A 72089-nucleotide genomic window follows, 5' to 3' on the forward strand; every position below is an offset into this window, starting at 1 on the left:
CCACCCCTGGGTTTCCATGTAAACGGTTCTCTGGGTCGAAACTGGTTGACAACAAAGACCTGTTAACTGTTCTTTAAGTTTCATCCGGCCTTATACTGGGTCTGCCGGAAAAGGCTTGTTGACTCATTTTTTTCAAACAAAGCCTAAAACACCTAAAATTAACAATTAAATAAAGATACAATCAAAACTAAATCAAACCAACCAAAAGTTGTGACACGAATAAACCCTAAATATTTGTTGTATGATCTGTTTTGTTAAAAGTTGAACTCGTTTATAAGTACTGACACGAATAAACCCTAAATATTTGAATTCTATACACGAATAATAACACATGCACCAATAACAATACATATGCGAATTTGGTATCGCAAAATTACATGTTATGATAAAAAGTATAACAATACAAATGCGAATATGGTTTCGTCATTCATGAAGTCGGAAAGTCTGTGAAATAAATAGGGTTTTATAAATTTAAACATTAATCCCAACCCGGTTTCAGCAGTTCATTTACTGACCTATCGATTTTAATCATAACAAAACTGGGAGCTGTTTTTGCCAATATATGGGAACCGAAAAGCCGGCCTTAAATCACTAATCCAGGTCGGATCCAGTGGTTCAGTTTTGGTTCCTCGATTCTAGCGGTTCGGACCCATGAATTGCACAGCCTTAGATACAAGAATATAATCTATATCGGAATGGTATGGGGTCGAAATGGGGATCGGAATGGCTGAGCTAGCGTCGGGGCGGAAGGGGACAACCCACCCCCGCCCTGGATCCCCTTCTGGTGCATTCGATGATTTCTCAGTGTCTCCCCCAATACCATTCTAGTCGTTGAATTGGTTAAAAAATATGGAGGGGAAGAGAATCATATCCCTAGACAAAGATGTAGGGGTAAGGTGGAAGGGGATGGTGATGTGGTACTGACGTGGCGGATGAGGATGGAAAGAGATGTAAGGACCAAACCAATTGGCCTAACCAGAAGAGTAAATTACTTGGATGCTCCCTAGGGTTTTTCTAATTTAAAATTTTGTCCAAATTTTTCTAAAATTATATGTTTGTTCCCTGGGCTTTACAAACGAGATTTATGAGATGTGGGTTGAAAAGATTTATAAGATGGTTTCTTGGTAGTGTGGATTGAATTGTTTCGGTTTTAGAGTAGTCGAAGTCGTCGTCTCCTTACAAGAACAAAGGTGGAGGAGATCTTGTCGTCCTTGCCTAAGAATGAAATGGATTAGGCAGAGAAGATCGGGCCACTTACAATTGTTGTGTCGTTCTTGAAACTGTTTGTGTGTGCTCATAGGGTTGATTGGGTACTTATGGTGGAGACTAATAATGGCGACGGTGGTGGGGTAAGGAAGAAGATGATGATGAAGTGGGTATTTCAAGTGGACCCGTCATATTAAAATATTGTTTAGTTACCAATGGTATTTTGGTCATTTGGAAAGAACCAACAAAACAAATTTAATGGAGTTATTGAATTGGATCAAAAGTGTTAAGACTTGAAACGTCAGGGGCGCATAGTATTAAAGGTGGACAAAACCTATAGTTTGGAGCAAACTTCATAAACTTCATGAACGAAATCTACAATTTTCTCTTTTTAAATTTCTTTGATCTTTGGGTGGCGTTGTTAACAAAACAGGCTAGTCATTTCTATTAAATGCAAACCATTTAGACACTAAGGGCTGTTTGTTTAGCTCTTAATGGGGCTCTTAACGATTCAGACCTCTTACTGGTTCAACAATTAATAGTTCAGGTTGTTTTTTTCGCGAGCAGGTGTCTAAATGGTTAAACATTATACGAAGTCTGGATGGTTAAGACCTCTAATCTGAATTGGTCACACATTTGCCTCGGAACGATTAAGTATTATACTGGCTCTTAATGGTTCAGACCTCTTACTCTCTTACTGGTTCAGCACTTAACTATTCAGAAGTTATCAAACAACCCCTAAGACTTGTTGGACAATATGGAAGGCAGAGAATACTCGAACTTGGCTAAAAACATATTTTTTGAAATATTTTGGGCAAGTATTTATGTATGGAACCGTTCGATCTAAAGTCTTGATTGGCTTTAGAATTTATCATACTTAGGGGAGTGAGGGTGGTCACTAGTGATAGAATTCCATCACTCACAAGGACCCAATCAAGTTCCGCATGTCATCAACCATTTTTCCATCACTCACAACCATTTTTGGTTGCAATGGTCATCACTCACAACACCCAACAATAAACCCCCACACCCTCTCACATCCATTTATCACTCACACCCCATAACGCGTTGAAATTATCACGGAAATGGTTCTATCACGCATTGAACTTGTATGTGGCGGTGGGAGTTTGTTGAATTCCACGCGTTATACCATCACTATCACGGAGAACTGGGCACCGCCCCCAATCCCCTTATTTAGATCCTTTTTATATAAATTTAAAAATTCCGTACAAATTTTACATCTTCTTTAGTTCTTACCGAGTCTCCATATTTTCTTGTACAACATGTTTTTTTTCTTTTTGGGCTTGTTGCTTTTAATTCTTACCAAGCCTTTCTTGATGTTGTTGATACATACAACCATGTTTGGACGGAATTCAAATTTAGCCAATTCGTTCTCATTTGTTCTCTAAACGATTTTGAATTTTACAAACGTAGAGTGTCGAGTTCAACACCCCAGGCACCCAATCGTCCGGTACCAATACTTAATCTCCATCTTATAGCCAAAGAAACAAAGGCAAAAATGTTGCCAGTTCGAAGACGAGAGTTGTAATATAGTTGGTAGAAGAAGAATAAACTCTTACATGAGCTTACCTTCATGTGTCAACTTGTGCAGTAGTTGGAAAAAAACCAAAAGAGTACAAACTACTGGATGCGTATCCACAACTATTTTTGTGAAGAAATCAATAATACATAAAATCAAATCATAGTGAAACGATGAATTGATGTGTTTAAGCCTCTGTGTGTGTTATATCTTTTAACTGATTACAGCGATCGGTTGTGGAACTTCAGTTACTTTAGGTTTAGTAAAGAAATATTTGGGGACTAAGTATGTTGTTCATCATAATAGTCCTTGATGAAATGTAAAACGATAAAAACTTTGAATCACACACACGTATTGTAATGTGTGTCACAAATTTAGACTAAAACGTAAAACGATAAATTTGTGAATGATAAAAAGTACATGAGACCAAAGTTTAAAGTGAAAGTATTGAGGTAACCATAAAAAAATGTTTTATGACAAAGTTGTAAAGGACAAAAACCATTGGGATGAAAAATATGAAAAAAAATAAATTGCAACTCTTACAAACCAAAATTAGTAAATATATATAGTAAAATCAGAATATATGAACCAATGATTCTATTCTATTCTGTTCTATTCTATTCTATTCTATTGAATAGTAGAATAAATCAAAAGGAAATTGAATAGTAGAACTAACTCATAAAACATTAAAACTTTTCTGTGAATTAATAGAGGGCAAATTATGAAATATATAATTCAATATACTTTTAAGGGCATTATCGTCATTCACAGTGAGGATACACCAGATTTGCACATGGAGGTTTGAGGTGTGGGAAAAGAAACCTCCAACAAGGTTTGCACAGTCAGGGCAAAATAGTAATTTCCTATCTGACTCACCATCACAATCAAAGTTAAAACCAAACACCAACGAACCTCAAGCCTAAAAACAAGCTACCCCACCACACCCAACACATACACATTCATATCATCCTGATCCTCCCTCCCTCCCTCATTCTCTGAAATTTCTATTTCTTTATTCACACCCCATAACAAAAGTCCATAATCAATGGCCCAACTGACCCTTAAACATTTATCAAAAAACAAAATCTTGGAAACAAATCAATCAATTCAAGACCAACATCTTCACATTCCAACCACTTTATTCACAGTTTTGCCCCTCTGCAACCCCCTAAAATATGGTCTTTTTTGGGGGCTTTCTGTTGGCTCACAATTTCAACTTTTCACCACAAACAACACAAGAAAAAAAAAACAGGAACCTTCTTCTTATCACCACCACCGGTTCATCTTTCTTCATTTAAAGTCTTTGATACCCACAACCTCTCATCTTTCTTATTACTATTATTATTATTATTATTATTATTTTTCTTGCAACCCCTTTTGGGAAATTGAGATCTGATGATGAGTAAAAAGATGAAATTGGGTTATGAGGATGCTAGGGCAAGATTTAAGCACCAAACCCTTTTTCAGGATTACATGGAGTTGCAACAGGTGATGTAATATTTTCTTGTTTTTGAGGGTCTTAGGGTTCTTGTTCTTTTGATCTAAAGGTTTGATCTTTATGCTTTTTTTTGGTTTTTGTTGATCTGTTGTGTTGTGTTGTGTTGTGGGTAGGTTTTGTTTAATGATATTAGTTAGGGTTCTTTGATACCTTTACATCTTTAGGCTGATGATGAACATATGATGCATAGATCTTTAGTATTTTCTAGTTTTTTTTTTTTTTTTTTTTTTTTTTTTATCAATTAGTTATTGCATATGATCTTTAGTCTTTGTGATCTATGTGTATTAGTTGTTTTTTTGATAATTTTCTTGCTCAAAATTGACAATAATTATGCCTTTAACAATTGAGTGATTAACCATGTTTCATGAATGAAAAAAAAAAAAAATAAAAAAATAAAAAGTTAGTTTTAAGTTTATTTTTCTTGTAGTAATTTGTCCAAAATCTTTCATAAGTACCACATATATGTTATTTTTCAACCAGAACAGTTTGGATTTTGGATATATAAACCGAAATATGGATTTTGAGTTATTTCTTGAAGGGATTTGAAGATTATTTAACATAATTTATATTTGCATGCTATTTAACAGGAAACAGAGGCTGCAAGAAACAATTTGATGGTCTTAAAGCAGAAGAAACTAACCTTACAAGCTGAAGTTAGGTATGATATGAATTAAAGTTAATTATAAGCTAGTTCTAATCGAGTTTTTTTCTAGTTAAACGCTATATATTTGTTATTAAAACGCACGTTCGTTCTGCTAGTTAATGGTATTTAAATACCAAGCAATTTATTCTTTGCATCAGTCCATTGGTGCTATCAAAATCTAACCCGTTTTAGGTAACTGGTTCAATATTTTTTCTCTAAATTTGTTTTCTTGTGTTTCGTTGTCTGCATTCACAGGTTCTTGAGGCGAAGACGCAAATTTCTATTAAAAAACAAGTCGTCGACCCTACAAGAACAAGCTTTTATGAACCCACAGCCGACCCAGATCAGAAAAAGTAATAAAGAAAAGGTTCATACGGAAAAGCAGAAAACTTTACTTAAGTTACCACCTTCAGGGATGAAAAAAGCTCCTCGAAGCATACCGTCACCTGAATTTTACTCGACTCTTGAAGATTCTTTTTATGGTGTAAAACAGCAATCGGTTCAAAGAGTGATTGCGAACCAAAGGGTCAGGATCAATGGACCAAAGGCATCCACGTTTCTTGATTTGAGTCAGAAAGACGCCGCTTTTGGAAGTCAAGAACCTTCAGGTCAAACACGAAAGCCTGAAATTGACCTGAACCAGATATTTGTAAGTTATCTAGACTTTTTTGAACTGTACGATTTTTTTTGGTGGCAATATTTTCTTTTTGTTTACTTGTGAATGGGTCAAACGTATCAAAGGGGTAAAAAGAATTTAAGGCTAAGAGATAATGGGTCAAACGGGCCAAAAGTTGCTTTGAATTAAAACTCTAATGCATACAGCCTTCTAAATTGCTTTTATAAAAGAAAATATAGATTGCTATTGTAAATTATGTAGTTTTTCCAACCATATGTAACAAAATAAATAATTAAAGAACAACCGGACAAAAAGTGCTTGCGGGTCAACTTGACCCAACCCATCTGATTTAGTTCATTCTAACTATGTGTCTTGGCTCCAGAGAGAAGAAGAGGAAGTACAAGAGCAATGTGAGGCGTTTGATCCTGTAATGCATGGTTTGATCAGAAATGGCGTTGACGAGCAGCCCACAGATGTGCGGTTATCCATCTTTAGGAATGTTGGGAAGAGGAAGGTCTCCTGGCAAGATCCTGTGGCTGTAAGAGTATGAAGTTCATTATGGTGGTTTTAACTTCTTTTTTTTTTTTTTTTTTTTTTTTTTTTTTTTTTTTTGTAAAAAGGGTTTTTTACTTGATAGATTTGTGGGTCTCAAAATGGAAGATAAAGATCTACTTTGTGATATTGATTTTGAGTGGCAGTATGGTTAGTTGGTGGACGTTTGTGGCAGATTTTATATATTCTTGTTATTGGGGTTGTGAATGGAAATTCTGAATCATTAAGAGCCAGTATAATACTTAACTGTTTAGAGGCAAATGTCTGCCAAATTCAGATTATAGGTCTTAACTATTCAGACCTAGTATAATGCTTAACCAGTAAGAAACTCTTCAGTTTTCCTGTTTAAAAAGGTTTTAGGTTGGCCCAGTTCGTTTTCAACCAAGCACTCCCCTAGCAACCAACTGTAGAAAAAAAAAAAAAAAAAAAAAAAAACCGAATGACCTACATGGCTCAAAAAACGGACATCCCCCGATGTATTCACGTTTGCTTGCATAACATATGAAACATTGGGCCTCTCTCTCATACTCACATATATACATACACACTATTATTTTATGGTTGTTTGAAAAATGATGTGGCGTTGGAGGAGAAATTAGTTTGTGACGGTGTTTAGAATTAATATGATGTGACAGCTAAGGTGACGCGTTTGTAATGTTTAGGGTTGAGAAGATTTTCTAAAAAGATAGGTATCATGCTCTAACACCATGTCTTATGGTTCACTGGCATGTCAAAAAGATTGTCACGTTTCTGTTATATAAACATGAGCTTTCACTTATTTACTTTCACATGAGCTCTGACTTATTTACTTTTACTTTTGTGTGTAATGATTTCAATAATCATTAGCCATTAAAATAATATTCAAATTAAAGAAAAAAGAAGGTAAATTGTTCGTTAGTGATTAGTTGAAACTTGAAAGCATGAGCTCTGCATCTCACAGCCATGATGGAAGTCACGTCACCACTAATTAACGCCCATCACACCGGGGTTGAGGTGGTGTTTAATGCTGGCTTACCCCAGAATCCTAGTTATTCACGTAGGTGAAGCGTGAGATGCTAACAACGGTCTAAGGGTGGAAGGGGCACCTAAGGGTATTACCATAGCCTCGTCCAATCCTGCACTGCCCCGTTCAAGGATATTACCACTAAAACGTGACAGCGCCTACCCACAAGTACCCTAAAACCATAGACCTCACTCTTTTACTCCACTCATCAATCACATACACCTTAGAACCATAGACCTCACCTCCTCACTCACACCTTAAACGACAACTACCCTTGCAAACTCTAAGGGGGTGGTGGTGGTGGTGTTTCATCACGCCCCACCCTCTAAGGAAACGAAATAATTACATTGAATTATCTAGGTTGTGTTATCAAAAAAATCAAATAAATCAGTTGGAGCATCATCTTTGCTATTAAAAAACTAATAATAACTAGAAATAATACATACATTGAAGAGGTATGGTCCCAATTCCCTGCCTACATGGCAGGGACCACACCACTTTTTGTGCACACAAGGCATCCATGTCACCAGAACCTTCTAGAAGCTTCCAGAAGACATCTAGGCGGTTCATAGCTGGCATAAAAGATGCTTTGCCCAACATAAAGGACAACACGTGTCACCATTGAGAGGAGGCCACATAGGCCTGCGACAATCCAGGGAGCAAGTCTGACGCAACCAGTACGAGGTATCCAGCGTAAGCAAATAGAAGGACGCCACGTGTACCACTACACCCTTCGCGACAGAGCAGACCAAGAGGATATTCCCCTTGGTCGGACAGCTGGTACACACCCACAGCTGGCACAGCTGCTTCCTCCTTCTTCACCATCCGGTTATAAATAGGACCCTTCATCATTCAGGTTGAGGATTCTTCTTGGCTCTCTTTACTCACTCTATACACACACTGTTTTATCCATCTCAAAGCAGTACTTATTCTCACGCCGGAGCCTGGTTAAGAGGGAAAACCCCCTTCTCCCTCTTAACGAGACTAACGGTGTTTACTGTTTTGCAGATTTCAAGCCTTTTGATACGAGCGAGAGAAGAGGTTGAACCCCCTAAGTGAAACGACCCTCTTGGTTATCCTTGTGTTAACCATTGTTTCAACATTGGCGCCATCCGCTTTTTTGCAAGACCACTCTCACCTCTTTTCCTCTTTTAGAAAACACTCGTGAAAATGGCAGACCAGAATCATTCACACCCAGCTGACGGAGAAATCTCTTCTTTTGAACTCGTTTCGGACACGGCACACGTCCAACGAGGTCAAAGGAACGAGACAATCCAAGAAAGCCAGCTGAACAATGAGTTTCCATCCATCTTTGGAAGTGCATCCAGGGCTGTTAGTCACACAACGACTGGACCCGCCTTCCAAACACCAACAAGAACCGTTACACAAAACACAAACGGAGCTGCGTTCCAAACTCCGACGGGGACCTTGCACCACGTGCCTCCCCCGATGCCAAGTTTAAGTCATGGAGCAGGCCCTTCTGCTCCATCGGAACCAACACAGCTCAATTACTCTGCACTCTTAGGGCTACCAGAAGGAAAAACTCTAGCCTCCTGGTACGCCGAACAAATGGCGTCCATAAACTTAGTTTACACGCAACTTAGCGCACAGCAAGCCCTGCTCCAAGCACAGGCCAACCAAACAACATTTGCAACTCCGCAGCCAAGGTCTCTGAGCACACACACGGCTCAGCAGACCAACGCATGGAACTTACGTCCAGAAAGAGGGCCAGTGCAGAATATAAGAAAACCCAGTGTGCAAGACACGCGCGACACTTATGCCGAAACAGAGAGTAATTTCGTGCAAAACTCCACCCTGCACCGAAAACCAATCCAGACCCGTTTGGGCGCACGTAACATGAACACGGAATGGGATGAAGATGAAGATGACCCAACATACAACGGGGAATCCACAGTATTCAGCAGGCTCCATCCGGAGCATGAAGCATACAAACCAATCAAACGTGCGGGGTATGACCCAAAGGCAGAGCATGATTACACCCTAAGCTATCGTCCTGAGGACATGGCTGAAAATTCAAAATTTATCCGAGAAATTGCATGCGCGGCCATTGATAAAACAAAGCTTCCGCACAACGTAGGTAAATACAACGGGCTGACGGACCCAGACGATCACCTCCAGGTGTTCAAAGGCGCAGGAGCAACAGGTGGTTGGAACCTACCAACATGGTGTCACTTGTTCGCTCAAACTTTCGTTGGTGCGGCACGCATCTGGTTCGACAACTTACCAGCCGGAAAAATCAAATCATGGGTCGACTTCCGAGAGAAATTCTTAGCACACTTTTCTCAACAGCGAAGACACGCCAGAGACCCAGGTGATTGTTTGAACATATACAGAAAAGACTACGAAAGCGTAGAGGATTTTATTACGAGGTACAACAAAGAATGTTTGGAAATCGGAGACATACCGGAAAAGATGATGCGTGCGCACTTCATGCGCGCGGTAAAGTGCGATGATTTAATAAAGCGAATCAAAGGACGAGACGGAGGCCCCAAAGATTGGGAAACTTTCATTGAAGCGGCCAAAACCATCGCACAAACAGACAGGCAACTGACCGGTGATGACCACCGTCAGCGTGCACACAATCACAATGACCGAAACAACAGAAGGGGCAGAAATCAACCCTGGAAGGCATCCACACACAGAGAAAGAAGCCCCCCACGGGACGACGCACGCCATACGATCAATCAAATAGCCCATCGAAAAGAGGTAAAGCGCGAAAATAGAGAAAAGCAATGGACTCCATTAACCAAAACACCTTCTGAAGTCTTAGCTACAGAGAACCATCAGTTCAAACCACCCTTGCAGATGCGCAACAAAAGGGGTCAGGACCCAAATCTCTTCTGTGAATTCCACAAAGATACGGGCCACTTGACCGATGATTGCTTTAGCTTAAAGCAAGAAATCGAAAGAGCTCTAAGAGACGGAAAGCTCGGTCACTTAGTCAAAGGAGGAAAGCGCGATTACCGCCAGATACAACGAAGAGATGAAGGCCCAGACAACAAGAAGCTCAGAAGGCTAGAAACTCATATGGTGCAAGGAGGACCACGGCGACCAAGAAAAAACTACAACAAACGCTCGCAGGATGATTCATGGCGCGAGAAGCAAGTAGTGTTCCCAGTTGTCAGGGGGGGTCCAAGAGAAAAGCGGCCAATAGTCATTCCAGGGGTGATCGGCCACTACCAAACAGATTACATCTTTATTGATCCCGGAAGCACCGCAGACATCATATATGAACAGTGCTTCAATCAATTCGACCAAGAGGATAAGGCGCGCCTAGAACCAGTTGACTACCCATTAACTGGATTCTGCAACGAGGCCGTCTTTCCCCTAGGACAAATATCTTTCCCAGTATTACTTTCTGATGGGAGAAATTCAAGAACTGAAGAAGTCACATTCATGGTTCTACCGGCACATTCAAGACATGACATCCTCTTAGGACGAGAATCCCAAGGAGATTTCAGTATGATCTGTTCCGCACCACATTCTGCCATAGGCTTTCCAACCGAAACAGGCATTGCGTTGATATACGCAAGCAAGGAAGTGCTAGCAACAGACGAAATCAGGCCGGCAAAAGCAAGCAAGCCCGCACCGCGCAGAGAGGCAGAAAAATGGGTATTGAATAGCGCATACCCAGAACAAACGGTCACTTTAGGACCCGCAATGTCTGACCTAACGCGTGCGGCGCTAAAGAAACTACTGCATGACAACATGGACGTGTTCGCCTGGACACCGGCCGATATGGTTGGTGTTCCACGGCATATAGCGGAACATCGGCTAAACGTCTCAGAGGATGCAAAGCCAGTAGTGCATGCCAAACGACATCTGGGGGACATCAAACATGATGCAATGAAAGAACAAGTGTTAGAACTACTAAACGCAGGAATCATCAGGGAAGTCCGGTACCAAACGTGGGTAGCAAGCCCAGTTATGGTAAAGAAACCGAATGGTAGTTGGAGAATGTGCGTCGACTACAAGGATCTGAACAAAGCATGTCCCCGTGACTGCTATGCGTTGCCAGACATAGACGAGAAAATAGATTCTTTGGCAACGTTTCGGTGGAAATGTTTTCTGGATTGCTACAAAGGATACCACCAGGTCCAGATGGCTGTTCAAGACGAGGATAAAACCGCATTCCGCACGCCAACGGGGCTATACTGCTACACCAAGATGCCGTTCGGCTTAAAGAATGCAGGTGCTACGTATCAACGGTTGATGAACGAAACATTTAGTGACGCCATCGGTAAATACATCGAGGTATACATGGATGATCTGGTAATCATGAGCAGGGAGGAGAGCGCGATGCTGACAAATATTCAGAAAACCTTCAACACGCTGCGCAGCGTGAGCATCAAACTGAATCCAGCAAAGTGCTCATTCGGAATGGAGGAAGGAAAGTTTCTGGGCTTCATAGTCACCAAAGACGGTTTTAAGGTGAACCCAGAAAAGGTCCAGGCCATAGAGAGGATGCCTTCACCAGCAAGCATCAAAGATATGCAAAAGCTCGCAGGACGATTGGCAGCCCTCAATCGATTCCTAGCTAACCACGCGGCAAAATCCTTCCCATTCATCAAGACCTTACGAAACTGCATGAAGAAAACCCAATTCCAATGGACTCCGGAAGCAGAAAATGCGTTCCGCGAGATGAAAGACTGTCTCATCAAGCTGCCAACTCTAACCGCACCAAACAAAGGAGAGCCTTTGGTCTTGTACCTCTCAGCTTCCGACAGGGCCGTCGGTGCCGTATTGCTGGTTGATCGACAAGGTGTCCAAACACCTGTGTATTATGTGTCCAGAACCTTAACCGACCCAGAAACAAGATACGCAATCATGGAAAAGCTTGTCCTTGCACTGATTCACGCGTCAAGAAGGCTGCGCCGATATTTCGCCAATCACGTGATCCACGTGTTAACAAATTACAATATTGGGAATATCCTAGCAAGGCCGGAAATATCAGGAAGGTTGGCCAAATGGGCGATAGAGCTAGGGGGACACAACGTAGTCTTCAGACCACGACCGTCGATAAAAGGCCAAGTTTTGGCAGACTTCATGACGGAAGTCCCGGATGACAAAGACAGAGAGTGCAAGGCGATGGAGAAAGCGGAGAAAAAACAAACCGAAGAGCCATGGCTGCTGTATACTGACGGTGCGTCCAACGAAGATGGGGCAGGCGCGGGGCTACGGCTAGTGAGCCCTGACAAACGCGAGTTCACTTACGCCATACGTCTAGACTTCAAGAGCACAAATAACGAAGCAGAGTATGAAGCCTTTCTGGCCGGCTTGCGCTTGGCAATCAAAATGGGAGTCCGACATATCGAGGCACATGTGGACTCCATGCTAGTGGCAGGCCAAATCAACGGTCAATACGAAGCCAAAGGAGACATAATGGCACTCTATCTCAACCAAGCAAAGACGTTGCTGCAAACTTTCTATTCTTACAAGGTGCACCACATAAACCGCAGTGAAAACAAGCCGGCAAACGCCTTAAGCAAGCTCGCGTCGACAAGTTTTCAGCACCTAGCCAAAGACGTACGCATAGAAGTTTTAAGCAACCCGTCTGTCCCACTCCGAGAAGTCAGCGTCATCCAAACAGGAACCACGTCCTGGATGACACCCATCATCATGTACTTACAGTCCGGGATACTTCCAGAAAATAAAGCGGAGGCGCGGAAAATCCAGTATAAATCAGAGCATTATCAAATGGCGGACGGGATATTGTACCGAAAGTCATATCTCGGCCCGCTGCTAAGATGTGTTGACGCCGACGACGCAAATTATCTGATCCGGGAAGTACATGAAGGCATTTGCGGCATCCACGCCGGGCCGCGCATGGTAGTGGCTAAAGTAATGAACGCCGGTTACTACTGGCCCGGAATGCACCTCGATGCCGTGAAGGAATTAAGAAAATGCAGCGGCTGCCAACGGCACGCACCAAAAACCATGCGTCCAAAAAACGAGTTGGTGCCAGTAACAACCGCATGGCCCTTTCAGCAATGGGGCATAGACATGGTGGGCCCTTTCCCAGAAGCTCCGGGGGCAGTCAAGTTCATCATCGTCGCGGTCGATTATTTCACCAAGTGGGTGGAAGCAAAAGCACTTGCGTCAACCACATCGGCAGTCGTTAAACGATTTATCTGGGAACAAATCATATGCCGTTTCGGCCTGCCACTCCGAATCATCACCGACAATGGTACAAATTTTGCAGCAGATGATCTCGAACGATGGTTCAAGGAACTAAACATTGAACACACCTTCTCGTCGGTCGCACATCCGCAAGGGAATGGTCAAGTTGAAGCAGTCAATAAGAGCATCGTTGATGGCATCAAAGCAAGACTCGGTGAAAAAAGACGAGGATGGGTCGACGAGCTACCAAGCATATTATGGGCCCATAGAACAATGCCCAAGACAAGCAATGGAGAAACACCGTTCAGCTTGGTCTATGGGTCCGAGGCTGTGATTCCAGCAGAAATCGGGCTTCCATCTCCGAGAATGCTCTCCATGAATCTGATCAATAACGAAGAAGAAAGGAGGATCGACCTGGACCTCCTAGAAGAACGGAGAGAGATGGCAGCAATCAACGAAGCCAAATACAAGACAAAGCTTGAAAAATATTACAACTCCCGAGTCCGGATCTGCACCTTCAACCCAGGCGATTATGTCTTAAGGGACAATGAAGCGTCCAACGCAGAAAAACCGGGAAAACTGGCTCCCAAATGGGAAGGCCCGTACATCATCGATGAGGTCCTCGGCAAGGGAGCATACAAGCTACGCACCATGAACGACAAAGAGGTTCCACGAACCTGGAATGCCCAACAGTTACGAAAATGCTACATATAAACATGTAATCGTATAGGGCGAATCGCCGACACATTTACCTAATACAAGAAGTGTTTGGCTATATTTACTTCAGGCAAATTTTTTGTCACAACTGCATTTATCACTTCGGGCGTACACGAAAACATCAATGGCTCGACCATAGGAAACGTTGTAGACCTCCAAGGCTCGTCACAGCCAAGTGCACAGCCGGGTCGAAAACACAACCAAAGCCTACAAAACGCCAAAAAACATAACTTCGTGCCCATATAAACACGAAAATATCGATAGCAAGGCAACTAAACATTGTAATGCTCCCAAGGCTGTAATCCCAGCTGAGCTCACACAACAACCTGCAACTCGATCACTTCGTATGTCACATGCAAGCGCGCATACTTAAACGACAGAATAAAAACGTTGTAGTAACACAACATCACCTGTCAGCGCCATCATTCATTCGTGACACCTAATCAAAGTAATTAAAACATGCACATATTGTGACGATACCAAAAATATCACATAACTAAGATAAAAGTAACAGTATAATTGTCAAAATACATAGCACCGCAGGTACGAAATATGAAATTGTCTTAAAACACCATTACAAGCCCATACAAGGCTATACGCGGCACACAGGCCGGAAACTTCCACTTAAGGACGGCTGGGACCAGCACTACCTGCACCACCAGCGCCGTCATCTCCCAATGCTTTCTTCAACAAAGCAACTCCATCAGCTTTGAGGGCCAATTTGCCAGCAGCCTTCACAACAGCAAAGTCAAGCATCGCAAATGCTCGACGCTTCTCAGCATACGCACCATCACAATCAGCCTTATACAACTCAAACTTGTAATCCTTATCGTTATTGGCAGCAGCTAATCTACCCTCAGCATACCCAAACTTGCGTCCGCTGTTATAACCTGCCACGCCCAACTCAAACATATAGTTGGCAAGTTCCGACGAATGTACGATACGATCAGCAAGCTACACGAAACACAGGGAGTAAATAAAATGACAAGGAAGAACATGCAAAAAACAAAAAGGAAAAACAAAAGAGAAGAAAAGTTACCAGGGGAACACCACGAGATAACAACCACCTAGTATCAGCTGCGGTTTCCTCAGCAAGGAGTTCAGAGGCACGACACTCCGCCGTCTTCTCATCAAGAAGACGCTGAGCAGTCTCACATTCAGACGCTTTTCTTGTGCAAGAAGTTCTAGCTTGTCAATCCGAGCAATATACTCTTTCTCCTTTTTCTCTGCAGCAAGCCGCACCTGATTAGCCTCATCAGCCAAGGCCGTCTTCTCACCGGATAAACGAACAATAGCATCGCGCTGAGATTGCATCTCTAAGTTCGTGCGCGCGCAGGCAGATTCCCAATCTTTTTGTTTCTGCTCACTCAACTTTTTCTGTTCTTCGAGCTTTCGCTCAGCTTCCGCAACCCTCCATTGCAGCCCTTTCTTCTCCGCGTTAAACTTTTCTCTTTCCTCAGAGAAAGCCTTCTTAGACTCTTCAAACTCAAGAATCTCTTCCCCCATAGACCGCCATTCACGAAGGATTTCTTGAGAAGTGGCAAAAAAGTTGACCCCAGCCCTAACATGATCATCCATAAGAGCAAAGCGGTTACGGGTTTTCTGAAACATCCTCTCAGCGGGCGGTAGAGACAAAGAGAAAAACTGATGACAGTTGTCCAAATCATCCATGCGAGAACCCTGCACAAGATTCCAACGGGGAGCATGAGGCATATCATCACATGCCGGGTTATCCCACGAATCCTCAGGCACACGTTCAAAGTGCGAAGATCGCACAGTGCCAGACGCGGCTCCATCACCAGGTGGACGCTTGGTATAAATGGTCTGCGGCGGAGTAGTCTCACTAGACTCCACATCCAGTTCAATTCCCTTACCCTTGTCACCCGCCGCAACATTACCCGCAGTCTCATTACCCCCAACATCACCACCACCTTCAGCACCACCTCCACCTCCAGTTTCACCACCCTCCACATTCACCTCAACATCGTCTCGTGAAGGAGTCAAACCAGCAGTCCTCGACGGAGGAGAAGTAGGTGGAGTAATTTGAGAGATATCCACTGGTCGAGGTTTCTTACCCGTTTTAAGCACTGCAACAAAGCAACAATCAACAAACGCAAAAAAAAAAAAAAAAAAGAAACAAGACAAAAATACTGTCAATAATAACTCACCAGGGCGAGGAGCAGAAGCAGCATATATCTCCTCCAACAAGTTTCCTCGACCACCACTGAATACACCCAAGTCAACCTCAGACTCTGAAGGCGCCGGAGGGGCCTCTTTCTGAAGCTTAGCCCTCTTGGCCGCGAGAAGGGCAGCAGCTTGCTCATCAAGACGACGTTTATGATCATCCAAAGATTTCTTCTTCATATGCTCGGTTAAAGTAGCCCTATCATCAGGATCAGACTCTTGACGCACCTCCCCAGGGCCTAAGCCAGACAACGTATCAGACACTACTACATAATCTAGATAAGAAAGAATGGAGGGTCGCTTACGAGAAGATCCGGCAGCTCCACCCTCAGCTCCCTCTCCTCTCCTTCCAGACCTATCAGTCCGAGCTTTCTTCCTCGTCTCCAACTGAGCAGACGGATCAATAGACGCTTCCGCATCATCATCGTCTCCAACAACCTCATGTACCGGTTCAGCATCGCCACCAGGCACGGTACCTGCACGCGCGGAACGAGACGTTAGATCTTCGCCACCCCGACCAGAACTCCCACTGGAAACAACGATGACATCCTCTTGATCAGAGTTAACAAAGTCATCCCAAACATCCTCACCAAGAACTTCAGCAGCATATCGGCTCAAACTTTGCTCGGTAGGGTGTAAGAAGCGATCTCGTATTTGATCTAGCCATGTTGGGTTACCATCAGCCTGGATGGCTTCAACCATAGCACCCGCTGCCTTGGGATCCAAAGCATTCAACAAGCTGTAACCAACTGCAGAAAGACAACAAAACTAAAGATACATGACAAGCCTAAAAGGAAATAAACAACCAACAACATAAGAAGGAATCATACATTTGCCCCGATGACTGTACACAGGCTGACCCAAAGGATGCTTAGGCACCCATAGCATGCTCATCCCAGCACCAACCAAGGCCATTTCATCCAGCTGAGAAATGGCAGTTGCCTTGGCGGTTATCCTCCCGTACCATTCTTGGGCAGCAAAATCCTCCAATGAATCCACCCTCGGGATCCCTTGAGCCACCTGCCTGTACGTCATCTCCGACGGAATCACGCCGCGACGAATGTAGAAAAACTTCTGCTTCCAGTCATGAATACCCTTTATTGGGACAGAACACACCGGGACAACCCCCGTCCTAGCTTGAAAGGAATAAAAACCACTAGAATATGTCACGCTATAAAAAGTGTTGAACATTTGAAACGTCGGTTCAACTCGATAAGACCGGCAAACAAACTCGAAGTGAGTAATCCGGGGGAGCCCAATAGCATTTATTTGAGAAATATGAAGACCATAACCTCTCAGAACGTCGGCAACAAACTTAGTAATGGGCAACCTAAAATTGCCTTCCCGGAAAAAAGCAGCGTATAAAGTGATAAAACCGGGGGGGGGGCATCCAGTGCAGTAGATCCAGACGGAGGATATCGAGCCCCCCACTCAGGTCGAAAGTTATGTCCTCTAACGAGGTTATGAAATTCTTCCTCTTTCCAACTGATGACGGCTTGATCTGGGCCAGGAGGACCCCTACTCCGTTGTTTCCTTTTCTTTTGAGTAGGATTTTTCTCCGCCATAAGAAAAATCAAGAGTAAGACACTTAGAAACCAGGAAAATATGAAGGGTAAGAAGAGCAAAAGAAGAAGAAAAGGAGAAAACCACACTTAGAAACTCGAAGATGAGGGAGAAAGGAGCAACCGTTTCCCCTATTTATACTCATCGCATTTAATGCGAGAGATAGTGGGGCGTCAGGAAGCAGGAAAAGCGCCCAATAGATGACTGACACGTCACAAGAGAGAGAAGACGTCGGCTCGTTTTTCGGGAAGCATGGGCGACAGGGTCTGCTGATGTGACAGAAAGTCACTGCAAAAGCAACTGTTCGCCTCCGAAAAGACAGGGACGTCAGACGGTCACACCAAACGCTTCCCCATAACCACCAAACTTCCAACAGAAGAAAGCACAAGAGAGCCAAAACCCATGCGGCATGCGTCCATTTGGCTCACTTTTTTCAAAGGGCCAAAAACCATGCGGCATGCGTCCATTTGGCTCACTTTTTTCAAAGGGCCAAAACCCATGCGGCATGCGTCCATTTGACTCACTTTTTCAAGAGAGTCAAAACCCATGCGGCATGCGTCCATTTGGCTCACTTTTTCAAGAGAGTCAAAACCCATGCGGCATGCGTCCATTTGGCTCACTTTTTTCAAAGGGCCAAAGCCCATGCGGCATGCGTCCATTTGGCTCACTTTTTTCAAAGGGCCAAAGCCCATGCGGCATGCGTCCATTTGGCTCACTTTTTTCAAAGGGCCAAAACCCATGCGGCATGCGTCCATTTGGCTCACTTTTTTCAAAGGGCCAAAACCCATGCGGCATGCGTCCATTTGGCTCACTTTTTTCAAAGGGCCAAAACCCATGCGGCATGCGTCCATTTGGCTCACCTTTTTCAAAGGGCCAAAACCCATGCGGCATGCGTCCATTTGGCTCACTTTTTTCAAAGGGCCAAAACCCATGCGGCATGCGTCCATTTGGCTCACCTTCTTCAAAAAGGCCAAACCCATGCGGCATGCGTCCATTTGGCTCACTTTTTCAGAGAGCCAATAACCAGACGGCACGCGCCCACTTGGCTCACCTTATATTCACCAACTTCAACGCGATGCATAGAAACCACAACTCTCATAAGTCCAGAATCCCCCCTAGACGATCAACTCAACTAGAAGGCACACTGGACTGGGGGGACTTGAAGAGGTATGGTCCCAATTCCCTGCCTACATGGCAGGGACCACACCACTTTTTGTGCACACAAGGCATCCATGTCACCAGAACCTTCTAGAAGCTTCCAGAAGACATCTAGGCGGTTCATAGCTGGCATAAAAGATGCTTTGCCCAACATAAAGGACAACACGTGTCACCATTGAGAGGAGGCCACATAGGCCTGCGACAATCCAGGGAGCAAGTCTGACGCAACCAGTACGAGGTATCCAGCGTAAGCAAATAGAAGGACGCCACGTGTACCACTACACCCTTCGCGACAGAGCAGACCAAGAGGATATTCCCCTTGGTCGGACAGCTGGTACACACCCACAGCTGGCACAGCTGCTTCCTCCTTCTTCACCATCCGGTTATAAATAGGACCCTTCATCATTCAGGTTGAGGATTCTTCTTGGCTCTCTTTACTCACTCTATACACACACTGTTTTATCCATCTCAAAGCAGTACTTATTCTCACGCCGGAGCCTGGTTAAGAGGGAAAACCCCCTTCTCCCTCTTAACGAGACTAACGGTGTTTACTGTTTTGCAGATTTCAAGCCTTTTGATACGAGCGAGAGAAGAGGTTGAACCCCCTAAGTGAAACGACTCTCTTGGTTATCCTTGTGTTAACCATTGTTTCAACATACATATTATAAAAAAGAGTTAAATGTCATTTTAATCCCTGTGGTTTGGGCCATTTTGTCAGTTTAGTCTAAAGGTTTCATTTTTAACATGTGGGTCCAAAAAGGTTTCACAGTTGCCATTTTAGTCCACTGGGTTAACTTCATCCATTTTTTCTGTTAACGAGAAGACCAATTTAGTCATTTTGTATGCTGTTAACTAAAAGGGCAATTCAGCCATAAAAAATGACCGAATTGGCCTTCTCGTTAACAGAAAAAACGGATGAAGTTAACCCAGTGGACTAAAATGGCAACTGTGAAATCTTTTTGGACCCACAGGTTAAAAATGAAACCTTTGAACTAAACTGACAAAATGGCCCAAACCACAGGGACTAGAATGACATTTAACTCTATAAAAAATCTAAAAACTATTTGTGTAAAAAATCTCAAAATCCATTTGCTTTCTCTCAGATGTCGATTTCTCCACCATTGATTGTGAGTTTCTTTATTTACTTTTTCTTTTGGTTTTAAATTTCTTAGTTCGTAACTATTTCAAATATCATAAACCCTATAATTTGTGTTTTTGTAACCCTTTAATGGAAAAAAAACAAATTCAGATCTCGATTGTTGAAGAAGATCATGTATTCCACAAACAGGGGTGTTTGGGATTCCTATTAAAAGTGACTTTTTGGAGCAAAAAGGACTTCTGAGAAGAGAAGGAACCCCAAACATCATGTGAGAAGTTCTTCTCAAGCAAAAGGAATCCCAAACATAATGAAAATAAGGACTTTCAGAGTTAATGTTGTCTTCAAAGAGGAGTTTTTGAGAAGTCTGGATTTCTTACTTCTGGATCTTGAGAAGGACTTTTGAGAAGGAGAAGTTAAAAAGAAATCACAAACACCCCCACACAACCGGGTGGACCCTTTTCCCTTATCAATAGAGTACCAACCATTGGAAGCGGAAAATCTACGATGACGGTGCAACAGTTGAAGACAACCCTAGCTCCTTCTTGTGAATTAGACTACTTTCATAACTCTCGGTCGTTGTATTAAGAAGTCGAACATTATTTAAGATGAACATTGAGGATTTGATTTTAAAGAGTTATATATAACTAATAAAATTGTGTTGATGCAGACCATATGTGGAAAGATTTTAAATCAAGTTAACTCATGCTCGTTTATTCGTTTAGTGATTTGACTTTTAAAAAGTTTGTTTGTTTCATATTTTGACTTTTCCAAAAACCCCCTTCCTAAAATCAAAGTTTCATATTTGTATTGTCATGTTTTTGCAATTTGTACCATTCACAAACACTCTCGTTGAAACCGTGAACATGGATACAAATATCTTTCCAAACGGCAAAAGATCGTTTCCGCCCAATTGCTCACATGCCATTGTTGACGCTTGTCAAAAATTACAAATCTCAACATATATATATTTTAATGACAAGCTCGTTGTCACTGCCTGTAACAATGCCTTCATAAGACTTTTCTGATTCTACCACGACTCTTCCTGTGTCGTAGCTGCTACAGGTTTTCCATCCACAAACCATCATAAACGAGTTTGCAATCGTAAACGAGAAGATTGCCCAAACTACTACAACTCCTACTTATACTTTCATTCAAGAGGAGTATAAAGGCTTTAACAACTCCTTACCTCCCAATCGACTACTCCTGATCTTCAAACCGACTCGGCACATCAACGTTTAAAATATAAAAAAGGTTTTTTTATCGCATTATTAAGTGTAACATGTTAATATAGTAATATCATTATTTTTGCAAAAGGTTGAAACATCAAATACATTAAGCCACTTTAAAAAGATAATATAAACTTCAAATAAATTTAATAAAACTCAAATACATTAAGCCACTTTAAAAAGATAATATAAACTTCAAATAAATTTAATAAAACAAATTGGAAGCTTAGGTGTTGTTTGTTTTTTTCTAAAAAGCTTTGCGCAGGCTGTTTTGTCTGCTTCACGTAGACCATGCACAGACTGTTTGTTTTTCTAAAGACGTTTCATTAAAAAACGAATGTGCAAGCTCTTCTTGATGTAGACTTGATTCAACCACTTCTAAGATCTTCTAAGGTCTGCAAGGGTTAAACACCACTATCCACCACCACCACCACCACCACCACTGTCCACATACGTTATTTTTAAAGTCTACATACGTTAAAAAAACAAACGACCTTCTTCTTGCATGCTGCAGAGGTTTGCTGACTTGCTCCACATCTTCTTCTACAGATGTGGTCCGCAGACTGCAGACATTTTACCTCTTGAAAAACAAACAGGTATTGTCTGTTTTATTATAACATAACAACCGAAGGGCATTGTCATCACCCCTTTGGTGGGGTGGTAGATGCTTTGTGACTCTTGGGAAGTCTCTTTTTATATGGGTTGAAATCCTAGGGTAAAAATTGGTGTAATTTAAAAGTAGTGGTATGTAAAATTTCCTATTAAAAAAAATTTGAAGGGCATTATTGGAATAAAAAAAGTGAGGTTATACCAGATGGCAGAGCGGCAGAGCCACCCAGAACAACGCAAAATCAACTTGTCAACAAAAAAATTATACAGTCGGGGCAAAATAGTAATTTCCCTCTCTGATCATCATCAATACACAATCAAAACTAAAAACCAGACACCAATAAACCTAAAGTACCCACCCACACACCCACACACATATACACACACATACATACGTATATAACATCGTGAACCTCAATTCTATCTATTCTTTATTCACACCCCATAAAAGAAAAAGAAGTGTGTACACCCACAACAACAAGTCCATAATCAATGGCCCAACTGATCCTTCAACATTTATCAAAAAACAAAATCTTGGAAACAAATCAATCAAGACCAACACATGAAATTTCTTCTTCAAATTCCAACCACTTCTGCAACCCCCTAAAATATGGTCTTTTTTGGGGGCTTTCTGTTGGCTCACAATTTCAACTTTTCATCACAAACAACACAAGAAAAAAACAGGAACCTTCTTCTTATCACCACCACCGGTTCATCTTTCTTCATTTAAAGTCTTTGATACCCACAACCTCTCATCTTTCTTATTACTATTATTATTATTATTATTATTTTTCTTGCAACCCCTTTTGGGAAATTGAGATCTGATGATGAGTAAAAAGATGAAATTGGATTATGAGGATGCTAGGGCAAGATTTAAGCACCAAACCCTTTTTCAAGATTACATGGAGTTGCAGCAGGTGATCTTATGATTTCTTGTTTTTGAGGGTCTTAGGGTTCTTGTTCTTTTGATCTTTATTATTATTATTTTTTTTTTAGTGTTTGTAATGATCTCTTGGGTTCTGGGTAGGTTTTGTTTGACGGGCTTTCAGACTTTTTTTTTTTATAAAAATCAATTGGTGTCTCTGATCTGTAATCCCTATGATCTATGTGTTTCTTGGTATTTAATAGATCTTCTTCACTATCAGTTGTTTCTTGATAATTTTCTTGGTCACAATTGACAATAATTATGCACCTTTAACTATTGAGTGATTAACCATGATTCTTGAATGGGAAAAAAATTAAAATTTAGTTATAAGTTTTGTTTTTCTTGTAGTAACTTGTCCAAAATCTTTCATAAATTTTACATAGATAGTGGGATATATAAACCAAAGTATTTGAGTTATTTTCTTGAAGGATTTTAAGATTTATTTAAAATGATTAATATTTGCATGCCATTTAACAGGAAACAGAGGCTGCAAGGAGCAATTTGATGGCCTTAAAGCAAAATAAGCTAACCTTACAAGCTGAAGTTAGGTATGATGTGGATTACAGTTCTTTATCAGCTAGTGCTGTTCATGTTTTTTCGACTATTTGGTGGTGTTAATATCGTGAAAATAACGTTAAAAGCGGCGGGCGGTTAATCATGCATCACATGGTAGCGTTGATAGCCGAAAGACAAAAGGGTACATGCACTAATCGACCTTTGTCTCGACTGTTGAGTGTTATGTGCCTTATGTCCAAGGCTTGATGCAAAACTACTATCGAGCCGGGGGTCTCACTGGAAGCAGCCTCTCTATTCCTATGGGGAAGAGGTAAGGTTGTCTACATCTTACCCTCCTCAGACCCTACCTTAGCTTTGCTATTGGTGGAATTTACTGAGTATGATGATGATGATGGTGGTGCTAAATACTGAGCGGTTTATTCTCTCCATCAGTTAATATGTAGATGTGATAAAATTGGCAATCAGGCAGGTTGTGTAATTGGTCACAAACACTTCTGTGTCTTATTTTTTTCAAGTTCCATGAACAATTAATGTGTTAAGTATGATTATGAACAATATAATATTAAAAAGTTATCAAATTTTGTTTATAAAATGATTTAGGGCATCATAAATCTACAATAGTGTTTGGGTGCGCTTCTATTGTCTAGAGTTGTAATAATCAGATAATAGATGTCTCGGTTGTTTTACGAATTTTGATTTTTTAAGAATTAATAGGCAAATGACCAAAAATGACAATTTTTGTGATATAATTTAAGTTCAGTCAAGAAGGTAAATAAGGTATACATAGTTGTTCTACCCTTATATAATCATTTGTAGCTTGTTTGAAACTGAATCACAAACCGAAGATAACTATTTCAAAAGCGCTGATCCAAACACTCCCTTAGGAGGTTCTTACTTCTAAGTATTGAACACACGCGTTTCATCCCATTCGACCCTTTTTGTTTTTAGCATGCTTTTTTATTATCTATTTTTTTATTTTACTTATTTGATCCATTGGTGATCTCTAACTTTGTGTTCTTGTGTTTCGTTGTCTACATTCACAGGTTCTTGAGGCGAAGACACAAATTTCTATTAGAAAACAAGTCATCAACCCTACAAGAACAAGTTTTTATGAACCCACAGCCGACCCACATCAGAAAAAGCAACAAAGAAAAGGTTCATATGGAAAAGTGGTTTACTTTACCCAAGTTACCACCTTCAGGGAAGAAAAAAACACCTCGAAGCATACCGTCACCTGAATTTGACTTGACTTTTGAAGATTCTTTTTATGGTGTAAAACAACAATCGGCTCAAAGAGCAATTGCGAACCAAAGGGTCAGGATCAATGGACCAAAGGCATCCACATTCCTTGATTTGAGTCAGAAAGACGACGCGTTTGGAAGTCAAAAACCTTCAGGTCAAACACGAAAACCTGAAATCGACCTGAACCAGATATCTGTAAGTTGTTAAGACTTTTTTTTAACTTTGGGATTTTTTGGTGGCAATATATATTTTTTTTCATTTACCTGTGAACAGGTCAAAAGTATCAAAGGGGTAATAAGAACTTAAAGCTAAAGAGATAATGGGTCAAACGAGCTGAAAGTTGCTTTGAATAAAAATTCTTACGCGTAGAACATTCTAAATTGCTTTTAGAGTTAAATGCCATTTTCGTCCCTGTGGTTTGAGCCGTTTTGCCAGTTTAGTCCAAAGGTTTCATTTTCCAGCTGTGGGTCCAAAAACATTTCACCGTTGCCATTTTAGTCCACTGGGTTAACTTCATCCATTATTTATGTTAACGAGAAAGGCAACTCGATCAATTTATATGGCCGAATTGCCCTTCTAGTTCACAGAATTACATATAAAATGACCGAATTGCGCTTCTCGTTAACAAAAAATATGGATGACGTTAACCCACTGGAATAAAATGGCAACGATGAAACCTTTTTGGACCCACAGACGAAAAATGAAACCTTTGGACTAAACTGGCAAAATGGCCCAAACCACAGGGACTAAAATGGCATTTAACTCTTGCTTTTATTTAAAAAACTATAGATTGTTATCGTAAATAATATAGTTTTTCCAACCATATGTAATAAAATACATATTAAACAAAATTTGACCCAACCCATTTTGACTCATATGAAAAAGTAGCCATTTTGATCTGTTACCCGACCCGTCCATTTCATTACCTTGGATTTAATTCATTCTAAATATGTGTCTTGGATCCAGAGAGAAGAAGAGGAATTAGAAGAGCAACGTGAGCCGTTTGATCATGTAATGCATGGTTTGATGAGAAAAGGCGTTGACGAGCAGCACACAGATGAACGGTTATCCATGTTTAGGAATGTTGGCAGTGGGAAGAGGAAGGTCTCTTGGCAAGATCCAGTGGCTGTAAGGGTATGAACTATGAACATAGTTGATTATGGGATTTGAACATTGGTTTTGTGGGTCTCAAAATGGAAGATAAAGATCAAAATTTTGTTGTTGATTTCTTTCGTTGGAGGAACTTTGTGGAGATTTATTTTGGGTTGTAAATGGAAATTAGTGTGCTCTAATTATAGATTTATTCTGCCTTTTTAACCTTTAAAGTCCACCTCCTCAACATAATCTGTGTTTTCTCCGAGGACACATTAGCGGGCACGTTAGGGGCTTGACGCTCATCTCATGTCAATTAGTCTATGATAATAAAGCGTAAAAAGGTTGATAAGTAAAATAGACGAGAGATACACAGCAGCTTGTAGTTGTAATTTACATGTGTAAGTGAAGCTTATTGATTGTAGGTTTGGATGTGTAGAGCGGCTTTTATTGGTCTCATGAATGTTCATAAGAAAAATGTTATGGATTTGTTAATTATAATAATATGTATGAATTCTAAAGTACTCAAAAGAATACATACACGTGTTTTACATCGATCGTAAACCTACACTAGCCACAACTTTCAATACAAAAAAATACTCTATTTTGAGCTAAGGCTAAGCAGGATTTGAGATGAACCGGGTATATCTGACTCAGGACATTTCGTACTAAGAATATTCAATTCAAATCTCATTCTTAATTTTGAGATGAATTCAAGTTCGGTTCAATTTGATGAAGGTAAAACTGAAATAAGAAACGGCTTTGCATAAAAAGAAAATCATTTCGATCATGGCCCAACCTAACCCAAAAAAAACCGCGAGCTTGTCCCACTGTATATTAGACCGGTTTAATCCTTCAGAAATTTCAAATTTCAGGTTCAAATCCAATCCGCTTTCAAAATCAAAAATAGCTATATTTTTTTACAGTTACATTGATTTTCTCTAGAAGATGAATTAAAAAATAGATTAAAAAAGTAGCTATATTTTTTTTTTCTTAAAAAAAGGTTTAATGTTACAAAAATTATAAATTCTAATTTAATAATAAAAAATAAAAGTAAATGAAGTTTCAAGGGGCAACGAGCATTCACATCCAAGGCATCATATTCTTAGTGTGGTGTTTTTAAAATATAAAAAGTATAAAAAGTGGTTGTGAGTGGAGGAGAGAAAAAATGTTACTGTTCATCTGTATATTTGGGGGGACACTGTTCACCCACTATAATTTTTTAATATATATTGAAAGTGGTTGTGAGTGAGGGAGAGAGAAAAATGTAATGATAAAGGTATAAAAATATTATTTAATTGAAAAGGAGAGAGAAAAAGTATTTGTTTTTAGTGGAAATATATTGATATAGGAGTTGTTTTTTAGTGGAATGTATGTATAATTTTAGGGGGTTGGATGTGAATGCTCTTAAAATCCACCTTTATATCTTCTTCCACTCTTAAACCCCCATTTGCTTTCTCATCCGTGCTCCGCCGCCGTTGCTCGCCCGCGCCGATCCACCACTGGTCCGCCGTCGCTCGCCGTCATCCGACCATAACTGTTGAGCATTTGAAGTAAGTTTCAATTTTATTTTAATTTCTTACTTCGTGGGTTTTTATTAATCAAATTCAAATATTATAATCTCTAATTGAAAATCGAAATCCTTTAATTGTAGAGCTATCATTGCTGTTTAATTTCATTATGAATCTCAGATTTCTGTTGTTGTCGATGTTTATTAAGTTCTGCAACCGGTGGTAATCTGTCATAACCAATCTCAACACAACCGGGTCCGCCTTTTTAAATCACCAAGCGCTTTGATGGTGTCGTCGAAGATCTGGGATGGTATAGATGACCGTGGATTAGACTACTTTCATAAACCGTTGTACTACTTGTTGGACGTCAGCTGTTTTAAGATCTAAATATTCAAGGATTGTAAGGACCTTACACTTTTGTTGAATGCTTTCAACGCTCTCCAAAAAACCCTCACCGAACTCAAATACTTCATTTTTTCCTATAAACGGCACATCACTAATGCTATATTTAGTATCCTCTGGTCGGTAGTACCACACTCCGCTTACTTCTACTTCACCTCCACTTGTTATGATCTCACTCACCTTCCCTACATACGATCGTTCATCCTTACATGAGGGATGAATTAGCCTGTACTGTAGGCTAATGTATCAAATACATGTACTGTACGTTGTACCGTAGGCTAGACTATCTTCATAGTTTGACTTCCAATGCAATATTATACATTGTGTCTATAGAAAGCCTAACATTTTTATTATAATGTCACTAGTAATTTTTTATTATAATGTCACGAGTAGTATTTGTATGTGTAAAACGTTGTAACATATGACATACTAGCATGATGCCCCAAATTTCTCTTTATGATGCGGAACACAGTTCGAAATGAATTGACCGGTTGTCTTTGTGAAACAAGAGTCTTGGACTGAAATGAATTGATTTGCTGTGTATAATAATGAGTTGATTTGTTGTGTATAGTTAGTAGTTTGTTGTATGCACATTGAAATATCATATGATCATCTACAAAAGTGATGGGATTTAAATGTATCATATGATCATCTACAAAAGTGATGGGATTTAAATGGGTGCAACTTATATTGGTGTTGCTTGTGGTCCTTGTGGAAAATATGATGTGAATAGCTTAGACACGAGGTTACAAGATTTCTCTAAAACTACTAAATAATACAACAATTCTACAATGCAACAATTAAATCGTCAAGCATGCAATGAAATGTGCTCAAGGTTTGTGTGTAAACAATTTTAGTAATGTGGGGACGCATGTGGCAACGGCGATGATGATGACTGGGGCAATGGAAACCATAATGGTGACAATCGCAATCACATGGATTGTGGTCACACTAAGGGGCTGTTTGGTAGCATCTGAATGACATTAAAAGGCTACCTCTTAATGAAATCATTTAAGAGTTTAACAAAGATAATGTAGAAGAATGTGACATGTGATGGTTTATCATTCAGATGTTACCTCTTATCCAGTCAGACATAAGGTTACCTCTTATTCATTCAGACATATGGGCCACAAATGATTTCATTAAGAGACAGCCTCTGAATAGATTAAGAGGCTACCAAACAACCCCTAAATATCTCAACAAATACAAAGATTAGTACCTTCATAACTTGAAGAAACATAACATATACCAAGTTGAACTCTTAAAGAGAGATGAATATGATCAATCTAATTCAAATCACATAATGACAACACATATTATTCTATCTTTTGGTGTTCATAAACCGCTAAAATAGGCCTTATGTCCAAACCAAATGAATTTGGTCAGTTTGACGCGTCTGAGATGTATATGGTTCAATTTTTATAGTTCAACCAACGACTTAAAACTCTTCGTTTTGGTAACAACTAATCCATCATATGGGAAAGACCGATCCTCACATGAGAAGAACAACCAAAACAAAGTAATTATGAAAGGGTTAATTGGTAGTAAGGTTTGATATGGAAGAATTCCTTTAAATCGGTAATGGGCGTCCAATTAGAACCCAGAAATAAGTAATATTATAACAAGAAAATGTCAATAATGAATGTATACATAAATAATGCTTCTTCTAATTGAAATGTAACATCTGATTATCAAAATTGATGTCTCTAATAAATAATCAACTAATCAATTACAATTTCATAATGATATCCATCTCTAATTTCTTTGTTGGCCAAAAAGTTCTAGACCCGAGCTATTTATTAAAGATGAAATTCTTCAACAAGATAGGGTTGAGCAGTATCTGGGGTGGAGCGGGTACCCCAAACACCCGACTCATGATTAAGAGGGGACCGATAATTTGCGGTGAATTCAAGTTCGGTTCGGGTAAAAACTGAAGTAAGAAATATTTTTGCATAAAAGATTCATATTCAGTCACGACTCATGGCAGAACTCCATATCAACCCAACCCGAAAGACTGATACTAGCCCACTCTATGTCGGGCCGGTTTTTCTTTCCGAAAATTTGGAGGTCAGTATTTTCGGATTCTATGTCCAACGGTTTCATTTGTATGGTGTAATTGTGTAAGCACACATCTGTCAAATTTCTTCCTATCACTGAAAACAAAATAATTTCATTAAACCAGTTAAATTTCCGCCCGCGCGTTGCGGTGGGGACCCAATGACTGCAAAACGCGTGTCAGTAACGTCAAGCAAATACCGAATATCAAAACATAAATAAAAATGTCGTGAAAAGGATAGTCAATCCGTCAAAAAATGCGATTTTAAATAACCTAATATATAATAATAGGACCCACACGTCCTACACGTTGGAAATTCGGTTGTTTTCGGTTCAGTTATTACGGTGATAACACGTTAAAATATGTATGAGCTCGGTACCGGTAACGACACCGAAGGTACCGATCCGGAAAATCATCGAAATTAGGTACCGACACCGAAAATGCTCGGTACAATACGATATGGTATTTGAAGATAAAAATCATTAAATATAGGTATGGTGCTAGACCGGTGTCGAACCGAAAGTAACGATTCTGAAAACGCCAAAAGGTGGGTACCAAAGTGGTACCGAAAATGATTTGGTAAAGTAAATTTGGTACCGATACGATAATGGTTTGATTACAGGATTTGATACGATTTGCTCATCAATAATCTAAATATCCAAGTTTATTTTACATGCTACAATTCATTCATTACGTAAAAAGACAAAAAATAAAGCAAAACAAGTTGTTGTGTATATAAAACCTTATTCAAACGAAACACAGTTTACTTACTGTGTGTATGAAAAGTAATCTAAACTGTGCAATTACTTGCATTGCTACGTTGCTACAAGATTTGATGAGCTCGGTATCAACCGGTACCGAAAACACCGTTAACGAAATCCTCAGAAGTGGGTACTGGTACTGAATATATCTGGTACAGTATGGCTTGATATGGTCGGTACTGGTATGACACCGGTATTTGGGGGTAAAATCCGATGAATACCGGTGCCGAACGGATACCGAAAATACACTCAGTTTGGTAAATTTAACACCGATACCGGTGCCTGATACAATTCATATTAATTCATTTCGTTTTTTAATATTTATTATTTATTACTGTTCATTTCGTTGGTTTTTTAATATAAGGATAATTATCTAAGTTTGATGCTTCTCAAAAGTAAAAAAGAAAATTCACTTGCATCATCATTTTGTTGATTTAATAATATTTATTTAACATATTATTAATAATAACAAAATTATAAAACATAATATTAAAATCATAAATATATTTTTATAGCTATAATTTAGTTTACAATAAACGTGATTTTCTTTAAAGATAGTTTAAAACTTACATTAACTATTATAAATATAAAAATTTTAATTTAAGAAGAAAATTAAAAAAATGTTAAGTTTGCTAATAGGAGACAAGGACTATGCTATTAAAATCTTACCCTTTTTTAAGAAGAAAATAAACAAAAAAAATTAAGTTTGCTAGAAACTTGAAGGAGACGAGGAACATGCTATTAAAATTTTAACCCTTTTTAAGTTTTCTTCTCCCACTCTTAAAATCACCCATTTGCTTTCTAATCAGTGCTCCACCGCCACCAGTGGCGAAGCTTAAGATTTCCGACCGGGGGTTGAAAACGTATATACCTAATAATAAAACTATAAAACCGGGGGGTCGAAAACGTATATATCTAAAAAACTCTATACGAAAACTACATACCGAACACTACTGAGCGAAAAGTTCGGGGGGTCGGCCGCCACCCGACCCCTACAAAGTTGTGCCCCTGACCGCCACCACTCGTCCGACGCCAATCTACCGCTGCACGCCAAACTAGTGTGATTCCTTCATGCTTCGTTATAGTACTGACACTCCGTATAACAACCGAGAGAGAAAATTCTAAAGTAAAGTCGTTGTATACTCAAAAGAATACACACACGTGTTTTACATCGATCGCAAACCTGCACGAGCCACAACTTCCAATACAAAAAATTACTCTATTTTGAGGTAAGGCTAAGCAGGATTTGGGATGAACCAGGTATATCTGACTCAGGACATTTCGTACTGAGACAATACCTATTAGGCATATTCAATTCGAATCTCATTACGCCCGTTTGTAGTATTCGCATGTAATGTATATATGTGTGAGCCATCGGGGGACAAAAATGAAAGTGCACTAATTTTAACGTTATTTTACTAATTTCGTAAAAATAACATTAAAAGCTGAGGACAATTAATCATGCATCATGTGGTAGCGTTGATAGTTGAAAGACAAAAGGGTACATGCACTAATCGGTCTTTGTCCCGATTGCTTACTGTTATGTGCCTTATATCTAATGATTGATACAAAACTACTATCAAGCCGGGAGTCTCACTGGAAGCAGACTCTCTATTCCTACGGGGTAGAAGTAAGGTTGTCTACATCTTACCCTCTTCAGATCCTACCTTTATTTTGATATTGGTGGGATTTACTAAGTATGATGATGATGAATTCGAATCTCATTCTTAATTTTGAGATGAATTCAAGTTCGATTAAGTTTGATGAAGGTAAAACTGAAATAAGAAATGACTTCGCATAAAAAAAAATCATTTCGATGATGGCCCAACCCAACCCAACACACACAAAAAAAAAAAAACCGAGCTTGTACCACCGTATATCAGACCGATTTAATCCCTTAGAAATTTCAGATTCAGATCCAATCCTTTTCAATTAAGTTTGGTCCAATCTGCTTTCAACTCAACACATGCTATAAATCAAAAGTATATTTTTGAGTTTAGCCTATGTGGTTTAGCAAGTTTTAACCCTTTCAACCTAAAAAATAATCTTTTAACGTATTAGACCCAGAGGTTGCATTTTATAACGATTTTGACCTCTGACATTAACTTTGTTACTTTTTTTTTGCAGTTAAGTGTAAGAGTAATTAGATAATTATATATCTTAGGGACTGTTTTTGATAATTACAAAGTTCTTTTAATACTTAGGATATTATTAATGCAATTACTCAAGTTTTTTTTTTTTTTATTATTTCGTTATTTACACGATTATATTCAACAAAATATGTTTTATATATATAAATAAATATGTATTTTCATTAAGCGTTTGTATTTTATAAACGTCATTTTTAAAACCCTTTGTTTTTTATCCTTTTTTAAACTGTCTATCGTTTTTAAAATTATTCATTTTTTAACCGCTTGTTTATTAGAATCATTCTTTTTAAAGTTGTTTATCTTTTAAAGTTTTTTTTAAACAATTCACTTTTAAGTCATTAATTTTAAAAGCGTTTTTTAAACCGTTCCTTTTAGAACCGTTTTTTAAATCGTTCATTTTTTTGAACTTTGTATTTAGTTTACTTATAACCGTTAGGGAAAAAGAACTTTAGAAAAAGAACGATTTTAAAAAACAAAATTTAAAAACGACTGATTATAACGAACGAGTAGTTTAAAAAACGAAGATTAAAAAAATGAAGTTTATAAAAAACAAAACCTTAAAACTTAAGTTAACAAGTGTAAAGTACTAAAAAACACACGAATTTAATAAACGAAAGGTTAAAAATATAACAAGTTTTGAATAAACAAACGGTCCAAAGAAATGGTTGATTTGAAAAAGAAATAAAACATTTTAAAAAAGTTTGAAAAATGAACGATGTTTTGCAAACTTTTTATTAGAATGTTTTTTTTTTCAAATCTTACATTTCTTTTGTTTTTATACACGTCATTTTGTAAAATTTAAAATAATGAACGACTTAAAAAAGTGATTTGTTTTAAAAATGTTTAAAAAATAAATGATTTTAAAAAGAATGGTATAAAATGAAGTGTTTAAAAAAACTTTAAAAGACAAACGACTTTAAAAAAACGATTTTAAAAGCAAATGGTTTAAAAGGAACAATTTAAAAAACGATAGATGGTTTAAACAAAATGTAAAAGAATATATTTTTTAAAACGATTTTTATAAAAACAAACGGTTAATTAAAATACATATTTATTTGTATATTTATAACGTATTTTGTTAAATAATAATCATGAAAATAACGAAATAATAAAAAACCTTGAGTAATTACATTAATAATCTCTTAATAATCAAAAGAACTTTCTAATTATGAAAAACAACCCTAAGGTATATAATAACATAATTACCCTTACACTTAATTGAAAAAAAGAAAAAAAGTTAGTGTGAGTGGTCAAAACCATTACAAAAGACAACTCAAGGTCTAACATGTTAAAAGATTATTTTTTAGACTGAAATACTTAAATTGATTAAACCACAAAACAGTAATTTACTCTATATTTTTATAGCTATATTTTTGTTTACAGATTTTCTCTCGAAGATGAATTAAAAAAAAATAGATTAATAAGTTTTAATGTTACAAAAATTATAAATTCTAATTTAATATTTAATAATAAAAGAATAAAAGAAAATAAAGTTTGCTAGAAGTTTCAAGGAGACGACATGCTTATTATTAAAATCCACCTTTATATCTTTTTTCGGTCTCAACCCTCCCCTCCCCCCCCCCCCCCCCCCCCCCCCATTTGCTTTCTCATCCGTGCTTCGCCGCGATCCACCACCGGTCCGCCGCCGCTCGCCGTCATCCGACCATAACTGTTGAGCATTTGAAGTAAGATTCAATTTTATTTTAATTTCTTACTTGGTGCTTATTTCAGATCTAGAGTTTTTATTAATCAAATTCAAATATTATAAACTCTAATTGAAATTCGCGTTTTCGAAATCTGCCTTCATTGTTGTTTGATTTCATTACAGATCTCAGATCTCAATTGTTGTCGATTAATATTAGTTCTGCAACCACAAACGGGTGGACCTTTTTTTCGTTTACCAAGTGCTTTGATGGTGCCTAGATCATTGGAAGCGGAGGATCTGGGATGGTGGTGCAAGAGATAGAGATGACCGTGGATTAGACTACTTTCATAACTGTTGTGCTGCTTGATCCAATGCCTTGTGTCGTGATGTGAAGAGCTCAAACATTTCTTCAGACAAGCATCCAACGTTTCGAGTTAAAATGTTGGGGATTTGGGAAGGCGTATAATTGGATTCGGGAAAGTGTACATAGACCGCCTTACAAATGTCGTAAGATCAGAATCTCACTGGACAAAATGTATGTGATCAACTATATTAAGTAAATGTCAGCACGTTGTACTGTAGGCTAGACTATCTTCATAGTTTGACTTTCAATGCAATATTATACATTGTGTATACGGAAAGCCTAACATTTTTATTATAATGTCGAGAGTAGTATTTGTATGTGTAAAACGTTCTTGTAATGTGTGGCATACTAGCATGATGCATCAAATTCTCTTTATGATGCGGAACACAAATCAAAATGAATTGACCTCTTATCTTTGTGAAACAAGAGTCTTGGACTGAAATGAATTGATTTGTTGTGTATAATTAGTAGTTTGTTCTTTGTTGTATGCACATTGAAATATCATACGGTCATCTACAAAAGTGATAGTAATTAAATGGGTGCAACTTATATTGGTGATGCTTGTGGTCCTTGTGGAAAATATGATGTTACAAGATTTCTCTAAAACTACTAAACAATGCAACAATTAAATCGTCAAGCATGCAATGAAATGTGCTTGAAGGTTTGTGTTTAGTAATGTTTTAGTCGTTGTTGGGGATGCATGTGGCAACAACGATGATGATGACCGGGGCAATGGAAACCATGATGGTGACAATAGCAATCACATGGATTGTGGTCACACTGAATATCTCAACAAATACAAAGATTAATAACTCCATAACTTGAAGAAACATAACATATACCAAGTCGAACTCTTAAAGATAGATGAATATGATCAATCTAATTCAAATCACATAATGACAACACATAGTACTCTATCTTTTGGTGTTCAGAAACCACCAAAATCAGCCTTATGTCCAAACCAAATCAATTTGGTGAGTTTGACGCGTCTGAGATTTATACGGTTCAGTTTTTATGGTTCAACCAACGACTTGAAACTGGACGTTTTGGTAACAACTAATCCATCATATGGGAAAGACCGATCCTCACATGAGAAGAACAACCAAAACAAAGTAATTATGAAAGGGTTAATTGGTAGTAAGGTTTGATATGGAAGAATTCCATTAAATCAGCAATGGGCATCCAATTATAACCCAAAAATTAGTAATATTATAACAAGAAAATGTCTATAATATATACATAAATAATGCTTCTTCTAATTGAAATGTAACATCTAATTATCAAAATTGATGTCTCTAATAAATAATCAACTAATCAACAACAATTTCATAATGATATCCATCTCTAATTTCTTTCTTGGCCAAAAAGTTCTAGACCCGAGTTATTTATTAAAGATGAAATTCTTCAACGAGATAGGGTTGAGTAGTATCTGGGGTGGAGCGGGTACCCCAAACACCCGACTCATGATTAAGAGGGGACCGAAAATTTGCGGTGAATTCAAGTTCGGTTCGCGTAAAAACTGAATTAAGAAATATCTTTGCATAAAAGATTCATATTTAGTCACGACTCATGACAGAACCCCATATCAACCCAACCCGAAAAACAGATACTAGCTCACTCTATGTCGGGCCGGTTTTTCTTTTTGAAATTTCAGGTTTGGAGGTCAATATTTTCGGATTCGATTCTGTCCAACGGTTTCATCCGTATGGTGTAAAGTGTAAACACACTTCTGTCAATTTTCACTGAAAACAAAATAATTTCATTAAATTATCTAAGTTTGATGCTTCTCAAAAGTAAAAAAAAAAATTCAGTTGGATCATCATTTTCTGTTGATTTAATAATATTTATTTAACGTATTATTAATAATAACTAAATTAGAAAACATAATATTAAAATCATAAATAAATTTTTATAGCTATAATTTAGTTTACATTAAACTTGATTTTCTTTAAAGATAATTTAAAACTTACATTAACTATTATAAATATATGAATTTTAATCTAAGAAGAAAATTAAAACAAAAAAAAAAAATGTTAAGTTTGCTAGAAATTTTAAAGAGACAAGGAACATGCTATTAAAATAGGAGACAAGGACCATGCTATTAAAATCTTACCCTTTTTTTAAGAAGAAAATCAAAACAAAAAATGTTAAGTTTGCTAGAAACTTCAAGGAGACAAGGAACATGCTATTAAAATCTTCACCCTTTTTAAGTTTTCTTCTCCCACTCATTTGCTTTCTAATCAGTGCTCCATCACCATCAGTGGCGAAGCGCTCGAGATTTTTGATCGGGGTCGAAAACGTATATACCTAATAAAATTATAAAACCAGGGGGTCGAAAACGTATATACCTGAAAAATTATATACGAAAACTACATACCAGACACTACTCAGCGAAAAGTTTGGGGGGTCGGGCACCCCCGACCCCTACAAAGTTGCGCACCTGGCCGCCACCACTCGTTCGACGCCAATCTGCCGCTGCTCGCCATCAGTCAACCTTATTGTTAAGCATTTTAAGTGAGTGTCAATTTTATTTTAATTTCTCACTCCGTACTTATCTCAGATCTAGGTGTTTTCTTAATCCAATTCAAACATTAGAAACCCTAATTGGATTTCATTACAGATCTCAGGTCTCAATTGTTGACGAGAATTATGCATTCTTCAACTTGTAATGACGATGGTAATCTGTCATCATCGATCTCAACACAATCGGGTCGACCTTTTTCGCTTACCAAGCGCTTTGATGGCGACCCGATCATTGGAAGCGGAGGATCTGGGATAGGGATGCAAGAGGTAAAGATAACCAAGATTTTCATGGATTAAACTACCTTCATAATTGATGTTGTTTGATTCTAGAGTATGTGTCGTGATGTGAAGAGCTCCAACTTTTTAGCAGGCATTCATCAAGCGTTAAAGTTACAATATTGGGGATTTGGGAAGGCGTATAATTGGATTTGGGAAAATGTACATAGACCGCCTTACAAGTGTCAGAAAATCCGAGTCTAACTAGACAAAATGTATCTAACCAACTATATTAAATAAATGTACTGTAGGTGGTTGTACTATAGGCGATGGTTGTACTGTAAGCTGGACTATCTTCATAGTTTGACTTCCAATGCAATATTATACATTGTATTTATGGAAAGCCAAACATATTTATTATAAGTGTCGGGAGTAGTATTTGTGTATGTAAAACGTTGTAATGTGTGGCATAATGAGTTAATGACATGAAAAACCAAATTCTTATTATAATGTGGAACACAGTCCGAAATGAATTGGTTGGTTGTCTTTGTGAAACAAGAGTCTTGGAATGAAATGAATTGACTTGTTGTGTATGATTAGTAGTTTGTTGTATGCACATTGATATATCATATCATCATCTACAAAAGTGATAGTATTCAAATGGGTGAAACTTTTATTGGTGATGCTTGTGGAGTTGTGGTGTGATAGTATTCAAATGGTGAAACTTATATTGGTGATGCTTGTGGAGTTGTGGTGTGATAGTATTCAAATGGTGAAACTTATATTGGTGATGCTTTTGGTCCTTGTGGATCAGACCAACTCTTAAGCACAAAATATGATGTGAACAAGTTAGACATGAGGTTACAGGATTTCTTTAAAACTACTAAACAATACAACAAAATTACGCGTAGTCGTCAAGCATGCCATGGAATGTGCTTGAAGGTTTGCGTAAACAATTTTAGTAATGTTTTTGTCGTTGGGGACACAGGTGGTAACGACGACGAAGATGACTGGGGCTATGGAAACCATGATGGCGACAGTTGCAATCACATGGATTGTGGTCATATTGAATATCTTAACAAATATCAAGACTAATAACTCCATAATTTGAAGAAACATAACATACACCAAGTTGAACTCTTAAAGATAAATGAATATGATCAACCTAATTCAAATCACATAATGACAACACATAGTATTATTTCTTTTGGCGTTCATAAAGCGCTCAAGTCTAAACCAAATCAATTTGGTTAGCTTGACACGTCTGAGATTAATACGGCTCAGTTTTTATGATTTTATGGTTTAACTAACAACTTGAAACTGGTTGTTTTTGTAACAACTAATCCATCATATGAGAAAGACCGATCCCTCACATGAGAAAATCATACTAAATTTTAAGTAATTTCAAAGTAATATATTACGAAGTTTAGAACAACAAGGCCAACCAAGCTATTGATCAAAGAAAACTGTAACACCTCGAATTTTTGTGTCCAATAAATAAATGACACGTGTCAAATACGACAAAAAAATAATATAAACCCGGATTTAATTAAGATATGCGGTAGGATTTTCGAATATGTCGACATGTTAATTTTATACCTCTGAGCGACTTCGACACTATAAATCCCGAGACCCCAAGCAAATTTATAAGCACCTAATCTTAATCGGGTCATTAATAATAATCAAAAGTATCCAAGTTGATTAATTTGGGTCTTAAGAAAATAATGCAAGATAAATAACTAGCCATGAGCCCATCCTTCTTACAAACCCATATTGCATAATGGGGTAGACATCTGGGCAAGTATGGGTTAAAGGCAATCCATCAAAATTCTTAATTTCAAGTTGACCATTCAAATCATGAAAGGTTAATTTTTTTTTTTGCCACTGATGATCACTTACGGACAATAAGGATCATGCCTTACGGATCGTAAGGGGGTGAAGGGGTAAAAGTGTTTCCGCCACAGGCTTACGGACCGCAAGGCCCATGCCATACGGTCCGTAAGCGACGCCCAGCGACAGAAAGTTGGCTGTTGGCTGTTTTAAGCGGTAAAACATTAATGCCAAGATCTTCCAGAGATATGGGCGACCCCTGATCATATTTTAGCACTGAGGGACAGTTGTTGATCATCAAGGGAGCCTTGTAGACCCTTGTGTGATGATCTTAGTGATCCTCATTGCCTATAAAAGGCCATAAGGTTGCAACAATGTTCCTCACACCTTCTTGATCACATCTGGAGCTCAAGAACACTCTCAAGTCTTCTCATATCTGCATTGGACTTCTGTAAGTCGTTCAATCCTTTGTGGTTTAGTTTTTGCTTAGTTATGTAGCTAAAAATCAAACCATCGTAATTACGGTTTGACTTCGAGATTAGTCCTCAATGGCTCGGTCATATCTCGAATTGAAAGTAGTTATAAGTTGGTATTTATGTGGGTAATAAACCCTTAAAAGGGTTCCCCCTAATCACCACTCTAACTAGTTCAAATGACGAGTCAAACATGCTTAGAAAAAGTCAACAGAGGTACTATTTTGCGATTTACGCATAATCTGTAATGTGGATGGTATGCAACCTGTTTAAACACTCATAAAACATGATAATAAGTATATTAACAAGTCTAAGCTTGTTTGATCCGACCATTTACTATATTGACCCGGTTCGGAGCCGAAAGTCGCAAAACTTTGACTTTTGCTTTGACTTCAGTTCTGACCCGTTATAGGGTATTGTAGATATGCCTTAGGACTCTCTTAGGACCAGGCTACATGATGGTATAACCCTCTGTGACCGGTTCGTCGTTTGTCCAAGTCTTTTACACCTTTCCGTTAAGTGCTTAAAAGTTGACCGCAACGCCCTTTTCAAATTAAAACGAGAATTTCGGATGTGTGAAAGGACCATAACCTTGGTTACTGAATTCTAAGCATGTCCCAAAAATTTCATGTCAATCCGAGGTCCAGAATAGGAGTTATGCTAAATAGCGCAATTAAAGAAAACTTTTGTAATAAACGGCGCAATTAGCATAACACCTATCTAAACCAAGATTTCGACACCAAACCTTTTACACACTGATGTAAAATAATATTTTGGAATTTTTAAAGATTTTTAATTATTTTTAGCCTGCTCATAACTTGCGGTTATGGCAACGGTTCGGTAAATACCGAATATGCCCTTTTCGGCCATAACTTGAGTTCTACAAGGTCTTTTGACCCGATTCCAGTTGCTACTGATTTTAAATAATAAATAAAGTATTGTAGACTTTTTAAACTGTTCGGGAAACTCAGATTTCCTGTAGAACTCTAAAAACCTCTTTTATAATCTTTAAAAAGACCGAAATACCCCTAAGGGGCATACTATCAACTTAAACTCGTTACGGGCATTACGGAAGGTATCCTACTAATACCACAACCTCTTTAAGGCATGTTGACTTAGGAAAACAGTGTAGGACTCTTACGGTTACCCGTTGCGCCTTTTGCGCGCACGGTTCGGCTTATGTAACTAGTTTACATAAATTGGCCGAAACGGGTCAAACCATATTGTTTTGACCCCAAAATCCAGAGTATGATTATTATACCCATATAAAACAAGTCTTCGAACTTGTTGGGTCAAAATCACACTCCATTCATGATTTTCGCCTTTCACGCGATTAAACCTTAATTATACTTTGAAACTGACCGGTCTAAGCTTCAGCTAAATTAAAGACCCGTTAGGATTCTAATAGGTTAAATTAAACCTTCGTTCCAGATTAGGGGACCAGTAAAAGCTATCTGCAATTTATTTCAATTTAAGGAATTATACTTGCAAAGGTAAATACTTTTAACTTATTTTTCGTTATACGGGCTTGGGTTACGGTATCTAAAATACCGCTTGGTCGGGCAATTGACCCCAACTCATTTGCAGTTGGGTATTATCAATGTGACCCGTTTAAAAACTTGTTTTGTTGGCTTAACGCCTTTGGGGGCTTAATGACCATGTCCCGGATATCCTTGGCAGCATTTACGAATGGCCACGACCTTGACATCCCGGTGTAGGCGTACACCCGACAATATGTCTATAACTATAAAAGTGTAGCCGTTGGTTACCCGCCACGGTTTTATGCTATGTGGTGTGTCTATTAAACTTTAACCCGACACGACTCGGGCGACCGAACGCATAATAACATGTAATTCTTTACAAGATTTGATTATAAATTATCCCAAGTTATAAAGAGTTTGTGCTTTGAGCATTTAAACCAATTTTATGAAACATTTTTACAAAAGTGTCAGTTGAATGTATTTACCAGTGTAAACTGACGTATTTTCCCCAAAAAGACTAAATGCAGGTACTATGCGTAATTGGCTGGGATTTCTCCTTAGCATCACTAGAAGTCTCGCAAGCTTAAGATGCCTGAAGTCTGTTGAACTATACTTTTGTTATTTCTATTTGATCCCCTATGGATTATTATTTCAACAATGGTGATACATTGATATTACACTTAATGTTGAAATATATTATCTTATTGCTTCCGCTGTGCATTTAAATATTGTGGTTTGACTATATTGTTGCCAACTACGTCACGGTAATCCCCCACCGGGCCCACCGGTGATACACGTGGAAATCGGGGTGTGACAGGTTGGTATCAGAGCCAACGTTGAGTGAATTAAACACTAGTCCTTAAGTGTTTAAACTCAATGACACAATTGCACATACTTGAGTCTAGACAAGAACATAAGACAATTCGAATTGATATTCCGTTTTGGCTTTCGTCATTTTATCGTTATTTAAAAGTTTGTTAAGCAGGAATCATGCCGCCAGCCATCAGAAGAGGAGGAAAAGGCAAAGGACCGATCACTCACAATGATCACGAGGCCGGACCATCGAATATGCGGGCTCCTTCTAACACGAGGAGCGAAGAGCCTCAAAGACATAGACGAAATCTCTTTGAGCCTGCACGACATTCTACCTCGCATAGCTCGACGCCATCGTACCGTCACTCGTTCGGGCCAGATTCCGAAAATGATCCCAATAACCCTCAACCTTCCTACATACCTCTTCAGCGTTCGGTATCGCACCGTGCTTTTGATGATCCCACTCCTTACTTCAGAGGTCAGTTTAACCCAGCAGATTACATTCAGGAACCTGCAGGCTTTGTCCCGTTAGGACCACATGATCACTTCTCAGAAGACCATATGGATGAGGACACAGATCCCATAGAACCTGCTCGTGGTACGCCCACACATCCTATCGAGATCTCTGACGGATCTTCTTTCCATGGCACACCTTATCAAGGGCCAGATAGTTTTCAAGCGCTGTTCAACCAACACGAATGGTACTTCACACCCTCCCATCAGACATCACAACACCAGCAGCAACAGCAAGATCCCTCCGAGGATCCACGTTTCGTGGCAGTTACGCCACCACCTCCGCCACCGGTTCAACCAGAAATGCCTGATCCGCCAAGGCGTAGGAGATCGGGTGCTCGTATGTCCACCCGAAGAGGGGAATTCCACTTTAGCACCCCTCGACACTCTAGTGGTAGTCACTACCCGCCACTACAAGAAGAAGGACCTTCAAGTCCAGTACAGGAGGCGAACTCCGCACCAGTTGCACCATCTTCGCCACCGTTTGGGTATGACCACCCAATACCTGCATACACGGGTCCAAGGCATACAACTCGTTCGAACAGCCGTCGCACACACATTACAATTACAACTATGAGCGCGACCTATATGTGATAGCGGCTAGGTATAATGCCCGATATCCCGACGGAGCTTTTGGAAACCTAGGGATACCGGATTACTCAGCTCATGGGTATCCAGCACCTCCTAGACCTCCAGTTCCGCAACTGGCGCCACAACCACGTTTTTCTCCGCCCGAACAAGAAGAGATCCTCCACCGTTTAACTCGTGTGGAACGGGATTTCGAGGAAGAACGAAAGAATAACAGGGGATTCCTTAAGGGCCTAGCAAACCTGTTGAAGGGCAAGAAGAAGAAACGTGACCATTAGTCCTTATATATGTTCTAATGTAGTGTCTATTTTAAATAAGTCCCTGCGTGGAGATTTATCGTATTTCAGTCCCTACGTGGACCTATCTTTATAGTCCCTGTGCGGACATCTATCTTGTGTTGGTCCCTGCGTGGACTTGTTTTTCTATAAACCTCTGCGTAGGTAGTTATTTAATTATAAAGTCCCGTTTAGGGCAGCGTGTAATCGTATTTGAAGTTTATGGAATGTTATGTTATAAATTTCATTTTTGTTATTACTATATATGAAATAAATCAAAAATCATTCCTTTTAAATTTAAATCTGCCTAAATAAAGAATCTTAAGAGTGAAACCTAGCCAGGTGTCTTTATAAGATCCGGCCAAGATGGTAAGACCTGATTAAAAGGTTCAGATTCTCCGTTAACCTCTGTAATCATGTTAACGTTCATGGCAGATGTGATTCGTTAAAATCGCACGCGTTATTCTTATATAAGAATCCTTCTAAGGATTTCAAAGCCCAAATTAATGATTTAATAAATCATGGGTTAAATCATCGATAAAGATGATCACTTATTAAACATCCATTAGTGATGTAGTGCCTACGGGCCGAATTATTAAACATCCACCAGTGATGTAGTGCCTACGGGCCGAATTATTAAACATCCATTAGTGATGTAGTGCCTACGGGCCGAATTATTAAACATCCATTAGTGATATAGTGCCTACGGGCCGAATTATTAAACATCCATTAGTGATGTCATGCCTACGGGCCATAATTATTGTCATAATAAGGCAAAAGACAGTGGTGGTCTATGACTCCCTGTCAGAAAGGGTAAAAGGACTACGGTTCAAACCTTCATACCTTGATTCTCTGTAATCTCGGCTAATATTATAAAAACGTCCTCGTGACCAGGCTTTTGTGCCAATAGCAATATTATTTGTAGTTAGGATAAGTATGTTCAAATCCTAAATAAAAGTGAGTAACAAATTAACTAGATATGGTCTCTGTTACCATGGTTAATGAATTTCCATAAAATACAATTCCATAATAAACTCTTAAATAAAAGTTTCGTTATCTTCTGTAACAGATTCAAGTTACCATGGCTGATCCTAGTGGAGAAAATAGCCACTCGAAGGAAGACGAATACGATAACGCCCAGGTTCATCTGACGGGCGCAGAGTTGAAAGCTCTTGTCGACAATGCTGTCAAGGCAGCTCTGGATCGACAATATGAGGAATATACTGAATCTCGGAGCCGAACTATATCCAAACCACCCTCAAAGCCAAAAACCCACACAAAATCTCACAGCAAACCGCTGTCCAAGCCTAAAAAGGACGATGATAATCATTCGTCCAATGAAAATAGTGTCCGTCAAGAAAGAGTATGTACTGACGCATCTCGCGCCAGAGGCTGCACCTACAAGTACTGTGTATCATGCAAGCCCCGGGACTTCGCTGGGGAGAAAGGAGCGGTCGATTGTATGACATGGCTTGACGAGATGGACACCGTGGTGGACATCAGCGGCTGTGCAGAAAGAGACGTGGTAAAATTTGTGTCTCAATCATTCAAGGGCGAGGCCCTGGCTTGGTGGAGGTCGTTGGTTCAGGCCTTGGGTAAGGCTGTTCTATACAGCATGACATGGGAGGAATTCGTTTCTCTCATCAAGGAGAATTACTGCCCTCAACATGAGGTGGAAAAGATAGAATCCGATTTTCTATCATTGATCATGACAAACCTTGACTGCCAAGCTTACCTAACAAGCTTCAACACGATGTCCCGGTTGGTTCCATATCCGGTAACCCCGGAGCCAAAGAGAATCGCTCGTTTCATCGGTGGGTTAGCCCCCGAAATAAAGGCAAGCGTGAAGGCCTCTAGGCCAGCGACCTTTCGATCTGTAGCTGATATATCTTTGTCCCTTACTCTGGATGCGGTCCGACAAAGATCGCTAAGGAATAAAGAAGCTGAAAAGAGAAAGCGTGAAGATGAAACTTCACGGAGGTCGAGCAAGAAACACCGTGGAAACGGTGATAACAGGAGGGGGTCGGAGTCAAGGAAGGATGGGCAACAGGCTGGTGAGAAGCCCAAGTGCAAGACTTGCAAGAGACATCACTTTGGGAAGTGTAGGCTCGAATCAAACTCGCAGACTCAGTCGAAGTCATATGCTTGCGGGTTGTGCAAGTCCAAGGACCACAAGACCGTGGACTGCAAGTAAATAAAGGACGCAACCTGCTATAACTGCAACGAGAAGGGGCACATTAAAAGTAACTGCCCTAAATATGCCAAGAAGCCTGAAGAGGCCAAGAAGAACAATGCTAGAGTCTTCAGGATGGAGGCGAAAGAAGCAGTGCTGGATGACAACGTGATCACAGGTACTTTTCTCGTAAATGATATCTTTGCAAGAGTACTTTTTGATTCAGGCGCTGATAAGTCTTTCGTAGATCATAAATTTTGCAAACTGCTGAATATGCCTGTCAAAACCTTAAGTGTGAATTATGAGGTAGAGCTAGCAGATGGTACCATAGAAACCGTCTCCACTGTGTTAGATGAATGTGTGATATCCATTAAGAACCACTCTTTTCCTCTATCTCTACTTCCCTTTAAATTGGCCGGTTTTGACCTAGTATTGGGTATGGACTGGTTATCTCACAACCAGGCCCAAATCGTCTGCAACAGAAAGCAAGTGGTGATAAAGACTCCGTCTGGTGAATCGCTTACCATCCGAGGAGATACCCAGTACGGATTGCCTGAGCAAGTGACTATGCTCAAGGCTTCTAAATGTCTAAAGAAAGGTTGTGTCATTTACATGGCACAGGTGATTATTGAAGAGCCTAAACCGAAGTTAGAAGACATCCCCGTCATTTCGGAATATCCAGAAGTTTTCCCTGAGGATCTACCTGGTTTGCCACCAGATAGACAAGTGGAATTCAGGATCGATATCATCCCTGGAGCAGCTCCGATTGCTAGAGCACCTTACAGGCTAGCGCCAACCGAAATGAAGGAATTGAGGACCCAGCTGGATGAACTGTTAGCTAAAGGTTTCATCAAACCTAGTTCGTCTCCCTGGGGAGAACCTGTCCTGTTTGTTAAGAAGAAGGACGGATTGATGCGTCTGTGCATCGATTATCGCGAGCTTAACATGGTCACGATGAAGAATAGATATCCCTTGCCGAGGATCGACGATTTGTTCGATCAGTTACAAGGGGCAAGTTATTTTTCGAAGATTGACTTGAGGTCAGGCTACCATCAACTGAAAGTCAGAGATGAAGACGTGCATAAAACCGCATTTAGGACTCGTTACGGTCACTACGAGTTCCTAGTGATGCCTTTTGGGCTCACAAATGCACCGGCTGCGTTCATGGATCTCATGAATCGCGTCTGCAAGCCGTACTTGGATAAATTCGTCATCGTCTTCATCGACGATATTCTTATATACTCGAAGAACCGAGCTGACCATGAGAAACACCTTCGCTGTATTCTCAAGCTGCTACATCATGAGAAACTCTATGCCAAATTCTCTAAGTGCGAATTCTGGCTACGAGCAGTCCAATTTCTAGGACACGTTGTCAGCGAGCGTGGTATCCAGGTGGATCCCGCTAAAGTAGAGGCTGTCATGAATTGGCAAGAGCCAAAGACGCCTACTGAGATTCGTAGTTTCCTGGGGTTAGCAGGATACCACAGGCGATTCATTGAAAATTTTTCAAGGATTGCTGCGCCCTTAACTTCCTTGACCAAGAAGAAGGAAAAGTTTGTTTGGGGCCCTAAGCAGCAAGAGTCCTTTGATATTTAAAGCAAAAGCTGAGCAACGCCCCTGTGTTGACATTACCTGAAGGTACCGAAGAGTTCGTAGTTTACTGCGACGCATCACACACTGGCATGGGATGTGTGCTCATGCAGAAATGCAAGGTTATTGCCTATGCTTCGAGACAGTTAAAGGTGCACGAGAAGAACTACACCACCCATGACTTGGAGCTGCCGTTGTGTTCGCACTAAAGCTGTGGAGGCATTATCTTTATGGTATCAAGTTTGTGATCTATTCTGATCACAAGAGCCTTCAACATCTGTTTAATCAGAAGGAGTTAAATATGAGGCAACGCCGTTGGATGGAGACTTTAAATGATTATGATTGTGAAATCAGATATCATCCCAGCAAGGCGAATGTAGTCGCTGATGCCTTAAGTAGAAAGGAAAGGGTGAAACCCATTCGAATCAATGCCAAGAGCATTGAAGTCAAGAATAATTTGATTGAAAGGTTATTAGCTGCACAGCGAGAGGCTGTGTTGGAAGCTAACTATCCTCAAGAGAAGCTGGGAGTAACTGAGGAGCAGTTAACTCTTAGCAAGGACAGAATTTTACGATTGAATGGACGAATATGGGTTCCGATTTATGGAGGACTACGAGATGTTATCCTCCAGGAAGCCCATAATTCCAAATATTCTGTTCACCCGGGAGTTGATAAGATGTATCAGGATCTAAAGGCAAATTATTGGTGGATAGGCTTGAAAAAGTCTGTAGCCGCTTATGTAGCAAAATGCTTAACTTGTGCGCAAGTCAAGGCTGAGCATCAAAAGCCATCTGGCTTGCTACAACAGCCTGAACTTCCCGAATGGAAGTGGGAATGTGTAACTATGGATTTTATTACCAAGTTACCCAAGACGAGGAAAGGAAATGACACAATATGGGTTATAGTCGATAGACTGACTAAGTCAGCTCATTTCTTACCCATCAAGGAGACTTATAACTCCGACATGTTAGCCCAGTTATACGTTGATAAGATTGTAGCCTTGCATGGCATACCTGTGTCTATTATCTCTGATCGGGATACTAGATACACGTCGCATTTCTGGAAGAGTTTCCAGCAATCTTTGGGCACACGATTGAATTTTAGTACGGCTTACCATCCTCAGACAGACGGTCAGAGTGAGCGTACTATTCAAACGTTGGAAGACATGCTACGTGCATGTGCTATCGATTTGGGTGATAGTTGGGATAAGAACCTACCACTAATCGAATTCTCCTACAACAATAGCTACCATACCAGCATAAAGGCTGCGCCTTTTGAGGCATTATACGGTAGAAAGTGTAGATCGCCTGTTTGTTAGGCGGAAGTTGGAGATGTCCAGTTATCAGGACCAGAGATAGTCTTCGAGACGACGGACAAGATTGTCCAGATTCGAGACCGTTTCAAAGCTGCCCGAGATAGGCAGAAAAGTTACACAGATCTAAAGCGTAAAGATTTTCACTTCGAAGTAGGTGAAAAAGTGTTACTTAAAGTATCATCCTGGAAGGGGGTGATGCGTTTCGGTAAGAAAGGCAAACTAAGCCCGAGATACATAGGACCTTTCGAGGTTATCGAACGTGTCGGGTCGGTTGCCTATAAGTTAAACTTACCAGAAGAGCTCAATGGAATTCACAATGTGTTCCACATCTGCAATCTAAAGAAGTGCTTCGCTGATGAATCATTGGTGATACCACATACAGATGTGCATATAGATAAGAGCTTAAAATTTGTGGAAAAACCTTTGTCGATTGAAGATCGACAGGTAAAGAAGCTTCGAAGGAAGCATGTACCTATCGTAAAGGTCAAGTGGGATGCCCGTAGAGGTCCCGAATTCACGTGGGAGGTTGAATCCACGATGAAGGAAAAATACCCTTATTTATTTCAGTAAATCTCGGGTCGAGATTTATTTTAAGGGGGTGAGGATGTAACACCTCGAATTTTTGTGTCCAATAAATAAATGACACGTGTCAAATACGACAAAAAATAATATAAACCCGGATTTAATTAAGATATGCGGTAGGATTTTCGAATATGTCGACATGTTAATTTTATACCTCTGAGCGACTTCGACACTATAAATCCCGAGACCCCAAGCAAATTTATAAGCACCTAATCTTAATCGGGTCATTAATAATAATCAAAAGTATCTAAGTTGATTAATTTGGGTCTTAAGAAAATAATGCAAGATAAATAACTAGCCATGAGCCCATCCTTCTTACAAACCCATATTGCATAATGGGGTAGACATCTGGGCAAGTATGGGTTAAAGGCAATCCATCAAAATTATTAATTTCAAGTTGACCATTCAAATCATGAAAGGTTAATTTTTTTTGCCACTGATGATGGCTTACGGACCGTGAGGATCATGCCTTACGGACCGTAAGGGGGTGAAGGGGTAAAAGTGTTTCCGCCACAGGCTTACGGACCGCAAGGCCCATGCCATACGGTCCGTAAGCGACGCCCAGTGACAGAAAGTTGGCTGTTGGCTGTTTTAAGCGGTAAAACATTAATGCCAAGATCTTCCAGAGATATGGGCGACCCCTAATCATATTTTAGCACTGAGGGACAGTTGTTGATCATCAAGGGAGCCTTGTAGACCCTTGTGTGATGATCTTAGTGATCCTTATTGCCTATAAAAGGCCATAAGGTTGCAACAATGTTCCTCACACCTTCTTGATCACATCTGGAGCTCAAGAACACTCTCAAGTCTTCTCCTATCTGCATTGGACTTCTGTAAGTCGTTCAATCCTTTGTGGTTTAGTTTTTGCTTAGTTATGTAGCTAAAAATCAAACCGTCGTAATTACGGTTTGACTTCGAGATTAGTCCTCAATGGCTCAGTCATATCTCGAATTGAAAGTAGTTATAAGTTGGTATTTATGTGGGTAATAAACCCTTAAAAGGGTTCCCCCTGATCACCACTCTAACTAGTTCAAATGACGAGTCAAACATGCTTAGAAAAAGTCAACAGAAGTACTATTTTGCGATTTACGCATAATCTGTAATGTGGATGGTATGCAACCTGTTTAAACACTCATAAAACATGATAATAAGTATATTAACAAGTCTAAGCTTGTTTGATCCGGCCATTTACTATATTGACCCGGTTCGGAGCCGAAAGTCGCAAAACTTTGACTTTTTCTTTGACTTCAGTTCTGACCCGCTTTAGGGTAATGTAGATATGCCGTAGGACTCTCTTTGGACCAGGCTACATGATGGTATAACCCTCTGTGACCGGTTCGTCGTTTGTCCAAGTCTTTTACACCTTTCCGTTAAGTGCTTAAAAGTTGACCGCAACGCCCTTTTCAAATTAAAACGAGAATTTCGGACGTGTGAAAGAACCATAACCTTGGTTACTGAATTCTAAGCATGTCCCAAAAATTTCATGTCAATCCGAGGTCCAGAATAGGAGTTATGCTAAATAGCGCAATTAAAGAAAACTTTTGTAATAAACGGCGCAATTAGCATAACACATATCTAAACCAAGATTTCGACACCAAAACTTTTACACACTGACGTAAAATAATATTTTGGAATTTTTTAAGATTTTTAATTATTTTTAGCCTGCTCATAACCTGCGGTTATGGCAACGGTTCGGTAAATACCGAATATGCCTTTTTCGGCCATAACTTGAGTTCTACAAGGTCTTTTGACCCGATTCCAGTTGCTACTGATTTTAAATAATAAATAAAGTATTTTAGACTTTATAAACTGTTCGGGAAACTCAGATTTCCTGTAGAACTCTAAAAACCTCTTTTATAATCTTTAAAAAGACCGAAATACCCCTAAGGGGCATACTATCAACTTAAACTCGTTACGGGCATTACGGAAGGTATCCTACTAATACCACAACCTCTTTAAGGCATGTTGACTTAGGAAAACAGTGTAGGACTCTTACGGTTACCCGTTGCGCCTTTTGCGCGCACGGTTCGGCTTTTGTAACTAGTTTACATAAATTGGCCGAAACGGGTCAAACCATATTGTTTTGACCCCAAAATCCAGAGTATGATTATTATACCCATATAAAACAAGTCTTCGAACTTGTTGGGTCAAAATCACACTCCATTCACGGTTTTCGCCTTTCACGCGATTAAACCTTAATTATACTTTGAAACTGAACGGTCTAAGCTTCGGCTAAATTAAAGACCCGTTAGGATTCTAATAGGTTAAATTAAACCTTCGTTCCAGATTAGGGGACCAGTAAAATCTATCTGCAATTTATTTCAATTTAAGGAATTATACTTGCAAAGGTAAATACTTTTAACTTATTTTCCGTTATACGGGCTTGGGTTACGGTATCTAAAATACCGCTTGGTCGGGCAATTGACCCCAACTCATTTGCAGTTGGGTATTATCAATGTGACCCGTTTAAAAACTTGTTTTGTTGGCTTAACGCCTTTGGGGGCTTAATGACCATGTCCCGGATATCCTTAGCAGCATTTACGAATGGCCACGACCTTGACATCCCGGTGTAGGCGTACACCCGGCAATATGTCTATAACTATAAAAGTGTAGCCGTTGGTTACCCGCCACGGTTTTATGCTATGTGGTGTGTCTATTAAACTTTAACCCGACACGACTCGGGCGACCGAACGCATAGTAACATGTAATTCTTTACAAGATTTGATTATAAATTATCCCAAGTTATAAAGAGTTTGTGCTTTGAGCATTTAAACCAATTTTATTAAATATTTTTCCAAAAGTGTCAGTTGAATGTATTTACCAGTGTAAACTGGCGTATTTTCCCCAAAAAGACTAAATGCAGGTACTATGCGTAATTGGCTGGGATTTCTCCTTAGCATCACTAGAAGTCTCGCAAGCTTAAGATGCCTGAAGTCTGTTGAACAATACTTTTGTTATTTCTATTTGATCCCCTGTGGATTATTATTTCAACAATGGTGATACATTGATATTACACTTAATGTTGAAATATATTATCTTATTGCTTCCGCTGTGCATTTAAATATTGTGGTTTGACTATATTGTTGCCAACTACGTCACGGTAATCCCCCACCGGTGATACACGTGGAAATCGGGGTGTGACAGGTTGGTATCAGAGCCAACGTTGAGTGAATTAAACACTAGTCCTTATGTGTTTAATCTCAATGACACAATTACACATACTTGAGTCTAGACAAGAACATAAGACAATTCGAATTGATATTCCATTTTGTCTTTCGTCATTTTATCGTTATTTAAAAGTTTGTTAAGCAGGAATCATGCCGCCAGCCATCAGAAGAGGAGGAAAAGGCAAAGGACCGATCACTCACAATGATCACGAGGCCGGACCATCGAATATGCGGGCTCCTTCTAACACGAGGAGCGAAGAGCCTCAAAGACATAGACGAAATCTCTTTGAGCCTGCACGACATTCTACCTCGCATAGCTCGACGCCATCGTACCGTCACTCGTTCGGGCCAGATTCCGAAAATGATCCCAATAACCCTCAACCTTCCTACATACCTCTTCAGCGTTCGGTATCGCACCGTGCTTTTGATGATCCCACTCCTTACTTCAGAGGTCAGTTTAACCCAGCAGATTACATTCAGGAACCTGCAGGCTTTGTCCCGTTAGGACCACAGGATCACTTCTCAGAAGACCATATGGATGAGGACACAGATCCCATAGAACCTGCTCGTGGTACGCCCACACATCCTATCGAGATCTCTGACGGATCTTCTTTCCATGGCACACCTTATCAAGGGCCAGATAGTTTTCAAGCGCTGTTTAACCAGCACGAGTGGTACTTCACACCCTCCCATCAGACATCGCAACACCAGCAGCAAGATCCCTCCGAAGATCTACGTTTCGTGGCAGTTACGCCACCACCTCCGCCACCGGTTCAACCAGAAATGCCTGATCCGCCAAGGCGTAGGAGATCGGGTGCTCGTATGTCCACCCGAAGAGGGGAATTCCACTTCAGCACCCCTCGACACTCTAGTGGTAGTCACTACCCGCCACTACAAGAAGAAGGACCTTCAAGTCCAGTACAGGAGGCGAACTCCACACCAGTTGCACCATCTTCGCCACCGTTTGGGTATGACCACCCAATACCTGCATACACGGGTCCAACGGCATACAACCCGTTCGAACAGCCGTCGCACACACATTACAATTACAACTATGAGCGCGACCCATATGTGATAGCGGCTAGGTATAATGCCCGATATCCCGACGGAGCTTTTGGAAACCTAGGGATACCGGATTACTCAGCTCATGGGTATCCAGCACCTCCTAGACCTCCAGTTCCGCAACTGGCGCCACAACCACGTTTTTCTCCGCCCGAACAAGAAGAGATCCTCCACCGTTTAACTCGTGTGGAACGGGATTTCGAGGAAGAACGAAAGAACAACAGGGGATTCCTTAAGGGCCTAGCAAACTTGTTGAAGGGCAAGAAGAAGAAACGTGACCATTAGTCCTTATATATGTTCTAATGTAGTGTCTATTTTAAATATGTCCCTGCGTGGACATTTATCGTATTTCAGTCCCTACGTGGACCTATCTTTATAGTCCCTGTGCGGACATCTATCTTGTGTTGGTCCCTGCGTGGACTTGTTTTTCTATAAACCTCTGCGTAGGTAGTTATTTAATTATAAAGTCCCGTTTAGGGCAGCGTGTAATCGTATTTGAAGTTTATGGAATGTTATGTTATAAATTTCATTTTTGTTATTACTATATATGAAATAAATCAAAAATCATTCCTTTTAAATTTAAATCAGCCTAAATATAGAATCTTAAGAGTGAAACCTAGCCAGGTGTCTTTATAAGATCCGGCCAAGATGGTAAGACCTGATTAAAAGGTTCAGATTCCCCGTTAACCTCTGTAATCATGTTAACGTTCATGGCAGATGTGATTCGTTAAAATCGCACGCGTCATTCTTATATAAGAATCCTTCTAAGGATTTCAAAGCCCAAATTAATGATTTAATAAATCATGGGTTAAATCATCGATAAAGATGATCACTTATTAAACATCCATTAGTGATGTAGTGCCTACAGGCCGAATTATTAAACATCCACCAGTGATGTAGTGCCTACGGGCCGAATTATTAAACATCCATTAGTGATGTAGTGCCTACGGGCCGAATTATTAAACATCCATTAGTGATATAGTGCCTACGGGCCGAATTATTAAACATCCATTAGTGATGCATGCCTACGGGCCATAATTATTGTCATAATAAGGCAAAAGACAGTGGTGGTCTATGACTCCCTGTCAGAAAGGGTAAAAGGACTACGGTTCAAACCTTCATACCTTGATTCTCTGTAATCTCGGCTAATATTATAAAAACGTCCTCGTGACCAGGCTTTTGTGCCAATAGCAATATTATTTGTAATTAGGATAAGTATGTTCAAATCCTAAATAAAAGTGAGTAACAAATTAACCAGATATGGTCTCTGTTACCATGGTTAATGAATTTCCATGAAAGACAATTCCATAATAAACTCTTAAATAAAATTTTCGTTATCTTCTGTAACAGATTCAAGTTACCATGGCTGATCCTAGTGGAGAAAATAGCCACTCGAAGGAAGACGAATACGATAACGCCCAGGTTCATCTGACGGGCGCAGAGTTGAAAGCTCTTGTCGACAATGCTGTCAAGGCAGCTCTGGATCGACAATATGAGGAATATACTGAATCTCGGAGCCGAACTATATCCAAACCACCCTCAAAGCCAAAAACCCACACAAAATCTCACAGCAAACCGCTGTCCAAGCCTAAAAAGGACGATGATAATCATTCATCCAATGAAAACAATGTCCGTCAAGAAAGAGTATATACTGAGGCATCTCGCGCCAGAGGCTGCACCTACAAGTACTTTGTATCATGCAAGCCCCGGGACTTCACCGGGGAGAAAGGAGCGGTCGATTGTATAACATGGCTTGACGAGATGGACACCGTGGTGGACATCAGCGGCTGTGCAGAAAGAGACGTGGTAAAATTTGTGTCTCAATCATTCAAGGGCGAGGCCCTGGCTTGGTGGAGGTCGTTGGTTCAGGCCTTGGGAAAGGCTGTTCTATACAGCATGACATGGGAGGAATTCGTTTCTCTCATCAAGGAGAATTACTGCCCTCAACATGAGGTGGAAAAGACAGAATCCGATTTTCTATCATTGATCATGACAAACCTTGACTGCCAAGCTTACCTAACGAGCTTCAACACGATGTCCCGGTTGGTTCCATATCTGGTAACCCCGGAGCCAAAGAGAATCGCTCGTTTCATCGGTGGGTTAGCCCCCGAAATAAAGGCAAGCGTGAAGGCCTCTAGGCCAGCGACCTTTCGATCTGTAGCTTATATATCTTTGTCCCTTACTCTGGATGCGGTCCGACAAAGATCGCTAAGGAACAAAGAAGCTGAAAAGAGAAAGTGTGAAGATGTAACTTCACGGATGTCGAGCAAGAAACACCGTGGAAACGGTGATAACAGGAGGGGGTCGGAGTCAAGGAAGGATGGGCAACAGGCTGGTGAGAAGCCCAAGTGCAAGACTTGCAAGAGACATCACCTTGGGAAGTGTAGGCTCGAATCAAACTCGCAGACTCAGTCGAAGTCGTATGCTTGCGGGTTGTGCAAGTCCAAGGACCACAAGACCGTGGACTGCAAGAAAATAAAGGATGCAACCTGCTATAACTGCAACGAGAAGGGGCACATTAAAAGTAACTGCCCTAAATATGCCAAGAAGCCTGAAGAGGCCAAGAAGAACAATGCTAGAGTCTTCAGGATGGAGGCGAAAGAAGCAGTGCTGGATGACAACGTGATCACAGGTACTTTTCTCGTAAATGATATCTTTGCAAGAGTACTTTTTGATTCAGGCGCTGATAAGTCTTTCGTAGAAATCCTACCTGCAGTAACAAGAACCCGCTTGCAGTTGTGGAAATCCCTCGAACCATTTGCAAATCGACGTTGCACCCTCTGAAATCTCAATCGCCATAACCTGATAGGGTTTGACTAGAGAAAACTAGAGAAGGATAAAACTAATTCTCTGGATAATCTCCAGGAACCGTATGCATTAGTTTAAATCAAAAGCAAATTACCAAGTTCACCAAATAACCCATAAAAATAAAGAAAAGCCATAATAGTCCCTGGCCCAAGCAACAATAAAAATAAAAACATAAAATACGAATGCGAACATATCAAGACTTCCCCCTTATCCTACTTTTTGCCCTCAAAAAGTACTTCAAGAACCCTTGTCTTCATCCTCTTCTGCTGCTTGTTTTTCATCATCTACCACTTCAAGTATGTAAAGTTGTTTTTTCTTACACTTGTGCCCCAGAACGAACCTTTCGGTACACCAGAAACATTCCCCCTTTGCCCTTTTTGCTCAAGTTCATCACTCGTCAAACGCCTCGATCTAAGGATTCCAGGTGTAGAACTTGATGGCTCGGTTGTTGGACTTCGCAGCAAAGGTAGATTTGAAACATTAACGGGAGGTGTTATTTTAACGTCTTCGGGTTGCAGCCCATCCTCCACAGCATTGAAACGCTTCATCAAGCATGTGTTGTTCATAGTTTGAATTCTTGCTAACCCAAGTTTTTGAACCATTAACCGTATGCATTAGTTTAAATCAAAAGCAAATTACCAAGTTCACCAAATAACCCACAAAAATAAAGAAAAGCCATAATAGTCCCTAGCCTAAGCAACAATTAAAATAAAAACATAAAATACGGATGCGAACGTATCATAACCCTAATCGAAGCCACCCACGTCAACGAGATCTCAGTCGCCACAACTCCTGAACCAGAACCCGACCCGCATGTGACACCGATCCACGAATAGTGTTCAGACCCACTGATTTGTACTCCAAAAGCGCTGATTTGTCAGAATCGTTGCAGGAAATGAAGTGGGAGAAAGATGAAGTGAAGACGATTGAGATGAAAATTAAGAGGTTTAAGTGGTTAGGACGAGGATTCATGATCTGGATTTTGAAAAAGATTGAATTTGGGGGAAACGATTAAGACCACCTGTAGTGGGGCGTGGTTTTTAAAAAAAATTTCAAAAAAAAAAAAACGCCGGATAACGCCCCGTCCCCCATTACACCCGGTGTTTCCGGGCGTTTTTTTCGAAAAAAAATTCTTTTGGCGTTTTAATAAAAACGCTGAAATTGTATTGGGGTGCGAGATTGGACCGTTGCCAAACGGTCAAATGTATTTAATTTTTTTTAATTCAAAAATTTACCCACTATATATATATCAACCCACTTTCTCCTATTTTTTTATAAAAAAACTCTTACATTCTCTCCTACTTTCTCCTATTTTTTATAAAAAAACCCACTTTCCCCTATTTTTTATACAATCATGCATCCATTCCGACCCCCTTTTGGTGTCCCCGCAAGACCCACGAACCCGAACACAACCCAACCGCAAAACCCGTATAACCTTCAAGACATGGACCCGAGCTTTTTAACGTACGCGGCTTACTTGAGTGGCGCCACTCCGTTTGTGCCTCCCACTTTCGGCTATGGTCAAGCCGGCGGGTCGCAACCATCACAACAACAAGCCGAATCCGAACCCGATGTCGATGTCGTGCCGGAGACGCAACCCGAACCGGTGCAAGAGAAATCGAAACGCGACAGAAGGTCGCATAAGAAGAAGGAAAAGGACGAACCTTGACGTACAAAAAATACCATTAAATGGACGAAGGAAGAGGAATTCACGTTGACTCGGGCGTGGCTCGACATTTCGGAGGATGAAGAAACCGGTAACTCTTATATTTTTTTTACTTATTTTTCTTTTTACTTATATTTTTACTTTTTTTTTAATTTGTAGCAAACTTTCAAAAGGGCCCCGTTTTTTGGGATAGGGTTCGTGCACTCTTTTTAGCACGTGGGGTCAAGGCGAACATCGGGACAAAGATTCCATTTCTAGCAAATGGACCGACATCAACAACAAGTCTCACGCGTTCCAAGAAGTTTACCAACGTAACTACGATACTCGCCTGAGCGGTGAAAGTGACGTCGAGGTTTTAACGAGGACTTTGGAGGAGTTCGAGAGGACGAAATGCCCTTTCACGTACTATAAGTGTTGGGATCTACTACGAAAAAGTCCAAAGTGGGCGCTAGTTAATATAATGACGTCTAGTAGTAGACGTCGAGCTAAAAGGTCAAAAACATCATCCTCCGTTGACCCTTCAACTCCGACATCGGATGCCCGCAATGTCGATTTAAATGAGGTGGTGGACTTTGACGAAGAACTTCAAGAAGAGTTGACCCGACCGCACGGTAGTAGAAAGGATAAGCGAACCGGGAAAAAAACGGTCGAGTCGTCTTCGGATCTCGAGTTAAAGGAAGATTTCGAGGAGATGAACCGTCGTCTCCAAGACATTCTCGACCTCGGCCACCAACGTTATGAGGTTATGAAAGAATGAGTGACCGAAACAAAAAAGTTTAACGAGATGCAAGAGGCGAGGCAAATGGAAAAGGACATTGAGTTTTTGTCCAAACCTATCGACCACCTCCAAGGAGAGGCGTTGATCCTTGCGCAAATACGTCGCCAAAAAATTCGAGAAAAATATGGACTCTAGATCATCCTTTTTTTTTTAACTTTATTTTTTTTAGGTTTTTTTATTTTCTGTTTTTTTTTTCTGTTTTTTATTTCGGTTTTTTTTTCAAGCAGTGTAATTTTTATTTTAAATTAATGAAGTTTTTTATGTTTTAAATTAAAAAAAGTTAATTGGGAAATGATTGCATGGGCGTTATTGGAATAATGCCCCACTACACCACTTTATGCTATAATGCCCCATGCTGACTGGGATGACACTTGTCGAATAATGCCCCATGGTGGGGGCATTATTTTGATTTACCACTACACATGGTCTAATAGGAAAGTTGAGTGAGCAAAGTTGAGTGAGCTGTGATTGTGGTGGTTGGGTGGTGAATTTGGTCGGATGGTGGTGGTTAGGTAGTGGATAAAAGGTATGGAGAGAGAGAGAGAGAGTTGCAGAGAAGAGGGAAAGATATGGTGTTTCTCTTTATATATAACTAGTTGGTGCCCCGCCCGTGTTGCGGGGCGATGACCGAATAATGAGCTAGTGTTAGTCAGCTCATTGACACGGAAAACAATTAAATCGAGTCAACCAATTAAAACAAAACACTTTTATAGTTTTGATAAAAAAAAAGAGAAAAATGCAATTTGCGTCCCTGTGGTATGTCCCAAACATCAACCTGAGCCCCTAAATTAAATTTTTGGTTTTTTGAGCCCCTGACCTTATGAATTCATAACACTTTGAGTCCCTGCCGTCAGTTTGACTGTTTGAGGCAGGGGTAAGACCGTCTTTTGACATATATTAATAACACTTTGCGTCCCTATGGTATGAGTGAAATATCAATCTGAGCCCCTAAATTCATTTTTTGCTTTTTTCTTAAGAAATCTAATAATTCAAATTAACTCTTTTATTTTTAAATAAATGCAATCTAATAATTAACTCTTTTTAAATAAATGCAATCTAATAATTAAATGTATACTATATATAAGTATATAACAAATTATTAAAGCCTAAATTCTCTTTTATTTTTAAATAAATGCAATCTAATAAATGCAATATAATAATTAAATGTATACTATATATAACAAATCATTAAAGCCTAACCTGTATATTAAATGTAAACTTTTAATACATACAATACAGAGACAAAACGTCATACCAACTTTGTAGACTTGACGGAACTTACAGACTCGATAACAAAAGACCGTAACATACAATACAGAGACAAAACGTCAAGGATCCACAAGCAATTGTGGATCTTTACTGACGGGTGCACTTCGGAATGTAGCAGATATGAATGAATACAACCCCAGTGTAGGTAATTACATATCTGCCACTAGGGTTATATTCATTCATATGAATGAATATAACCCAAGTGGTAGATATGTAATTAGAGAGCTCTGGAATTTCAAGGAAAATCGAAGAGCTACACTGGGGTTATATTCATTCATATCAATCACTTCCTTATGTGCACCGCACCATCTTCTAGGAGGTTGTCAAGTGTTCTCGCCTTCGTGGTTGGTGTTTTGCGTATCTTTACATCCGCAGCCATTCTGTACAACAAAACACATTCAAATGAGGAATACATTCAATCCGAAACTGATCCGATCAGTTCTTAATATGAGGAACCCAAATCATCGAATCAAACCAAAAATCAATATGATGAACACACAAGAATCAAAACCAAAACACATTCAAACCCTCTGTTTTGATACCCTAACACATTCAAACCAAAAATCAAAACCAAAACACATTTAAACCCACATTCAAACCCTCTGTTTTGATACCCTAACACATTCAAACCAAAAATCAAAACCAAAACACAATCAAACCCACAAGAATCAAAACCAAAACACATTCAAACCCACATTCAAACCCTCTGTTTTGATACCCTAAACCCTAAACCCACAAGAATCAAAACCAAAACACATTCAAACCCACATTCAAAACCTTTTTTGATACATTAAACCTAAAATCAACCCTCTGTTTTTTCAAAATAAACCCAAAATCATCAAATGGAACCCAAAATCAACCCTCAGTTTTTTCAAAATCAACCCAAAATCATCGAATGGAACCCAAAATCAAACCCAAAATCATCGAATGGAACCCAAAATCAAACCCAAAATCAACCCTCTGTTTTTTCAAAATAAACCCAAAATCATCGAATGGAACCCAAAATCAACCCTCTATTTTTTCAAAATCAACCCAAAATAATCGAATGGAACCCAAAATCAAACCCAAAATCATCGAATGGAACCCAAAATCAACCCTCTATTTTTTTTTTCAAAATCAACCAAAAATCATCGAATGGAACCCAAAATCAAACCCAGAATCAACCCTCTGTTTTTTCACAATATAAACACATTCAAATCATCGAATCAAACCAAAAATCAATATGAGGATGAAGATGAACCTGATATGTTCGATGATGAAGATGTTCGATGATGAAGATGTTCGATGATGAAGATGTTCGATGAAGATGATGAAGATGATCTGTTGAAGATGATGATGATGATCGATGAAGATGATCTGTTGAAGATGATGATGATGATCTTGGGAGTTGGGAGAGCTCGCTATTTGATGATGATAATGAAACTGGTTATCTGGTATTAAGTGTAGATATTAAGGGTGGGGGTATTATGGACTTTTCACAACTGTCAAACGGTAAAACTGACGGAACAATGACAGCAGGGACTCATACTTTTATGAATTTATAAAGTCAGGGACTCAAAAAACCAAAAATTTAATTTAGGGGCTCAGGTTGATGTTTAGGACATACCATAGGGACGCAAATTGCATTTTTCTCAAAAAAAAAACTAGAACAATAGCAATATTGTAATTTTTAACTGAGGGAAAGTTGTATTTTTTGACTGGGGTAAAATCGTAATTTGACAAAAGCTAAAGTAATGGCAGTACTGTAAATTTGAACCTGGGGAAAAAAATTGTAAATTTTCACAGGGGCAAATTCGTAATTTTTAACTTGGGGTAACAACGTAATATAAATTTGAACTAAGGGCACAATCATAATTTTAAGCTTGAGGCAAAAGCACAATTTTATTTTGAACCGTGGGAAAAATCGTAATTTTGAGCTGGGGGCAAAAACATAATTTTATTTTGAACTAGGGAAAAACGTAATTTTGAATTGAGGGCGAAATCACAATTTTTAAACGGGAAAAAATCACATTTTTGAACAAAGGGCAAAATCGTAACTTTTAAGTGTGGGCAAAAACAAAATTTTATTTTGAACTGGGGGCGAAAAGGTAATTCTGAGCTGAGGGCAAAACCACAATTTTATTTTGAATGGAAGGAAAATCGTAATTTTGAGCTGAGGACAAAAGCGTAATTTTATTTTGAGCTGGGGGAAAAACCGTAATTTTAGAGAGGGACAAAAACGTGATTTTAGAATGGATATAAAATAATAAACTGGTTGGTCCAATGGGAGAGTGCCAGACAAAGTCGTAATTTTGAATTGAGGGCAAGATCGTAATTTTGAGATGAGGACAAAAGGTGTAATTTTATTTTGAGCTGGGGGCAAAAACGTAATTTTATTTTAAGATGGGGACAAAAACGTAGTTTTAAAATGGATATAAAACATTAAACGTGTTGGTCCAATGGGGGAGTGCCAGACAGCTGCCTGACACTATTCCGCCATTTGGGTTTTGTATATGTAGGAAATATATTTTAGAAATAGGTCTATTTGTTTCATTTATTATATATTTTGAATAAGTGAATAAAATTACTAATCTACCCTTATGTGCAAGTCACATGTCATATTTAATAGAAAATTTTAACTAGGTTAGGATTAAAGGACGTAGAGTATAATGAGTTTTTCAAATAAAGGACTGTGAATGTAATTACTCAAGTTAAAGGTTATCAATTGCAACACGCTACAAAAATAAAGGACGAAAGGTGTAATTTACCCTTTAATCTAATTATACTTTACTACCTTAAGGTAACAAGTTCAAACCTCGGTTGTGGTGAATCAAAATAAAAGTGGATTTTTTTTCTAAACGAAAAACTAGTTGCCCGCTATGAAACGCAAGCTTAGGGTGGACGGTATCATTCACCAAACACATGTGGGGATTGGTCTTCACCGCACGGGGAACGATTGCCGGTGGATCAGTGAGTGGGGAGTGGTGATTTCGGTGACTACTCACCGATGCAGGAAGAGGAGGGAAGGAAGGAAGAAAGAGGGGGTTTAATGGTGGGTCCCAACCCCTTTCAATCAATCACAATTTTTTAATTTTTTACCACTCTCCATGTGTTTGAACCATTGCCAGCGATTGAGTGCAAAATGGGGACTTGACATGGAATAATATTATTGGCTAGAGAATAACTCAAATACCCTAAGGGGGTGTTTGTTTTTTGTGAAAAGTACTTCTGGACCTCTTATGTCTGCCCCACGCAGACCACGCGCAGACATTTGGGTCTGTAGAGTGTTTGTTTTTTTGGAAGTGATTTCATTAAAAAAGGTTTCTAGACATCTTCTCCAAGCAGACCTGGACTCCCCTCTTCAAACCTTTTCTCCTCCTCTTCTTTTTCAAAACACAACAAACCCTAGCTCCTCATCACATCTCTCCTCTGCACCACCAACCGCCCTGACTACCGCTGACATGGCTGCTGCTTCCCGACTACCGGCATTTGGAATCGATGATATAAGAGTAGCTTCTATTTCCTTCCATTTTCTTTCTTCCTTTTCTAAAAGAGCTTTTCTTCTCTCTTTACCCCTTCCTTCTTCTTCATGTCTCTGCATCAATACTTCTTCTTCTGTAACGCCCGGCTCTTTTGTACTTTCCATTTATAGAAAGTTTTGTTCGTATTTCTATTTTTGGAAACCTTGTATTCTTGTAATCGTTCCATTCTATGTAATCATTGTTAAACCGAGACTTGGATCATTAATGAAACTGGTATTTTGTTACATTTATGTTGTACGCACTCTATATATGCTCGTATGTTCGATTTGGTGAATCAATTGATGCTTAAACGTTATTCTCGGAAACTATGTGCTAAACTTGTAATTAAACTAAACTTATGCATGGAACGTGTCTTGAACGTAAACGATACTTGGTTATGACACTTATACGCCCAAATATACTTTGATTATGCTCGTCATACTTGATTACACCTTATACTATGCTTTTATGACCAAACAAGTCCCTAAACTCTCAAACTTGCACCTAAAAGGATCAAACATAAACTTCAGGGGCCAAAGTGCAACAAAATGAAACTTGTCAGAACTAGGGCGCCGCGTGACGCCAAGCCCGCTCGCGTCACGCTAGGCCCCTGTTTCGGCAGAATGTGTGTTTCTTGAGCTGTATGCACGAAATCCCAAGATTTAAACTCACCCAATCACCTCTAATCCACCTCTAATCACCTCCAATCATCTCTAACCTCTTCCATTATAAATACCCACCTTCTCCAACCCTTTCTACACTTTCACAACTCCTAAATCTTCACTAAGCTACTCTCTAATCTGCTGTGAATCTGAGTTTTTGGACAGATTCGTGTATCTTCACTAAAGTGAGTGTAACTTGCTCATTTCTCAACCAAATCACTTGGTTCTTCTTCCTATTGCTTTGTTATGTCCTTGGGTTTGATTCCTTGGTTTTTCCTTGGAGAAATCATGCTTGGAATTGCCCTAAAAAGGACCAAAACTTTCTGTTTCGTTTTATGTCAAGAACTTGTTTATACTTATCAAACTTGAGTCTAACTCATCTCAAACCTATGTCCTAATGCTTACAACACTTTTCGTGGTTGGTTAGGCTTAAAAACAAGGCTGAGACACTTAAAATCAGAGGATTAAACCTCATAAACTTTCTGTTTTGTTTAGGGTTTTTAACCGACAAGTCATGTCAAGCTTAGACCTTGATGAATGAGTGATTATGGAACAACTTGGGTTGTCCAATATACAATCCTCACATGATTTGATGATTTCTCTTAGCTTAGTTCATTTACATACTTGTACAAACCTTAGTTCGTGACCCTCCTTGGTTGTTTTTACATCAAGTGAAGTGGTGAACATCAAAGGGGTACCAAAATGGAAGCTTGGTCTTCCTACCCCATACATGACATCCATGCAACTAGAGGTGCCTAAATGGAGATTTAAATCTTCTACCTCCCACTTGAATTATTAGACTAAATAATATGTAATAATTATCCTAAATATAGGTACATACTCATTCGAACCGTTGACGTTGAACTTGTGTTTACATGTTAAAGAAGTAGAATATCATCTAAGACCTAAAACCTCAATATGATTCTAATGGGTATATTACCCATGAAAAACATTAAATAACCATATTGGTTACCTAGTGTCATATGAAGGTTATAAAGTTTAAGATGATTATTTTTATATATTATACTTTATGCTAAGTTACTTCATATTCTTAATCCACCGTAAACGCCAAACTCACACACCTACGTTTCCTCGTGTAGAAGGACTAGGTGCTCCAAGCTAAATCATCCACCAAACTTACCCTCGGATCATCAAGTCAAGACTTGTAAACCATGAGTATACTCGATCCCTTTTCCCTTTTCACTTTGGGATGCAACATGTATGTCTATTCAAAACAACTTTTATGCTTAAACAAAATACTCTATCTATGAACGAAACATGAAACTATTGTGAAAATTTGCTATGCTTGTATGCTCTATGAACGATTTGGAACGTTATATGCTCATTAACTTTGCTAGCCCACCTTAACAATTATAGCGCTATAGGATTCACGCCCCGCCCGTTATTCTTGTGGGTATTGTTAAGTTAAACTTTACCACCCCGCTAAACTTTTGGGATTAGGCTTGTTATGCGTTGTATTCTTGGGTTTGATCATATTGTACGCCAAAAATTGCATTTCTAGTAATTTACACATTATGTAACATGTTGGATATGAGTTTTTATTCTATTATGCTATGTAGTCAAACTTGTATACTCGCCTTTGCTTTTGCATTGAACTCTATTTTAATACATGTTGCAGGTTAATTGTTGAGGTGATATTCGAGATGAAACAAGATTTAGGGTGGACTGGATACACACCTAGATTAATTTATCTTCTATTGTTATGTCTTATGTTGCAACAATGTTGTTATCTTTATTTGAATTTTGTATGACATTAGTATTGGAAATGAAATTTGAATTTAATTAAATATTGTCACATAGTGTTATGAAGTCTCTTGCAATCTATACACACTTCGTCTCATCCCGATGTTTCCGCCATCGGTTGGGGTGTGACAGATTGGTATCAGAGCCATAACTATAGGGAATTAGGAAAAATTGCCATGCTTTTGCCCTAATCTATAGTTTTAGGAATTTTTCCTCTTATTTGTTGTTTAAAACTTTTGTACTCTACCATGCATGCTTCCTAGCTATACTTCTTGTTGATTAAATTTATATGCCTTTCCTCAGCCTAACATGAATACACTTGTGTTTATTTGTATACTCTTGTAACATAAACGAGACGATTTTACCAAAATAGGCGTGAAACCCACAATTTGGTAAACGACTCTCATTGTACCTTAAACTATTTTTGCACGAAATTACACCATTAAGCTAGGAGTGAAATCCACAACTTAATGGTAATTTCCATTTTAACTCTAGTGGACCCTCGTCAAGTGTCGAAATTTTATTTTGACCCGACGAGTACTAACCACATTTGGGTACGAAATCGTCAAGCTAGGGGTGAAACCCGCATCTCGTCGATTAAGTCCCATTCCTCGATTTTCAATCTCGCCAAAGTCCCGATTGTTTCAATCATTTAGAGATGTGTAGTAACCGGAAGGGTAAGATACCGTTAATCGCTTCTCGACGAGAGTATCTTACCTATAGGCCAAAGCACGTTTTCTCTAATTCGAAAGAACTTTCGACCCACTTTGGAATAGTCGACGTTTCTCTATCCGAAACAATCCAATGTTTTATTGAGCCTCTCTTTTATGTATCTCAATTTATATGTGATTTTATACTTGAACGTTCGTTCATTTCAACTTTCGTTTTAATCATTTCGCACGTTATCGCAATCACAAACAATAATAATCCCTCGTGAACAAACTAAATTTACGATGCTTTCATTTATTCATGTTTTGCTATGTGAAATTCACGATTTTGCTATATGAGACGTTTAAACCTTTATGCTATGTGAATCAAGGTGAACCCTTTATGCTATGTGATCAATTTCATTTTCTTAAACAAACATTATGACCAAGTCTCACCTATTCCCTCTTTTGAATCTTAGATGTCTTCTCGTCACTCCAACGCGTCTAAGAAGTCAAAGTCTCGCTCCACAAAGAAGATGATGGCTTTCATGGCCGATCAATTTGCGCGCGTCGTTCCAAAGGTCATTTCTGAGATCCGAGCTTCTGAAACTCCTCACTCTTCCGTCGATTCAAAGGTTGAAATACGCAAGCCCGCTTCGTTCAACTTTAAACACTTCTCGTCTTGCAATCCCAAGCCATTCACTGGCAATGATGGGGTGACCGCCATGCTCGCGTGGTTCGATAGCATTGAGGTCACTTTCATCAATAGTGACTGCCCTGAAGAACTCAAAACGCGTAGTGCGACTGGGGTATTCCAAGCCCGAGCTCTTGAGTGGTGGACGAGCGAAAGAAACATCCGGTCGAACGAACTAGCGTATGCGTTGACTTGGGAGGAAGTCAAAGCCTTGATGATGGACAAGTTTTGCCCGCCTCATGAACAACGAAAACTAGAGGAAGAATTTTGGGCTCTTAAGCAAGTGGGAGATGATAACCTAGCCTATACCACCCGGTTCAAGCAACTCAGTTTCATAGCCCCTCACCTTGTCTCGACCCCTGAGCGCCAGAAGAGCAAGTACATAAATGGTTTGCCCCCTACCATGCGCGATACGATCGAGGCAGCCAAACTCGATAGCATCGAAGCCATTTACCGTTTGGCCGCGTCCTTGAACAACAATCATATCCTTGATAAACAAGCCGCAAACCCTGTGTCTTCCAAGCCAGCCCACCAAATCACCCAACAACCGAATAACAATAGGGGGAAGAAGCGAAAGCAATCCAACCCCGTTTGCAACGCGATTGTGCCGCCTGTTAACCCGAACCCTGTTGCTCCTGCTGATGCCCCCAAGTGGTACACCGGGATTCACCCCAAGTGTGCCACTTGCAATTACCATCATCCCGCCAATGCTAGGTGTCGCCGTTGTGGCAGTTGCCATCGTTATGGGCACGATACCGCTTTTTGCCGCCTTTATCAGCAAGCTCCTCCAGCTCCTCCAGCCCCTCAAGCTCAACAAGCTCTGCCTGCCCCTCAGAACGCAAGACCACCTAGGGCATGTTTCAAATGTGGGGATTTTAATCATCTTCGTCCCCAATTCCCTCAATGGATCCAAGAGCAGCAGCAGCCTCCTCGTAGACGCGCCTTCAACTTAAACGCAAATCAAGCGCGCAACGACAATGACGTCGTTAATGGTACGTTTCTTGTTAACCATCTTTATGCTTCGATACTATTTGATACTGGTGCGGACAAAAGCTTTGTGTCCTTAGAATTCAAATCATTGTTAAATTGTGCACGCTCTAAGCTACCTAAGTCGTTTTCCGTTGAAGTCGCCAATGGCAAGTCTATCTTAGTCGATTCCATTCTCCTTGATTGTCGTCTTACTCTTAATGAGCATGCTTTCTCTATCGATCTTATACCCATGCAACTGGGTAGTTTCGACGTCATCATAGGCATGGATTGGCTCCAAAAGAACCATGCCAAAATCGCTTGTCACGAGAAGTTCGTTCGCTTACCTCTTCCATCCGGTGACGTTTTACACGTTTATGGAGACCGACCTTCAAAGGGACTAAAGTTGATGTCCTGCACACAAGCGAACAAGTACTTACGCAAACAGTACTTTGCCTTTTTAGCCCACGTTATGGAAGAAAAGGGCAAGGGAAAAAGTTTAAGTGATGTTCCAGTGGTGCACGACTTCCCTGTCGTCTTTCCTGAAGATTTACCCGGTCCTCCTCCTCGATCTGTTGATTTTCGTATTGACCTCGTACCTGGTGCGACTCCTGTTGCCAAAGCTCCTTATCGTCTTGCACCTTCTGAGATGCAAGAATTGTCTACGCAACTTCAAGAACTCCTCGATAAGGGTTTCATTCGTCCAAGTACCTCACCTTGGGGTGCTCCTGTTCTATTCGTTAAAAAGAAAGATGGTTCTTTCCGCATGTGCATCGATTATCGTGAGCTCAACAAACTCACCGTTAAAAATCGTTACCCCCTTCCACGTATCGACGACCTCTTTGACCAACTTCAAGGCGCTACCTGTTTTTCCAAAATCAATCTTCGTTCTGGTTATCACCAACTTCGAGTTCTCGAAGAGGATGTCCCAAAAACTGCCTTTCGTACTCGCTATGGACATTACGAGTTCGTGGTTATGCCTTTTGGTTTGACCAACGCACCCGCCGTGTTCATGGATCTCATGAATCGTGTTTGTAAGCCTTACTTGGATCGCTTCGTGATCCTCTTCATTGATGATATTCTCATTTATTCTAAATCTCGAGCCGATCAGGAACGTCATCTTCGCCTTATACTTGAACTCTTGCGTGTTGAACGTTTATACGCTAAGTTCTCTAAATGCGAGTTTTGGATCAAAGAAGTTCAATTCCTTGGACACGTTGTTAGTGAAAAAGGAATCCATGTCGATCCTTCAAAAATCGAAGCCGTGAAGAATTGGACCGCGCCTAAATCTCCTTCTGAAATCTGTTCCTTCTTAGGATTGGCGGGTTATTACCGCCGGTTCATCTCGAACTTTTCAAAGATCGTCGTTCCTCTCACTTCGTTGACTCAAAAAGAGAAACCTTTTGCTTGGGGTCCTGAGCAAGAGGAATCTTTTCAAGCTCTCTCTCCCTGATGGGAATGATGATTTCGTGGTGTATTGTGATGCCTCGAATCGTGGTCTTGGTTGTGTGCTCATGCAACGAGACAAAGTCATCGCTTACGCCTCTCGCCAACTCAAAATACATGAGAAAAATTATACTACCCATGACCTCGAACTTGGCGCAGTTGTTTTTGCGTTAAAGATTTGGCGACACTACCTATACGGTACTAAGTGTGTGGTTTTCACTGACCATAAGAGCCTCCAACACATCTTTGACAAAAAAGAACTCAATATGCGACAGCGACGCTAGGTATAATTACTCAACGACTACGACTGCGAGATTCGCTATCACCCTGGTAAGGCGAATGTCGTGGCTGATGCGCTTAGTCGTAAGGCTCATGTAGATGTTATCCGTTGTTTTCATATCTCGAGCAATCTTCACAATTGCATTCGTGAAGCGCAATACTCATCTATCAACGAAGGTTCCATGGCTGTAGAAATACGTGGAGCATCTAAAAGTCAACTCGTTTCGAAACCTGATGGTCTCCTCTATTGTTGTGATCGCGTCTGGATACCAGATCGTGACAATCTTCGCGACCTCATCATGAATGAAGCACACAAATCTAGGTACTCAATTCATCCTGGCGCTGACAAGATGTACCATAATCTACGTACATCCTATTGGTGGCCCGGTATGAAGAGAGACATTGCTGTGTACGTTTCCAAGTGTCTTACCTGTTCGAAAGTCAAAGCCGAGCATCAACGACCTTCTAGCCTACTCGAACAACCTGAAATCCCCGTTTGGAAATGGGATAGCATTGCGACGGACTTCATAACTAAGCTCCCTCGTACACCTTCTGGTTACGATAGTATTTGGGTGGTCATTGATTGTTTGACTAAGTTCGCTCAATTCATTCCCATTCGTGAGGATTTCAAGGTTGAACGACTCGCTCGTATCTATACCAATGAAGTCATACGCCACCATGGTGTTCCTCTCGACATCATTTCTGATCGTGATGGTCGATTCACTTCGCGTCTCTGGCAAACTTTTCGGTCCGCTATGGGTACTCATTTAAATCTCAGTACGGCCTTTCATCCTCAGTCGGATGGACAGACTGAACGTACTATTCAAACCCTAGAGGACATGCTCCGTTCTTGTGTCATCGACTTTGGTGGTAGTTGGGATGTGCATTTACCTTTGATCGAGTTCTCGTACAACAATAGCTACCACTCCAGTATTCAAATGGCTCCTTTCAAGGCATTGTATGGTCGCAAATGCCGATATCCTTTAAGCTGGCATGAGATTGGTGACAAGCATTTTACTGGCCCTGAGATCATACAAGAAGCGACGGATAAGGTTCTCCAAATCCGTGACAATCTACTCAAGGCTCGAAGTCGTCAAAAGAGCTACACTGGAAGGGACGCAAACCTATGGAATTCAACGTTGGAGACCATGTCCTTCTCAAGGTGTCTCCTTGGAAGGGAGTGGTTCGTTTTGGTAAAAAGGGAAAACTTGCCCCTCGCTATGTTGGTCCTTTCAAGATACTCGAAAGGATTGGTAAAGTGGCTTATCGACTCGATTTACCTCAAGAGCTCAACAACGTTCATCCAATGTTCCACGTCTCAAACTTAAAGAAATGTCTCGCTGATGAAGGACTTCAAGTTCCTCTCAAAGATCTTCAAATCAACGAAACTATGCATTTTGTGGAAAAGCCGGTGGAAATCATGGAACAAGAAGTCAAGTTATTAAGGCGCAGTAAAATTCCTATCGTCAAGGTTGACTTTATTTTAACGTATGTGACAGGTGTTTAAGCTGCTAGGATGCTTAGGTGTATGGTGATGAACTCAAGGCTAGGGAGTCTAGAAATAATAAACATTTGTCTGTAATAATTAAATCTGAGTTGTCGGAACGGAATTACTTGTCTTGTTGCTTTCTGATAACTTGTTATTTATTTGGGGCACGGTATGGGACGTGTCATTTAAACTGAATTTATATAATAGTTGTTGTGGAAAACTTCTGGACAATCTGTTTCACTCAGTGCCGCGCCCCGATGATTCCGCCATCGGTTGGGGTGTGACAAATATACAATCCTCACATGATTTGATGATTTCTCTTAGCTTAGTTCATTTACATACTTGTACAAACCTTAGTTCGTGACCCTCCTTGGTTGTTTTTACATCAAGTGAAGTGGTGAACATCAAAGGGGTACCTAAATGGAAGTTTGGTCTTCCTACCCCATACATGACATCCATGCAACTAGAGGTGCCTAAATGGAGATTTAAATCTTCTACATCCTACTTGAATTATTAGACTAAATAATATGTAATAATTATCCTAAATATAGGTACATACTCATTCGAACTTTTGACGTTGAACTTGTGTTTACATGTTAAAGAAGTAGAATATCATCTAAGACCTAAAACCTCAATATGATTCTAATGGGTATATTACCCATGAAAAACATTAAATAACCATATTGGTTACCTAGTGTCATATGAAGGTTATAAAGTTAAAGATGATTATTTTTATATATTATACTTTATGCTAAGTTACTTCATATTCTTAATCCACCGTAAACGCCAAACTCACACACCTACGTTTCCTCGTGTAGAAGGACTAGGTGCTCCAAGCTAAATCATCCACCAAACTTACCCTCGGATCATCAAGTCAAGACTTGTAAACCGTGAGTATACTCGATCCCTTTTTCCCTTTTCACTTTGGGATGCAACATGTATGTCTATTCAAAACAACTTTTATGCTTAAACAAAACATACTCTATCTATGAACGAAACATGAAACTATTATGAAACTTTGCTATGCTTGTATGCTCTATGAACGATTTGGAACGTTATATGCTCATTAACTTTGCTAGCCCGCCTTAACAATTATAGCGC

The 72089-nt window shown here is 39.7% G+C and overlaps 4 protein-coding genes and 1 long non-coding RNA gene across 5 annotated transcripts; 4 read left to right on the forward strand and 1 right to left on the reverse strand.

Annotated features, from left to right (window-relative positions):
- Window positions 1–3695: 3695 nt before the first annotated feature.
- LOC110877493 lies at window positions 3696–6264 on the forward strand. The gene is made up of 4 exons (XM_022125642.2): window positions 3696–4234; window positions 4832–4902; window positions 5143–5536; window positions 5886–6264. Exons 1-4 carry the CDS (start codon window positions 4142–4144, stop codon window positions 6051–6053), a joined length of 726 nt encoding a protein of 241 aa, XP_021981334.1. The 5' UTR covers window positions 3696–4141; the 3' UTR covers window positions 6054–6264.
- A 4916-nt stretch (window positions 6265–11180) lies between these two features.
- On the forward strand, window positions 11181–14472 carry LOC110875601. The gene is made up of 3 exons (XM_035976916.1): window positions 11181–11664; window positions 11797–13511; window positions 14452–14472. Exons 1-3 carry the CDS (start codon window positions 11181–11183, stop codon window positions 14470–14472), a joined length of 2220 nt encoding a protein of 739 aa, XP_035832809.1.
- Window positions 14473–14571: 99 nt separating this feature from the next.
- LOC110875600 lies at window positions 14572–17479 on the reverse strand. The gene is made up of 4 exons (XM_022123798.2): window positions 16931–17479; window positions 16085–16849; window positions 14956–16003; window positions 14572–14870 (listed from the first exon to the last, which is right to left on the reverse strand). The coding sequence occupies exons 1-4, from the start codon at window positions 17289–17291 to the stop codon at window positions 14762–14764; spliced, it is 2283 nt and encodes a 760-aa protein (XP_021979490.2). The 5' UTR covers window positions 17292–17479; the 3' UTR covers window positions 14572–14761.
- Window positions 17480–22131: 4652 nt separating this feature from the next.
- On the forward strand, window positions 22132–25757 carry LOC110877492. The gene is made up of 4 exons (XM_022125641.2): window positions 22132–22672; window positions 23158–23228; window positions 24240–24633; window positions 25405–25757. Exons 1-4 carry the CDS (start codon window positions 22580–22582, stop codon window positions 25576–25578), a joined length of 732 nt encoding a protein of 243 aa, XP_021981333.1. The 5' UTR covers window positions 22132–22579; the 3' UTR covers window positions 25579–25757.
- An 8238-nt stretch (window positions 25758–33995) lies between these two features.
- On the forward strand, window positions 33996–34842 carry LOC110874259. Its single transcript, XR_002555780.2, has 2 exons — window positions 33996–34095; window positions 34239–34842. It is a non-coding gene; the product is annotated as an uncharacterized LOC110874259 (long non-coding RNA).
- Window positions 34843–72089: the final 37247 nt, after the last annotated feature.

The sequence above is a fragment of the Helianthus annuus genome, chromosome 9 (assembly GCF_002127325.2).
Source record: "Helianthus annuus cultivar XRQ/B chromosome 9, HanXRQr2.0-SUNRISE, whole genome shotgun sequence".
Lineage (NCBI taxonomy): Eukaryota > Viridiplantae > Streptophyta > Magnoliopsida > Asterales > Asteraceae > Helianthus > Helianthus annuus.

What these genes read in the sequence shown, in the direction of transcription:
- LOC110875601 (XM_035976916.1), top strand. Translation starts at nt 11,181, where the DNA reads ATGGCTGTTCAAGACGAGGATAAAACCGCATTCCGCACGCCAACGGGG. An exon ending in CATCAAGACCTTACGAAACT is followed by an intron (nt 11,665 to 11,796) that starts GCATGAAGAAAA and finishes TGTACCTCTCAG; the next exon opens with CTTCCGACAGGGCCGTCGGT. An exon ending in GAGAAACACCGTTCAGCTTG is followed by an intron (nt 13,512 to 14,451) that starts GTCTATGGGTCC and finishes CAAAATACATAG; the next exon opens with CACCGCAGGTACGAAATATG.
- LOC110877493 (XM_022125642.2), top strand. Translation starts at nt 4,142, where the DNA reads ATGATGAGTAAAAAGATGAAATTGGGTTATGAGGATGCTAGGGCAAGA. An exon ending in ACCTTACAAGCTGAAGTTAG is followed by an intron (nt 4,903 to 5,142) that starts GTATGATATGAA and finishes CTGCATTCACAG; the next exon opens with GTTCTTGAGGCGAAGACGCA. An exon ending in TTGACCTGAACCAGATATTT is followed by an intron (nt 5,537 to 5,885) that starts GTAAGTTATCTA and finishes TCTTGGCTCCAG; the next exon opens with AGAGAAGAAGAGGAAGTACA.
- LOC110877492 (XM_022125641.2), top strand. Translation starts at nt 22,580, where the DNA reads ATGATGAGTAAAAAGATGAAATTGGATTATGAGGATGCTAGGGCAAGA. An exon ending in ATTACATGGAGTTGCAGCAG is followed by an intron (nt 22,673 to 23,157) that starts GTGATCTTATGA and finishes GCCATTTAACAG; the next exon opens with GAAACAGAGGCTGCAAGGAG. An exon ending in TCGACCTGAACCAGATATCT is followed by an intron (nt 24,634 to 25,404) that starts GTAAGTTGTTAA and finishes TCTTGGATCCAG; the next exon opens with AGAGAAGAAGAGGAATTAGA.
- LOC110875600 (XM_022123798.2), bottom strand. Translation starts at nt 17,291, where the DNA reads ATGTTCAACACTTTTTATAGCGTGACATATTCTAGTGGTTTTTATTCC. An exon ending in GTACAGTCATCGGGGCAAAT is followed by an intron (nt 16,850 to 16,930) that starts GTATGATTCCTT and finishes GTCTTTCTGCAG; the next exon opens with TTGGTTACAGCTTGTTGAAT. An exon ending in TATCTCGTGGTGTTCCCCTG is followed by an intron (nt 14,871 to 14,955) that starts GTAACTTTTCTT and finishes TGTTTCGTGTAG; the next exon opens with CTTGCTGATCGTATCGTACA.